Genomic DNA, 72,089 nt, shown 5'->3' on the forward strand with positions numbered 1-72,089 from the left:
ATGAAGAAAGATATAGAGGGAGAGAGGTGGAAAGAAAGAGGGAGTGATAACGGAGAGATGAAGAGAGAGTGAGGGAGAGAGAAGGGTGTGAAGGAAGAGGGAGAGGAGAGTGATAAGGAGAGAAGAGAAAGAGGGAGGGAGAGAGTGATAACCCCCCCTTTGTTGGAAATATTAGTACTTTTATAGTGTGCTAAAATTAAACTATGATGACAAAAAAGTCATGAAGGATGACGACGTAATTTTTTATTTAAATGTTTTATAAGTAAATAAGTAATAAATTGGAAACACTTTGAAATTGAACACTTGGAGATGAGATTATATACATGACAATGTTTCCATGATTAGAATTCTAAAATAATTCTATGTAAACTTAATGGGTGGGAGAGAAAGATCCATTAAGTGCTTAGCTGGATATAAATGCTAAGCTAGGATTTGTATAAATCATTGTTGAGGATAAAAGCGAGCTTTTCGTTTGAAAAAAACAACCCTCAAAATTGGGATGCCTCTTGTGGAAAATTCCCACATGGAAAAGGCATAAAATTCTTATTGCAAGGATCAACAGGTTGTGGATATCTTGGCAACGGAAATCTCTACTCGAGGGTGAATTGACGAGGAGTATTGGCATATTTGTAGTTAGATTGTGATTGCTTTCCTTTAACATTTAAGGTTGGTACATATTACTTTGTATTGGGAATTGAGAGTTAAGATGGCATGCAAAATAGGATGCAGTAACATGATGGGTATGTTTAATCTTATTTGTACTAGAAGAAGAAAAGAAAGGTTTTATAATTACTTGCAATTATAAATGAAGAAGATACCATTGTAACTTTACTGATAGTATATTTATATGTTATCAGTACTCTAGATTTATAGAATAGAACATCATTGTATTATTATAAATAGGCTTTCTTTTACTGCTAATGATTCGAGATCTTAGAGTAACTCTCTTTTATTAGGTGAAATGATATAAATTCATAGTTCATAATTGTTTGTAGATTAGGGGCTAAAATATTAAGAAATAGAAGATTGATTTAATTAAATCTAAGGCACAGAGCACTGATATACATATATACTACAACATTATTGGTAAACTAATATTTATAAGCATAAAATAGAATATCACAAGCGGCTACTCTACAATAGATCTATGCATAGAGAATTGCACCTATGCATGAGATTATATCCAGACCTCTAAACAATAGTGTAAAATATGCATATGTTTATAGATAAAGAGTATTTCATGTTAATTATGATCACATCTTAAACAGAAAGGAAAAATACATGTATATCGAGAATATACATATGTAGAAAACAAATCTATGAAATCTTAAACTATGAATTTTGACCATGGAGATCATTGTGCTTTAGGACAACACTTACAACGTAGAGTTAGGAAAGGTGTGAAGTGCCTTTCTCATGGCCGTGCAGAGGGACCACGTGTTGGAATTAGCTGTGAGAGAGAGAAAATACTCAGGAAGAGAATATTACAATGGCTACAAGTCACTAACAATAAGAATTTGAGGAAACTTTTCATCCTCTACATCTATATCTATCCTAGCATGGAGATTGGGAAGAGAAAGGACAGGCATAGGAAACGACGGTAAGGTATTAATTAAAGAATGTGTAAATTCATAGTGTTAAAAAAATAAACAACATATTCATAACTTTCAAGTAATTGCAAATCACAAAAATTTAGTTGGTTTGATAACACTAAACATAGTCTCATTTCCTTAACAGTAGCAGTGTAGAAAACAAAACAAGTCGTACATATATGGTAACAAGGAACTGGAAATATATAACAATCTAGAAAACTAAGTCTAGCAAAACTCACGGAGTACCTATATCGAAATCGATAGAGTAACATAAGAGTCCTCTGTCACCGGAAAGCTAGAGATAGAGTGTGAATGGACGATGTCAATGTTATGCATTTTAAATTGACAAAAACATAGGAAAACAAAAATGTTGTTTATGTAATTCTTCATAAATTTCATATAGAACCCAGGGGTGGCCTGTAAATGCCCTTGAAAACAGCTATTAAGCACTATTTAATAATTTGCAGAGTAGGCATCAAAGTTAAAAATTATAGTGCCACTAGTATAGACGGTCATCCATAAGCCACCAGTTAGATGCAAGATGAAATGAAATAAGGTGTGGGGTATTTTTGCCAACTAAGAGATAAACTGCGCCCGATCAAAAAGGCCATAAATTGGAAAATCTAGCACAACTATAGGAAGATGACATCAAGCAATACATATTGAGAGCATTCCTAGCATCTTGGTCCTAGTAAGTGGAAGATATAACCCACTTGGTAGAAGGCACAAATAAAAGTAATTAATGAAAGGAAAGACTACCCTGTGAGTAACCGTACAAACCATAAGGTAATGGAAATTAGGGTTCTTGCGAACAACACCATAAGGGAGACGGAGTAAGAACCGAGACCAAGCAGTTAGAAGGAGAACGTGCACTAGACAGATAGTTTCCAAAGTAAATATCTAGAACATGAAAATAAAGTACATGTTGAAATAAGGACGTTGCGCTTGGGGCTAGTGGCAGGCATAAACCAGGCAAGCAAATAAGAAGAAGGTTAGTGTAAACCCTTGCAGCAGAAAGAAAATTACCTAGTACCCATTTTTTTCAGGTAGCAAAAAACCACCTGATTTTGAAAAGTGTTGATGCAACATGAACCCCTTTTTTCTAGAGCATATTTTTAACAATTTAAATTTTTTTTATGTAAGAAGTATGAACATTTTTTTTTAAATGTTAGCAATTTTTATACTGATTTTGAAAAGTGTTGATGCAGTATCAACCCCTCTATTGAGGGGGCTTATTTTTGACACTTTAAATTTTCTAATGTATTGAGTCTGGAATTTTTTTTTTTTATTTGGTGATTTTCATGCGAATTTTGAGAATAAACATTATTTTAAGGCATATTTTTTACGCTTAAAATTTTATGTTGTTCTTTGTATGCATAGCGTTTTTTTTTAATATTGATTATTTAACAATTGTTCAAGTTATCCTCTTCTTCTTCTTGTTTTTCATCCTAAAATGTTTGTTTTTGTAAGGGATTTCCAGATATGTATTTTTTCTTTTTTTAAATGTTTTTTTATAATGAAAAATTTAGTTATTTTTGAAAAAAATGACATTAATATGTTTAGATTCACATTTTTTTATAAATTTATATAGAATTAATTAATATTTTAAAAGACAAAAATAATTGTTACTCACATGTGTGTATATATATATATATATATATATATATATATAAAACTAACCCAAAAAAAAAACTCAAAAGTATAATTTTTTTTAATAAAAAAAGAAAAAATGTAATGGAAGGAAAAGAGTTAAAATTCTAATTAAAAACCAAATAGATAGAAGTGAAATACATCATTAACAAATAAACAAATAAAAAAATTAAAAATTAAAAAAAATTGTAAAATAATATAAAATATGAACCATATAAAAAAACAATAAAAAATATTATTTAAAAATTTATTTAATTTTTGTTTAAATTATAAAAATTTAATAAAAATTTCAAAAGCTTAAATTTTTAGAAAGTTAAAATTATAAGAAAATTTTAGAATTATAAAAATCATTTAAAATGTTTTTGGAAAATTGTTTAAAATTCAATGATTTAAAATTTTAATGAATTTTAATTTTATTCATTTAAATTAAAAAAAATATTAAAATATTCAAAAACAAGGAAAAAAAATTTCAGAAAAATTATTCAGATTAAAAAAAAAAATTGGCCTCATCCTCGGCCTTGCCGAAGGCCAATTCCCAGAATCAGCACTTCGCCCAACATTGCGCTACGGCTGATTTATTTATTTATTTTAATATTTTATTTGATTTATTTAAAAAATTGAAATTAAAATTCATGAAAATTTTAAATATTTAAATAATTTATTACAAAAATAAATAAATGATTTTGTAAACGAAATTTTCAATTTTTTTTTTTTAACTTTTAAAATTTTAAAAAATTTTAAACTTTAAAATTTTTTAAATTTTAAAGTTTTAAATTTTTTTGAATTTTTATTCAATTTTTTATTTTTCTTAATAAAAAAAAAAAACTTAAATATTTTTTCCTTTACTCATTTTTGTTTAATTTTTAATTTTCTAGTATTCTTTTATTTCAATTTTAATTTTTTTAATTTTTCCTAATATATTTTTAAATTTTAATTAATTTATTTAAAAAATTAGTTTTTTAATTTATTTATTTAAAAAATTAGTTTTTTTTGGTTTTTTTGTTTGTTTATTTTTTAATTATCAAATACACTTGTATTTATTTATTTTTTTACTTATTTAATTTTTTTTCCTTAAATTATATTTTTTTCGTGTTGATTTTAATTTTGAATTTCTGTCATTTCTGAATTAGTTTTTAATATTTTTTTAAATAATTTTTTATTGTGACGTTTTAATTATTTAAAAAAAATTAATGTTTAATTTATATTTATTTTAAACGTTAGGTTTCTTACTATATATATATATATATAATTTATTAATTTTATTTTTATTTGAATTGTTTTCTTTATGTTTTCTTTTTAAATGTGTTATTATATTATTTTTAATTTTTATTTATTTATTTTTTATTTGATGATTTGAATATTTCTTTTATTTTTATTCATTTTTAATTATTTTTTGTTTGTATTTGAATTTGTTTTATTTGTTTTTTATGCGTAGTATTAATTTTTTTGTTTCTTCCTATTATTTATTTTTATTTTTATCTTTTTGGATTAATTTTGTTTTTTTATAAATTTTATGGTTTTTTTTTTTATATTTGTGTGTGTTTGTCCTACTGAGGAATCATAGTAAGTGGTTCAAAGCATGTTGACTCTGAAAACTACTTTGTTTTATTTATCAGTTGTTATATTTTAAAATTTTGGCTTTTTTGTTTTACTTTTAATTTTTTTCCATTTTTTAATTTTTGATTTATTCTGTGTTTTTTATTTTTATTTATTTATCTACTTATTTATCATTATCTTTTTTGTAGGGTTCATGTAAATCATCAACTAGAAACCCAACCTCATTATGTGTCAATTTGATAGATGATTTTAAAGTTATCGTTATAATGGACAAGTTTGCCCCACACTGTATCAATTTCATGGTTGACTTTTATGATTTCATTACAATAGGTCGAGTTCGCCTACACCACATATCAAGTTGATGGTTGATTTTAAATTTTTTGTTCCAATGTGTCAAGTTGTCTTATGTTAAGACTTGTAAATAGCTATACCTTTATCATTTAAAAAATAAATTACTTTTGGTATAATGACTCTATTAATCACGTGTTCATTTTTAAAGATTTTATAGTCATATAATTTTTCCATAATGCCATGGTTGAAATATATTGAAAACTTAAGGCTTTCTGTAGTCGAAATATTTGGTTTTAATTCCATGGTTGAAGAATTGTCAAAATTTTAAGGTTTTTCTAAGTCACGATAGTTTATCTTTAGTGCTATGGTCGGAAACAATTATAAGTATTTTATCTTTAACATCATCACTGGAAATTGTTTGAATTTTAAGGGTTTTGAGAGACATGATATTTTATCTTTAACAACATGCTTGAAAATTATTGCAATTTTAAGGTTTTTTAGCATCTTGATATTTTATCTTTAACGCCATTGCTAAAAAATATTGAAAATTTACCCCTAAAAAAAACTAACTAACTAACAAAAAACAAACAAACAAAAACTTTATTCTAGCATCAACACTTTTCAATTTCAAGGTGTTTTTTGCAACAAACAAAATGACTTTTATTATTTTTTACTATTATTTTAAAAAAAAATTGAAATTTTTCTTCGAAAAAAAAGTGGTGATGCAGAATCAACACTTTTTGTTTTTGTGTTCTTTTTCATGTTTTTTTTGGGTTTTTGTGATAGAGTACTCATTTTGAGGTAAAAGTTCCCATATGATCGGTAATTATGTTCTTAGGGTTTTAGGAAAGGAAGAAAAACCATTACCTATTGATGCCTTGTGATGAACCCTTCCTCAAGTTGAGAAGCCTCTGAAGTGACCATAAGGGGAGTGTCATGAGTCAACACACCAGTCGAACCAATTCCATGGCTGAATTTGCAACTTTGTATGCCGAGGCAATAAATGTATGCAGAATTAGGAATCGCCCATATGAATTTTATAGAAAATAACACACAACAAGGAAAACCCCTTTACTTGAAACAACCACCAAGACCAAACCCCTACCTCGAAGGAGAAAAATTGTTCCAGAAGATGTCATTTTGAACAATAGGTATTCAAAATTATGGAAGTTGTAACTAGAAAATAACTTAGGCATACATAAGCTTTCAATTCCAACAACACCGACAGGAGGAAAAGAAACCATTGGATAATAGATAGGGTCTTCAAAGAGTCACAGTAACGCAAGAGGGAAGGATGGATATGCCATAAGGCAGCACCTAGTGATGATTGAGGTGAATGGCTAAACCATATCAGAAACCACACAAGAGGGTTTTGCAAGCCCTCCTCCTTGAGCGCAATGGCATCAATGAATGATAGCAAGAAAGGGTGAGGGAAAAATCCAATTGGGGCTACCATATTCACTCCCATTGTCAATTTTAATATGGATTCATCATGATCGTTGAACATAATTCTAGCTAAACCTGAACCATCACGTGAAGGGGTGAGGTGGCAAGTTGGAAGTGGTGTGTACAATAACCTAACCTCACCAGGTAAAAGCAATAATTTGGGTTAGGATTATGGTTTCGAATCACATAATATGCCCACCCCATGTGAACCAGTCCAACACCCATTTCAACACCTAAATTAAACATTAACATGTTTCAATACATAGATTAACATTGGCATATTTCAGTACATAAATTAAGAAACAACATATCTCATTACATAACTTAACCATGAGCATATAACATTGGCAAGGAATCAGCAAAATATAAATTCTTAGGTACAAGGGGAAGTTAACCGGTGTTTGCAACACAAATAGAAGCAAGGTATGCTTAATTTGGCGTTTGGGATTGGCGCCATCATGGGAATAGGCTAAATGAAACCATCCACAATCACGAGGCTTGCAAAAACCTAGCCTAGGAAGTTTTTCATGTAAAAAGAATAGACATAAGAATGAATGCGATAATGATGAAAGTAAATTAGTGATGCATTTGACTTAGTTAGAGTCAGTATTGGTCTTACAAATGGAGCAAGTTGAACTATGGTATTATAATGGAAACAAATAGAAATTAATTTTTTTTGTACTTATGATATTGAAATAATGAGAGATGTCACAAATGGTATCAGAGCCCATTTTCTTCACTGGGCCTTAATGAACCCCCAAAACAGGAAAAAAATATAAGAAAAGTACATTAAACTAACAAGTAATTTATTTTTCTATGTTAACAACAGGTTGATTAAGGTAAGGATATAATCAACAAAATGGTTGAAGGCACACCTGCCATTACAACAGGGGATGGTCTATATGTCTTACTGGGGGAAGGAGTTACCCCAACTACTAACTCGTTCATGGAAATTATACAACATCTACAATGGGATTTAACACTTTTAAAGGACGGTAATGAACATTTGATACATGACCGCAAGGAATAATAAAGAATGATCATATGTTTAATGGATAAATGAAGCCAAAAGATAGTGGAACCAAAGGTATTGAATGAACAAGGGTCAGAACCTAGAAAATCCAAAGAGTGAAGGGGAGTCAAAATTAACTTATTCTCGAAAATCTAAGTGGAAGACACAGGCAGAACTTCAAGGATAATTCTGAAAGATTAAGCCCCATACCTTTGATGGGGGGGAGGAGGAGATGGAAAAGCCTGATGATTTTATATGACCAATTATTTTTAAGTTTATGATTATGAAATAAATATGAAAGAGAGGTTAGATTTTTATTAGCTGCAAGGAAAAGATGCTTTATGATGGGAAGATGCAAAGAGTGCATAATTGCTGGAGGAAAAAACAGTATTATGGGATGACTTTTGTAAACACTTTAAAAATCGCTACTTAAGTGAGCGATATTATGATGACCGTGCCAAAGAGATTCACGAGTTAAGGTTGGGATAACTCACCATGGATGAGTTTGTATCTAAATGTATAAACTTACTAAGATATGTCCAATATCTTAAGGAGGAAAAAGAAAAGATGCAACAGTTTGTAAACTTCTTGTTTGTAGTTTACAAGGAACAGATCGAGTTTGAGAACCCAAAAACCATGAATGAGGTTGTGAGGAAGGTATGGTTATGTTACAAGCAATTTAAAAGTAAGGGGAAGGATTCAAGACTTGGCAGAATAAGGATAGAACCAAGGCCAAAATGGGAGGAAGATGACCAAAACCATGATATATTAGGAATTTTGGCTAGGATCATCAGCAGAAAAGGTTTGATAAGGTGAATGTAAATCAGCAAGAAACTTCCCAAGCAGGGTCAAAAATCATAGATTTGAATGCTATGAAAGGTAATGGAGACAAGGAGAAAGGATAACTGAAATGTTGGGGGTTTGGTGAACCTCATTTATTCAAATATTTCCCACACAACCCTAGGTATGTAAAAAATATACAAGTTGTTCATGAAGCTACTATAGTGGATGACACAACAAGGATCGTTCTTAGCATAAGAATGGCCCTAGAGGATGGACTAGAGGAACATCAGTCCACAATGATTGAACTAGAAGGTATTCTCGCCAACCAATCTATCTCTGTTTTCATTGACCCTGGATCTAGTCAAAGCTATGTTTGATCATAAAGAGTAGAAAGTTGTAAACTGAAAATGGAAAAATATAAAAGAACTTGGCTACTACAATTGGCCACCGGTACCAATAGAAGAGTCACTAGCCTAGTGAAACAATGTAAATTAAATTTAAATGGTTACTTAACCACATTAGATTTAAATGTACTCCCCCTTGGGTCTTATGACATATTAATTGGAATGGATTGGTTGGGATGGCAAGCAACACTTATAAACTGCCTACCAAAAATCATGACTTGTATAAAAGCACAAGGAGAAATTCACACCATTTAGGGTGTTCCAAAACCAATATCAATTAGGAAAATTACAACCTTGCAAATGAAGAAGAATGCCTAGAAAGGATGCCAAATATTCATGGTTCAAGTAGAAGAAACCGAATAGCAAAGAAGAGAGCTAAAAGCGAAGATTGTTCCAGTAATTAATGAGTTCATAGATGTCTTTCCCAACGATATTCCCAGTTTACCACCCCATTGAAATATATACTTCCCCATAGACTTGATACCTGGTGCAGCCCTAGTGTCTAGAGCACCTTATAGAATGAGCCCACAGGAATTAATAGAGTTGAATATGAAGCTACAGGAGCTCCTAGATAAAGTGTATACTAGGCCTAGTGTGTCACCATGGGGAGCACCTGTACTTTTTGTTAAGAGAAAAGATGGCACATTTAGGATGTGCATTTATTATTGTGAGCTAAAAAAGCTGGATATTAAAAATAAATATCCCCTACATCGCATTGATGATTTATTTGATCAGGTAAGGTGAGCCACCATCTTTTCCAAAATCGATCTAAGCACAAGATATCATCACGTAAGAATTAAGAATGAGGATATTTATAAAAAACATTTTGGACTTGATACAGACACTACAAGTTTGTAGTGTTACCATTTGGTCTTAAAAATGCTACAATAATTTTCATGTGCCTAATGAATTGTGTACTCAACAAATATTTGGATAAATTTGGACTAGTATTTTTTGATGATATTCTAGTATATTCTAGAAATGAAGAGGAGCATAAGGAACACTTAAGGCTAGTGTTGCAAACCTTAGGGTAAACAGATTGTATCCTAAATTTAGTAAGTGTGAATTCTATAAAACTAGGATATAAAATCTGGGGCACATCATTTCAAAGGAAGGGTTAGTAATTGATCCAAATAAGGTGAAGGCTATTGTTAACTGTCCTATACCGAAAGATGTATTTGTTTTCTAGTCATTTATTAGAATTTTAGGGGTAGAGTTTTATTGGACGACCAAATGTCAGATAAGTTTTGATAAACCAAAACATCCACTCACCATAAATCTTATATGAAAACTAGTAGATCCAAACATGGAATTTACAGTGTGTACAGATGCATCTATGAAGGGGTTGGGAGGATTTTTGTTGCAAGATAATTATGTAATAACATATGAATCAAGGAAGTTGAAAGATCATGAAATAAATTATGTTGTATATGATTTGGAATTAGTTGTTGTTAAACATGCTTTGAAAGTGTGGAGGCACTCTATTTTAGGTAATAAATTGACTTTGTTAATAAATCATTTAATGTTTAAGTATTTATTCAGCCAGCCATACCTTAATGCAAGACAAGCTAGATGGATGGAATTTCTCAGTGAATTTGGATTCGATATAAAGGGAAACAAAATAAAATACTTGATGCTCTAAGCCGACATGATCACAACTTAATGGCGGTAACTATTATTAGCATTAAAAAAAACTTCCTATACAAGAAAAAATGCAGCAAGTTCATGTACCGGGCTATGCAGAAAATGCAGAAAAACTGTTGACTTATGAAGGGAAGTTGTATGTACCCAATATACCAAAATTGATGGAAATTATACTCGATGAGTATCATAAGAAGCCATTTTTCGGACATCAAAGATACCAGAAGATGATCATAGCATTGAGGAAAACTCCCTTTTAGCTAGGTATGAGTAAGAAAATGGCAAAGTATTTATCAAACTGTATAGAGTTTCAATAGGTTAAGGTCGAACATCGACATGATGTTGGGTTATTGAATCCACTACCTATTCATGAATGGAAATGAGAGATAGTATCCTTAGATTTTATAACAGGATTATGAGGAACAAAAAATAACATGACTCCATTATGGTAGTAGTGTATACATTAAGTAAGGCCGCCCGTTTTATACTTGTACAATCCACCTATGGCACAACCCAAATTGTTGATATATTTATGAAGGAAATATTCCAACTATATGGAGTGCCTAAAATTAGTGTATCGGACCGAGATGCCTAATTCACCTCAAGTTTTTGGAGGGAATTATTTGGAAACATTGATAATAAATTAAATTTCAGCACAACATACCATCCTCAAATGGATGGAGAGACGAAAAAAGTTAACCAAATTCTAGAGGATATTCTCAAAATCTATGTGATGGATATGCCTAGCAAGTGGGAAGACTATTTACATTTAGTTGAATTTGCATATAATAACAGTTATCAGACCTCCATCAAAACTACCCCCTTTGACGCTTTGTATGGCAGGAAATTCCATACACTCGTCATTTGGTGTCAAGCAGAGGACATTGATTTTGGTGCCAGAATTATTGCAGAAAATTGAACATATGGTGCAAGAATTCAACATAATGTTAACGCAGTGTAGGACTGAAAAAATAGTTATGCAGATAAGAAAATAACACATAAGGAATTTAAATTCGTGGATCATGTTTATCCAAGGTTGAAACCTAGGAATTCTGCATATAGGGACTTGTTCAAAATGATCTCCATAGTTTTGTGGACCATTTGAAGTTTTGGATCGAGTCGGACCTATAGTCTACCAATTAGCTTTACATAGTCACATTAAATTTCATAATGTATTTCATGTATATTTATTAAAAAAATATGTACATGATAGTACTCATATCATTGATTGGAAAACACTACAGCTAGAACCTGGAGGCGATTTACTCCTAGAACCACTCTGTATTCTAGACAAGAAAGAGATGTCGCTCTAGAATTGAGTCGTCTCTCAAATTAAAGTGCAGTGGAGGCATTTTACTCCTAAGGAGGTCATATGGGAGCTGGAAAATGAAATGCAAAGGATGTACACAACACTACTACAGCATCTAGAAACATAACCCCTATGAAGTGATAATGTAATAACCCCCCTCTATTGGAAATATTTGTATTTTTATTGTATGCTATAATTAAGCTATGATGGCAGAAAAGTCATGAAGGATGATGACATATTCTTTTATATATTTTTTTTATAAATAAATAAGTAATAAATTGGAAACACTTTGAAATTGAACACTTGTAGATGAGATTATATACATGATAACCTTTCCAAAAAGAGAGAGCTTCTGGTTTGAAAAAAACAACCCACAAAAGTGGGATGCCGTTTTCGAAAATATCCCACATCAAAAGACATAAAATGCTTATTGTAAGGATCAACAGGTGGTTGATATCTTGGCAAAGGAAATCTCTACTTGGGGGTGAAATGAGGAGAAGTTGTTCTACAGTTGGGAGGGAAACAATGTTTTATTTTCAACTGAATCATATCGACATATTTTTGGTTAGATTTTGATTACTTGTATTTAACATTTAAGCTTGGTATAGATTACTTTGCATTATGAATCGAGAGTAAAGATGTCAAGGAGAGTAGGATGTAATTATTTGAGATCTTAGAGTAACACTCTTTTATTAAGAGAAATGGCATAAATTCATAGTTCAGAATTATATGTAGATTATGTGCTAAAAGCTTAATAGATAGAAGATTTATTTAAGTAGATCTACAACACAAAGCACTGATATACATATATACTACAACATTATTGGTAAACTAAGGTTTATAATCATAAAATATAATATCACAAGCAATTTCTCTACAGTAGATCTACACAGAGAGAAATTCACCTATGCATGAGATTATATCCAAGCCTCTAAAATACAATAGAAACTTTTTATTCATTTATAGATAAATAATCTTTTATGTTAATTATGATCACATATTAGACAGAAATGAGAAATAGATGCACAAAAAGCATATACATTAGTAGCAAACGAATCTATGAAATCTTAAACTGTGAATTTTGACCATGGAGGTAATTTTGCTTAGGACAACACTTACATCATAGAGTTAAAAGTCGTGTGAAGTGCATTACTCATGGCCATGTATAGGGACCACGTGTTGGCATTAGCTATGATAGAGGTAAATGACTCAGGAATAAAATATTGCAATGGCTACAAGTCTCTAACAATAAGAATTTGAGGAAACTTTTCATCCTCTAAATTTATACCTATCCTAGCATGGACACTGGGAAGAGCAAGGACAATCATAGGAAAAAACAATAAATTATTAACTAAAGAACTCATAAATACATAGTGTTAAAAAATAAACACAACAAATTCATAACTTTCAAGTAATATAAAATCACAGTAATTCAACTGGTTCGATAACGCTAAACAGAGTCTCATTTCCTTAACAATAGGAGTGTAGAAAATAAAACAAGTCATACATATATGGTAACCAGGGACTGGAAATATATAGCAGTATGGTAAAATAAGTCAAGAAAAACTTACAAAGGACCTATATCAAAATTGATAGAGTAACATAAGAGTCCATTATCACTGGAAAACCAGAGACAAAGTGTGAATGGAAGATGTCAACATTATGCATTTTAAATTGACAAAGACATAGGAAAACAAAAAGTTGTGTATGTAACTATTCATAAATTTTATATAGAACCCAAGGAGGGCCTATACATGCCCTTCAAACAACTATTTGACATTATTTAATAATTTACAGAGTAGGAATCAAAGTTAAAAATTGCAGTACCACTAGTATAAATGATCATCTATTAGCCACGAGTTAGATGCAAGATGAAATGAAACAAGGCCTAGGGTATTTCCACCACGTAAGAGACAAACTACACCCTGTCACAAGGGCTTTTAGTAGGAAAGTCAAGCATAACTACAGGAAAATAACATCAAGTAATACATATTCATAGCATTCCCAACATCTAGGTCCCAACAGGAGGGAGATATAATAGAACTGGCGGAAGGCAGCAAGAAAGCCAATTAATGAAAGGAAACATTAACATTGTGAGTAGCCACACGAACCATAAATGAATGGAAATTGGAGTACCTATGAACAACACCAAAAGGGAGGAGTTAAAACCATTGGTGGAAACATCCTTATCATCTCATTGATGGAAACTCCTATCCATCACTGTCTGTGGCACAGTGGAAACAAGAACAACATAACTTTGATTACACCTTCTTATCATCATTGATGATTTCTTCCCATTTTCTTGACGATTCATACTAGAAGAACTATTAACACCAACCTATTGCAACTAATATCTTGAGTTGGTAGGAAACAATTGGGATAGAACCAATCCCTGTTAGGAGGAGACGTCAATGGAGGGTTAAGGTACTACATATGCCAGGCGAACACAACCATTGTAGCGCAACACATCACTATCTAGTAGAATAATTTTTCCAACCATGCAACTACGTCTCCATCACAAGGTAAATCCGTTGTTAGATGTACTTAAACTCCCCGCTCGAGCTTTGGCTTACCTCATCCACTGATTAGCTTGGATTAGTGCTTAGCCCCTCAATAATTGGTATTTCTTGATTATGGATTTGGTGTTGTCTCTCGACTTGTGGCTATGGTGTGGAGATTGGTCCAATGGTAACTTTTATTTACATATAATTGTACTTAAATACCTGAATAATCCCCTTTACATGCCTCATGGCTGTAAGTAGCTCTAGGCCTTCACTCACAGTAAATAACTTCTCTTCTTCCTTGAGTTCTCTCTCAATGGGCATGCGTTGTCTCTATGTAATTGATCTTTGTCAATCTTGGATATGGAGATTGGGGTTGGTTGCTGCTCGATAATTTGACCAAAGTCGAGTCCTTAGATTTGCAGAAGATTACACCTCTTACATCGAGATAGGCCATATAGACAAACGATACATGATGGAGTAATGTCTGGTATACAGTTTTGGTAAGCTTCAAGGTTAACAACTACCTTAGTTATTTCGGGATCACGTACACACATATAATTATGGGTAGCCTTTTCCTTAAACAATTCCCAAGAACATGGGTGCATTCTCTTAAGTTCCAAAGTGAAAGCAGAGATCGATTCAAATTCCAATAAAAAATACATGATCCCAACAGAAAAATATCAACCCTCAACCAATACAAGAGATTGGGCCTGGTCATATTCACATGGATGCACTTGTGGGCAGATCTTGTAATTTTTTCCTATATGGACAAACTTACGGTTCAAACCAATTTTGTATAGTTAAAACGTCATTTGTCTCGATCATGATTCAACAAATCCTTAGGAAACAAACCTGAAGTAGCTTCATTTTCCCATTTTTTTACTGTAACCTCATCAGTTTCACATAGAAGCAATTCAACACTCTGACACATGTCGAACTACCTATTTCCATCAGTCAACACTTTAAGTTAAATGAGTGACCAAGTCCTGAAATTTTGACACCATACGATCCGTCCCAGAAATTTTCGATTAGTGTTCAATTAGTGTGGTGTTTAAAGGATTCATTTAAATATTCTCACCATATCATAGACCCAAAGTGGACCATTTTATTAACCATATTTCCAAAATATTATGCACATGCTTTAAAGTTTAATTTTAATTCTTTCTAATCAAACCCTTTAACAATCAACATTTATATATGTGTGAGTGTGAGTGTGTGTGTGTGTGTGTGTGTGTGTGTGTGTGTGTGTGTGTGTGTGTGTGTGTGTGTGTGTGTGTGTGTGTGTTGTTTCAATGTCCCTTCTTAATGAATTCGTATTTATGATAGACATAAATATTGCATGCAACCAGAACTCTGCATATTGGTTTAACATTTTTAATACTTATATTGAATCTTAAGGAGTCCATATTTAACACTTACACCAAAACCCCTTTGCAAAGTTTGTGGTAGTGAGGCCAAGTTTAGGCTTGAACTTGTCCATACCCTATGGAGGTGTATTGGCCCATACGCCACAATATTTGAACTTGATTGCTCTGATACCATTTGTAACGAACCTCCTGAGCCTACTCTGGAAACCTAGCCCTAGGCTCTAAAAATTAATTTTTCTACTTCATTTTCAGTACGGATTTTCCCCTTAACACGGGTGATATGTTCTTTTAAAACTTCAAGACCATTTATTTCTTCTGCAAGTATACTTATCGACATATTCTTAGATTCCTTATGACCAACCTGACGTTGCTGAGCTGAACCATAATTAGAGCCATTATCACTTAGAATGATCCACATGCCCCATGGTACCAATATAATCATTATCATTACTTTACTCAGCCATCCTTTTTAAGAATAATTATATAAATTGGTGGAAGGAAAATATACCTAACATGTAATAACCCACAACATTTTTTAAGTATTTTCAACCACTGGCATGTAATAACTTAGTTCTAATGTAGTTAGTTTAACCATGCACTAGAATCACCTAACCTTTTAGCATAGTATATTAAATTAAAATGGTGACTAGGCTTAGATTCAATAGCTATGAACATTCCATAAACAGGATATTGTAAGTAGATCTATCCCCCTAACTCTACTTATGGATGTAATAGCATAACATACGTAAGGGTGAAACCATTGACATAATTACAGATAACACTACCGACATAACTTATGTAATATGAACATAGAAATAATAGCACATAAGTTAGAAGTAATACATATCCATTATCCCATCCAGTTCAATATACTATACTCCTCTACTAATTTAATTTGAAACACATTAAAAAGTGATAATTGCCATATGCATAAACTACAATTCTTTCCATACCAACATATAATGCAACATCTATATAAATGAAACAAATAATAAGGATATAAAGGGTAAGATATCGACATATAAAACATCCGACGCATGTGCATCCAACTAAAAACTCACTTGGAGAGTAGAGCACCACCACACAACCATGAATCACCTATGTTTCCCCCGAGCCGAGGTTCTTGCCAAGGATCAACTGTCCTTAGTTGATCGATGCACTAGGTATTTAATAACCTCTTTCATGATTTAGTTTCCATTACCGTCGTCCCACTTTTATGGATTTTTCCATTTACCTAGGTATTTTTTGGAAAAGCTCATCTTTATCTCCCATGAGGCTTTTCCTCATAAAAGCTTGCCTTTATCTCCGACAAAGGTTTTATGTTCCATGGGGCTTTATCTCCCATCCATCCAATAGATCTCCAATCCATCCAAGCTTATCTAGAATCCCATCTAGAAGCTTTATCATGAAAGATTCATCTCTATCCCATTCCTCAATGGGATTTGGCAAGAATCTCCTCTCTCTTCGTGCTACACCGTCCAAGTGATTTATTTTATTAATTTATTTAATAACACATTTTCATTTCATATTACATATCACCTAGCCTTTTCTCAGCTTAGGTTTAGAATAGTTTAACCCACAAAGGAGCGTATCTCACCTAGCTTTCCTTAGCTTAGTTTTAGAGTCATTTAACACATAAGGGAGAATATCACACCTAACTTTAACTTAGCTTAGGTTTACAATAATTTAGCACACAAGGGATAGGTGTTACATCCTTAATACCTAACAACCTAAGGGATTAAAGCCCATTTGACTCTTACTATATTCACTCTTCACTTTCGCAAATCACAGAGACTTTACATTTTTACAAAAAAGAATTACAAAATTTTAACCCGAGGGACCTCATCCCAAAAATCATGCTTCCTTAAGGATGAAACCATTTGAAGTATTATATGAATGAAAGTGTAGGACACCTATTAATTGAAGTAATCTCGAAGATAAAATAATATTGGGACCAGAAATGCTAAAATAAATGGAGCAGACCATGAGGAAAGTATGAATAAATTTGAAGGTTACTCAAGATCGACAAAAAAATTATGAAAAAGAAAATGAACCTAGAAGGAATTTTAGGTGGGAGATGATGTGTATGTAAGGGTCAAACCATAAAACAACACCTTGAGGTGGGGAAGATGCATGAAATTGTCTCCCTGATTTTGTGGCCCTTTCCAAATACTTGCTCGAATTGGGCCTATAGCCTATCAATTGGCTTTTCCTAGTCATATACTTATACATAACGTATTTGATGTTTGTTTGTTAAAAAAGTACATATATGATCATAAACATATTATTAATTGGGGAGATGTATTGATCCAGATTTAAACAAGAATGTAAAAAATTACAGATGTAATCATACACACAGAGATGCAGCAAAAATAATACTTCATTTCATTACTGTAAAATACTGAAATATGCTTACAAAAAAAAATGGAAATAAACTAGCTAGGGCGATAGTAGCTTATCTCTAAGAAGATATGTGGCAGTTACATGCCTCTGAACTATCTTACAATGATGCTCGTAGGCCTATTTATTGTCGAGAAACAATGGAAAACCCTAAACATCCAAAATCCTAACCCTAGGAGATGAAGCACCAAACTATGGGCCTCGTTCTGGGTAAATTGGTACATCAACTTCCCGGGGTCGTAACTTTGGCATACGATCTCTGTTTGACGTGTAGAATATCTCGTTAGAAAGATCTATCTAAGCACTACAGATTTGGCAAAAGAAACATAGACCTATGGATCCATGTTGCTCCCAAGTTTCCCAAAAAACATCGTTTAGGGCCTCAAAACGGCTCCAAAAATTTAGGACCTAGAAAAATAGTAAATTGTGCTATAATTAAGGAAACTGAAAAACAAAAACAAACAATGGTGTGGGTCCAAGTGGAATTGGAAGGTGGACACCAATATCCACTTGGATCATTCCTCCGCCCTTAGGAATCAATGGTCGCCATTGCATTGAGTTCCTCCATGAGATGAGGAAACTGCTGCTGAACTTGGCCCCTGGTGAGGCACTTGCCATTGTGAAGGAGTTGGCCTACTTTGAAAACTCAATACAGTTGGATCTTCTGCTAGCAAGTGTGCTTAATCTATGTGTCCATGATCCGATCAGTTGCCGCTTGTTCCATGCAATTTGTATTTAGCTTTATTGGTGTGAGTTGTCCTACAATGTCAGATGTGTCTAGTAATGGTGGAAAGTATGGCCGAAAGCAATCCACATTGAACACTGGGTGCAAGCCAAGGAATGAGAGAATGTTGAGCTCAAATGCATGGTCTCCCAAAGCTTTGGAATGGTGTCAGGACCATTTCGGAGTGGTCTGAGTTTCCGATAGTCTCTGGTAACTTATGTGGCGCCTGATGTTGATCATGTCGCTGCTTTTACTTTGCATTATATTTCTCCATAATGTCATGGACCTACTGGCAGATATGTTGGATGTGCTTAATGAAGCTATTTTCCTTATTTGTTTTGGACTCGACATGAGTCGAATCTAGCTGATTAGCTGCAAATGGCATTGTTGGGTCCCTATAATACTAGTGATTACCCATGTTGGGTCACTATAATACTAGTGATTACTCCATTACTATGGTAGTTGTATCCCTTATTAATATTGTTGTGTCCCTATTGTCCCCATATTGTTATTATTGTGCCCCATAGAATCCCTCTATTGTTATTTTGTGGCCTTATATTATTATTGTTAGGTCGGCTGGGTTATATTCTGAATCCTTAGACTCCTATATATAGAAAGGAGGTTTTTGTCATTTGAAACATCCAAGAATTATTCATTTATTTAATGTAAAGGAGGTTGCCCCCTCGAAGAGGCTGAATTCTAAGGCGTTGATCTATATTTTCTATCCTTTTGTGAGCTGGTTTCATAATATTTGGTATCAGAGCCAAGTTTCTAGGGTTTCGCTGCTCCAAATAGGTCATCGTGGTATTTTTGCTATAACTTTGTTTCAGCGACGTTTCAGAAGCTAAAAAAAAACCCATTTGAGAAGAAATCGCGCGAAACCTCGGGTCCAAATTTTAGATCATTTCGCACTATATTTGCAGAGAATGATCTAAGGAAGTTGGTCCTTTTGAAGACTCCTAAATTACATTCCAAACAGGTGACCTGGGGAAAATCGTCATAAATTTCTCTTTGGTCATCGGATTGAAATTTTGTAAGAAGATATAGAAAGAGGATGGATTTTGGTTTCTTGTATATATTTTTCAGATCCAAAGGTTGAAATAGTGACTCGTGGAATGTCGTACAATTTCCCTCTACTGAAATAGTCTATAATCAGGTCACTGTGGGAGATTTCGCATGTCTTCCTTGGAGAATCCAATTTGGATCAGACTGGTGGCATTGGAAAGAGGTCACAGAGGGCTACTGCAGGTCGCAATTTTAGAACTGGATGATCCAAAAGTACAGAGATACATCATAGGCAATATCGAGCTCCTACAAAGTGAAAAAAGGTGTGTGGATTTTTTTAAATTTTTTCTTAAGCTTGGTTTGAAAATTTATTTTGAAGGAATCCAAATGGCATAGTAGAGCATTATTATCGTTAACTCATGCCCCAAGGAAAGAAAATGCAAACACCTAGTAAGCAACCTAAAAGCTCTAGCATGACTCATGAAGAAGAGGAAGACATGCTACATGATATATCAAAATTACAATACCAAGTGCAACAAATGTCACTCTCACAAAGGCTAACAGAAGCTAAGATAAATGGTGTGGATTCTAAGATAAAGGGCATGGATGCTAAGATGGATTATTTGAAGATAAATTTGAAAACAGATTTAAAGAGAGACATGGCAGATTTGAAGGTAGATTTTAAGACATACATGGCGGATTTGAAGACACATTTGACAAATTTTCTACAAGAAATACTTACTAATGGTGAAAAGGTAGTAAAGGAAACTCATGATGCGAACAAAAGAAATGTGAATCATGATTTCATAGACTCTAATGTGGGATCGAAGACCCAACATATTTCAAAAATCAATATGAGGAAGTTTGATGGCAAGGATCCCGCAACATGGATATTATAGATGGAGCAATTTTTCGATGTCAATAATGTGCAAAACGTACAAAAGATATCTATTGCAACTTGTTTTTTTAATAGAAATTTTCTTAAAATAGCCCAAAAAAATTAATATTAATTTATCTAATTAAATTTTTTTTATTATAATCAATAATATATATATATATATATATATATATATATATATATATATATTCAATTATATTTCAAAGTTACTTTATAAATTATTCCATGATCATTAATTGATGTATAAGATGATTTAATTAAAATAAAATTAAATAATCATAAAAAATTTGAAAAATGAAAAATTATGAACATTAATAGAAATATAAAAAAAATTGCTTAATAATGAAAAAAATATTTATGTGAAATATAAAAAATGGTTTTAGATTTAATAATTTTTTTGAACATATATCACATAAAGAGAGCAAATATTATAGTTTATAGGGTTAGTTCAATAACTCAAGTTCTTTCATTAAAATATTTTTCTAATGGCTGGTTAAGAGGTCAATTCTTTTTTACGCTCTTGGGATAGGCTCTGCTAATGTGATGTGATTCCTTGTGGATATTCCCAAATATGTCAACGTGATGTGATCCCTTCGGTTGTATCTTCCCAAATATGTCATTAAGGTAGACCACAAATCTCCAATTTGTGTGAACCACATTAAAAAAAATAAAAAATACATCTCATTAATCTTCATGTTTGGTCTCAGTGGACGTTAACCATCATCATCATCATCAAAAAACCTTCAAATATTAAAGAAATAACACATCTCACTCCCACAATGTGAAAAGTTAAAAAGACTCTCATTGTATGTCAATAAATTTGGAGTTGTCTTTAGTATGACTTTTTGGACTTTCCATCATCATCATCATAAAAAAAAAACTTCAAATATTAAAGACATAACACATCTCACTCCCACAATGTGAAAAGTTAAAAGACTCTGTTTGTATGTGAATAAAAATTTTGAGGTGAAATCTTGATTTCTGTTAGTTAAATCGATCTTTTTTACTCTATATATAGATTCAGCACGGTGCAAAACTGCTAGGACACTTGGTTTGTGCAAGGCTTATTCATCAAAATTGTGATTTCAATATAATATTTTATTTCTGAAATATTGTAAAAATTTAAATGTGTCTAAATATACTAATTCTTTATATTGTACTATTATAATATTTTATTTGTCAAATATTGTAATAATTTATTGGAATATTGTGTTTAACTTTAATAATTTGTAATTTAAATGGTTTAAGTTAAAATGTTTACAAGTAATAGTTCTTTTTACATATATCATTCCAACAAAAACACAAGTCACTTACCCACCCCCATTGTGAGAAATTAACCATAATCACATTTCACCCACTCACGTTGTGAAAAGTTAACCATAATCAATTAAAAAAAAAACCGAATCCTTTAAATGCTTTCTATAAAACACTCTTAATTTCACATATTCTATATAAGTAAACTTTTACTTTATAAATATTTCTTTTATCTTCTCTTTCACCTACTTATATTGTAAATTGCGTTTAAATGTAATAATTTTATTTTAACACATGTCACAACAATATAACAAATCTCACCAACCTTTATTATAAAAAGCACTTTCAAAATGTTCTAACATACATCTCACCCGCCACTCTAAATTAATCATAGTTAATGAACAACATAATTTTTGTCTTAAAATATTAAATGACTACTTTAAAACACTCCCAAATTTACAAATTGAATGTGAATAAATTTTGGTTATATAAATGTTTTTTCCTAATATATGTTTTACTTTTACTTGTGAGGTAAAGGGTTTAGTTGTAACAAATTTATTTTTATATATAAAATTTTATAAATACAACAAATTTAAGCTATCTTTATTATAAAAATATTTTAAAAATTATAATGTTTTATTTATTCATTTTTATTGTCAAAAAAAAACATTATAGTCTATTTTTTTTTTTAAATTTTGGTCCTTACTTTTTAGTCAATGTTATCTAAAATTCTAATAAAAATTTATAAAAATAAAAAATTTAAGCTACATTAATCCAATTATTCCAAAAAAATTTAAAATGTTAAATTTATTTATAAATTTTAAAATACATTTTAAATAATAAAAAATAATTATTTTAATCAAAATTAAATTAATAATAAAAAATAACACCCTAAAAATATCTATAAATATAATAATTAATTCTAATGAAAAAAAATATTACATAGCATAGGACTCCAATCTATCAATTTCTGCAACCATCACCTTAATATGAAACACACTAACTTAATTATAATACTTAGCACCTCTAGTGGAATAGAAAATGAAACTTAATAACTTAACTATAATACTTTGTACCTCTAACTATAAAATGAAAATTAAAAGGCACCTTTAGACTTGATCAGCTATATATTTCATATTATATGAATCCTAATAAGATCCATACCTCTCTCGAACTTAAAATTCAATTCTTCTTTCTTTATTATTTTTAAGATCGACTTTTAATTCAGAAAAAGTTAATAGAACCAGTGGTACCATAAAACCTAAAGAAAACCAGGATGAAATTTGATAAATAATTAATAGCCATATCTCTCTTAACTAACCATATCCATAGCTCTCACAAACATAAATTTCAATTCTTCTTTCCTTTTTTCAAATCATTTTCAAGGTCGACTTATACTTTAGTAAAAGTTAATTGAAGTAGTGGTACCATATAACCTCAAAAGTGATCAGTTTTAAATTATTGTGTATGAATTAGGTTGAGGGCAAGCTTTTAATAATGTGTAATACACCTTATTATTGGTCAAGTTAATTATGAATATGAAGAATTATGAATATTCATATAAATATAAATTAGTATAGATTTATTTTAAATATAAATTTAACATGCTTTGAGATTGATTTAATTTTTTCAAGTTCAATTTATTTTATTATTTACGTTTTGTATAGTTAATATTTTCTTTTAGTTTTAACTTAAAAAACATTAATGAATTTGAGAAAAATTACACATCATAATAAACTATAACTTAATTACAAATAAAACAATATATTTATCAAAATATATTTTATTAACAGTTTTACATAACTCTCAATGACTTTTACAAAATTGTACATCATTTTGTTTCGTTGGAATTAACATGAACACTTCTATTATCAAAACTTTCAAACATTACAAGTTGGCTGGTTTGAAATTCAAACCCAAGAAATTCTAATTTTAACTAGTATTACCATTCCTGATGTTGGAGAGTACTGTGATTGGAACATTCCATTGACGCTGCCTGTCCCCGAACAGACGATGGATTAAATAAAATATTCCACGTGGACAATCATGCATCTATGTTCTCAGAATACTTACTGGCAGATGATCTGTATCACAATCAACTCAATTAGACTACGCATTTTTTGCCAAGTACCAGCAGACAGTCACGACTTCCCATAGAATATGAGCCGCTCGAATTTAGCACAATTTAATGAAATTATAACAGCGGCATGTTGATCCAAAATATAGAAGATCATACGTACGTACGAAATTAACTCCATTTGGAGGGATATGCATGTGATTTGTCGCGGTTGGTTCCGGAATTTGAAGTACATGGTTCTACAAACAAAGAAAGTTATGGCTGGATAAAGAAAAGAGATTAGCCCAAAGGAGAATATTTATGTCCATATAGGGTTTACCTTTGCAATTAAATAAAATAAGTTGTTGTAGATTGAATATGTTTATTTAGAATATTAGGGTTCAAGTGGATGTTATTACAAAATAAGTTGTTGTAAATTGAATGTGTTTATTTAGAATATTAGGGTTTAATGGAATGTCATTAGAAGGATTAGGTGAAGTGGGATGTTATGACTATGGGATTGTGTGAGGTTTAATTGTTTTTTAACATGTTATTATATAATTTTTTAAAGAATAGTTTTTATTTTTAAATTGTTTCATAAAATTTTAATTTGAAATTTAGTAGAGATTAAATTCTACACAAATTAGTTATTTTATACCTTATAAATTATTAATATGATCACTTAATAAATAATAAATAGTTATGAAAATTTGCATTTATAAGATTATCAAATTTTTCAATTAAATATTATTTTATAAAAAAATTAATTAAGATTTATTTTATAAAAATATTGATTGTAAAACTAAAATATCAACTATATACCAAATTTACTCATTATATATTAAAATGGAATTTGTTAAAAAAAAAAAAAAACTAAAGCAAATTGCAGTAATTAAATATTATTTAAAAAAATAGATTACAAAAATAAAATATTAATTATATACCAAATTTACTTATTATATATTTGAAAGGAATTTGTAAAAAAATAAAAATAAAAATAATACAATTTCCCTTTTATCATTTTCTTTTTAAAATAGTATAGAACTTTTTTTTATCATTTTCTTTTTAAAATAGTATGGCACTCTTTTTTTATAACTAAATTTGTTTCTTCTCACTACTTTGGATATGATGGTAAAAGTTAGGTTTTAGTGTTAGTTTACATGGCACACATGTGGATAATGAAAGTTGTGATATCTCAGAAGGTTGGGTATACATCTTTGGATATTGTTTTTTTTTAATTATTAAATATTTTAATAGAGATTTATTTTATATATATATATATATATATAAAATGATTTAAAATACATTATAAAAGTTTAAGATTTAAAAGTTTTTTTTGACTTTTTTTTTTTTTAATATTTTAACAAAACAAATTTATATCTAGTTTAGCAATTTTTTCATTATCAAAATCATTATTGTTTTGCGAATTTATGATTGCAGACAAAAGTGAATTGTTTAGACTTAGCTGGTCTAGAACAACACAACATAAAGTTTTTCTTAGAGAGATTAGAGTATATGAAGGAAACCTACCTTCATGTATAGCGAGCTTCTCTTTCATCCTTGCTTGTAAGCTCCAATTGTAGCTACAAGTGCTATAATTAGAACCTACGCATACAACCAAAAATAGGCAAAGGTTCAAGAACATCTATGTAGCATAATCTGACATCTCTATTCATTGAATCAGTATGGCATTGAAGTACATGAATATAAACATATAATGACACATATAAGAAAACATGATACTCTTTGTATTAATAGAAATATGAGTTTATAACCATAAATACCAGTTGATTTTGTTGATGACTCCCCAAGTTGACTTGTCCTTCCTTGTCACAAAGCACACCTGAAGGTCAACCCTAATGCATGAATATGATGACTCTTCTATGTTCAAAGCAACAACATGATAGAAATACCTATCTCCAAATCTGACCACGATGTTATGGATGGCAGTAAATTTATAGTAGAGGGAAGGTAGTTTACGGTTTAGCATTATGGGCTCGAGATTTGCATATGATGGGAGGATGAACTCCAGGGATAAGAGGTGAAGTCTCCAAGGCAGGATCAGATAAGATTCAAGCTCTTATCCATGGTAATAATTGGAACAACCTTTGGAAGCTTCTAGAAGAGGAATACAAATATTTTTTAATTTTCTTGAATTTCTATAATCGACGTACCTACTAAGGGAGCAACTAGTGTTGGTGAGCATTGGTGCCTAAGGGAGTAACATGCGCTTAATACAGGTGACCAAGAGGGCAGGAAGCAATGGGGATAAAAACATTGATTTTAAGTAATTGCTTCCTCAAAGAGTCATGCTTAGGGCTTTGTGAAGGGGTGATGATAAGATGTTCATGGATATTGATTGATCTTCTTTAGAGGCCTATTAACCAGAAGTGGAAAAATGGCTTATAACAAATTTCCCCCTAAAGTACAAAGTCAAAAGTGATAGCTAATGACTAAAGTGATTTACCTTGTGACCAGTCGTAATCAAGAACAACTAGTCAAGATCATCATATGTTACAATACATTTTCATCATGATATATTTGTTGAGGGAGGCATACCCATCTTTAGATTATAAGCTAACATTACATGTACAATGATAAAAATATCTCATCCATTGATGATAGAGAGTGGACCAATGCTCGGATGAATTTCTATATGATCATAGCCACCATACTTTGTAATCTTGTATTAATCCTGAAATCCTAGCTCGAATGGATGAAACTAAATGTTGAGCCTTCTAGCTCATTCAATTTATCATCCAATGTATGATACTAAACATGAAAACAAATGATTTAAAGTTGAACATGGTAGACACCATCTGATTACTGGCCAATAATGTGAGTCGTTAACATATGAGAGAGAAACCACCGATGATGTTAGTCCCTTTTATGGTACCATAGTACAATCTATGGGGTCAATAGATTACATGAAGTTGAAAACCATACAAAATCTTCTAGTCAAAGGCCAATGATGAAGACCTGTCATCGAGAGTGAGGAAAATCTCAATTGATGTATGCAAGCGCCAAAGTACAAAGGGGAGTTTCTAAGTCAATTTCCTAGATAATGAGCTTATATTGACAGGAAGTGACCGATTGCAGGAGGGCCTTGATGTATCCCTCATCAACGACACGAAATGGGTATCAAGATTTGAGACAAAATGATGTTGATGTGAAGTTGGTTCAAGGATGGTAGACATGAATGAAGGCTTAAGGGTATCACAACAAATATCAATTGAAGGACTTCTCTTGAACATATCGGTGACACTCGATGGAATTGGAAGTATTGACCCAAAACGGAATGTGGAAGCTTTGATATGGTGTGATGAATAAAAAATAAAAGCATATTCCCCAACCCAACAATCACATAGATGAAGTGAAAGAGTGCCATGTTCAAGAGTGACTCACACCAACAATAGATAAAGTATCCCATTTTCCCAATTTCCCAGTCATTTCTCACTAGTACCTCTTTATTTTTTAACAAGCTTGAGGAGGATAACATGTTCTTAATTTGTAAGTTCATCCTTCATATGAATCTCTCTAAGTATTTTTAACAAACCCTGAGAAGGAGTGGTTTGATCCCATCATGTTCGATGAGTTCATCATTGTTTGATGCTTTTAGGAGTCTAGCGAGGGTAAAACTCAACTTCTTTCTTATGTTTAGAGAGTTTGGAAAAGAGGCGAAAAGGAAAATTGTAAAGGTTCTTTCTTGTAAATTGTCCCTTGAGTCCGAAAAGGTAGAAAATGATACTCAGGAGAACCTCTTAGCCATGTTCAACTAAGGTATTCCTTTTTCGTAAGTGGTCTATCTTGGTCGAGAAAAGGGTTAAACTTATACTAAGTAGACATCTCTTCATTTACTTTAACGAGTTTGAAAAGAGAAGTGCTCGACAAAATTTTCATGTTGAGGGAGCCTGAAGAAAACTAAAAGAGGACTCCTGGGGTTCCTGTTTTGAGAGTTTACATAGCCTAAAAAAGTGATAAAAGTATGATCCTTCATCAAAATGACTTGTTTCAATTTTAAACCATCATTAAACCCTTCAAACAATTATTAACCTACTTAGAACACCATCAAAAGATTAAAAATATCTAATACATGGTAAAATTAGGTAAAATTTAAGTTAAAAAATTAAAATATAATAAAATAATCATAAGAATGACCATAAATAGAAAAAAGTAAATTCATTTTTTACCATTTGCATTTTACCTCTTTGTGAGTAAGCTCTGAGTGCATTTTTCCCCTGAAATTCTACAACTTATTATGACCAATTAGTGGATCATTTTTGGTGTTGTCACTTCTAGGTAAGAGATCTTACCTTTCTCTTTCTTTTCATGGTTCTGATTTTTTATTTCATGATTTATTTTTCAAGTTTTGAGTGATTTAGGGCTTTGATTTTATGGTCAGCTCCAACACACCCCAACAATTTCGAAAAGTGTGTTGGGCTAGGTAGATTTTTATTGAGAAGAGTGCTTCAGCGAACCTCTTACAGATGGGAGGGTGTGCTACAATGCTCTATCACCCTTTAGTAGTGTGTGCTAGGCATAATTCAACAAAAAAATTAATGATTTTACCCAAATTTCTCTCAAATTTTTGCATGGGAAATATCCTATTGATTGTTCTTGTTGCACTTAAGGCTTCCATTAGAACAAAAATGGAATTTATTTTGTTATAAAGAGAGCATAAGACTGAAGACATGGACACTGCCAATGATCCAAAAGCTATTCAAGCATTGAGAAACCATGGGCTTCTCAAGTTCTTTTGGCTTCCACGGATGAGAACTCATATGGAATTACAGGAGTATCTAGTCAAGCATGGGATGTTCATGCACAATGCTTCAAGCTTGGAGCATATATGCTTCGCATTGAAGAGAGGAGTTCTTATCTCATTATCTGGTCGAGAAGGGGTGGAGAAACTGTCAAAGAATATATTGTTGCACATCGTAGACCTCATTCCCAACCAACAAAATATGGGAAAATTGAGATTAAGGATGTGGTCGATTTGCCTCTTAATAAAATCCTCTTTATAAGTACTAGATTTAATGGCAGTGCTACCTTGGATTTGGCTAGCAGGTCCCAAATGCAATATGAATTATATTTCATCGAACCAACAATGTTCAATTGGAGCAAGGGGGTGTTAGAAAACATGAAGGAACAAGTTACTAAAGGAATGGATGGAAGGCTAAAAAACTTTGGATGTGGTTCCATCTTGATTTTATTTGCTTGAGATAGGATTCCATTGCACTGTCCTCATCATATCTCACTCAACATTCCAGATCCCAGAGTTCCACGCATGAGAAGATGGGTAGATCTCATGTCGAGACTTCCATGTCCTGCTACTATGAGTTATACACATGCCTTCTCATGCCTTCTTTTGATGGCTGCATATGTGACTCATTATGATTGAGGACTACCCATATGTTGGGATGGAATTTCAGAGAGACCTTAGAACTCATGCTTCCTAAAGGTGCACAATGGGGTGCCATAGGTAAAACAAAATCCTTCCAAATGTTTGTTTTTTATTTTTTGAGTTTTACAGCTTTTTTGTTATTTTCTCATGTATAGAAGACAAACAATTAATTTTGCATGCAAATATTAGACTCATTTGACTAGTGCATTCAAACTATATTCAACATCTTGGGGAACCACTACATGCATAGGTTGTTGCAGGGGCACGAGAGCTGCAAGATCTCAACGCAGTTGAGACTCTTGTAGAGTTTGAGCATCACATGGAGGGATTGACCCAAAGGATACTAGAGAGTAGGTTCAATCTGATTGCTATGAGACTTCTGCACTACACCATTGGGGGGCTTAAGCTCATTAGTCAACTACTATGTAAAGTAGCTTGTGTGGTTGTTTGTTACCATGAGCACCATGAGGACTAGTATACTAGGAGGCCTAAGAACCATATTCTGACTACATGTATTTTTGATATGATAGTTCATGTGGCCATATGTGTCTCAAACAAATATTTTTGTAAAACTAAACATTTATATATATAGCTACATATATCTACCTATTAGTGTTTCTTATTTTATCTATTATATTGTTCAATATATGCGACATGATGTGAATTTTATTTACAAGTGCCATAAATGTATGTCTAAAACATGATTTATCAATGCATCTGTTAATGTTTTTAGACTTATAGATTGTATTGATATTGGATATAATAAAAAATGTATTTCCATAAGGAAAACCGTTAGAAAAATATGAAGCATAGTTAGACTTCTTACTGAATAGGCATTAGTCAAGTGTAGTACTACAAGTTGTGAGTCAAGTTTGACAACTATACGATGGATACCATGAGAAATAACATAAAAAATAGCTTGATCATTATGCTATATTCAGTGATGTTATTGGTAGAGCGACGAATACAAGTCATTTGTAAACTCATTATCTCAATACTCAAAGCATAAATAGGTCACATTGCGGAGGATAGGTTCTAAGTACTATGACTAGCGCCATCAGTATAACCAACATATGGTTGAAGGGATGTTGACATCGGCAAACCAAATGTAAAGAAAAATTCACGTATATAGTAGGAAACTTTGAAGGGAACACAATGCAAACACATGAAACATACCTATAGACAGTATATACATAGTGACTATGCAAAAAATGATTCAAGAATAGTACTTTCTGAGGCACTTCCCATTTTTGGGTGGCACCAACGAAACTCCATCAAAATTAACAAGCTAGTAGGCCCCTTTTCCAAGGAAATTTTTCATTATGTATGGGCCTATCCACATTGGCTCGAACTTCCCAGGCCCTAACTTATCAGACTCTTGATCGTACAATAGAATAAGGTCACCTTTCGAGAAGCCATGGGGCTTAATATTATTGTCATATTGTACCTTAATACATTTCTTGTGGGCCTCATTGGCCATCATGACGTCGTGTTAGGCTTCATCTAAGGATACTAGATAAAAGAGACTCTCTTCTTCTATGGAAGTGGTAGGGAGGAGCTCAAAAGAAAGTCATAAAGAATTTCACACTCGATAGCAAGGATTTCTTCCAGACCATACACTAATTGAAACTGTGTGAATCAGGTAGGAGTCTGGATAATGGTTTAATAAACCCATAAGGCTGCATAAAGGATAATATATAAATTTTATTTTTTTATTCATATTATGAATTGAAGAGATATTTTCACAAATTTATTGATTGCTTCGACTTGCGATTTTTCTTATGTGTAATAGGGAGTTGAACTTTCATGGTGAAGACCCAACTTGGTAGTAAGCTCATACATCATGTGATTATGAAAATGTTTTCCATGGTTTGTAACTATAGCCTGTGGTAGACCAAACCTTCCAATGATATGATTGAAGATAAAGAGAGAAATTGTTTCACTAATGTTGTTATATGTAGGCATCACCTCGGCCCATTTGGTAAAATAAGAAACTGCCACAATAATGTAGCCATGTCACTCGAATGAGTGAGGGTTACATGTCCTAAAGTCAATGCCCCATTTAGGGAAAGGTCCAATGATGATAAAGGATGTAAAGGAGCACGTGGAGAATAGGTTTTACAATCATAGATATGGGATGCGTGACACTTTCCGACCGTGAGGATGAAATTGCGAAACATAGTAGGGAAAAAGTATCTAGCATGCAAAATATTCTGTTTGGTGACATAACCAGACATATGTCAACCACATGCCCCAGCATGGAATTCACTTAAATAGTTCACAACCTCCTCATGCACGAGGCACCGTTTAAAAATCATATCGATACCATGGCAATAAAGGGTGTTGTCGATTATAATATAATTTTCAGCTTGGTATGAGATACGTTGTTTGTCAAAGCGAGAGGTATTAGGCTAGAAAATTTGGGTCCAGAGATATATGATGATGTCTCTATACCACAAGTTAGATGAATCTATCAAGAAAAATGACTCGTTTAGAATAGAGTCATCAGATGTCATTTTGGTTTCGGAAGCGGAAAGGTCATAGATATGTTTAGCAAAGACTAGGGTTTTATTGGATTTGGACTTGATGAACCCCAAATCAAACTCCTAGATAAAGAAAATCCATTTGGAATAATTTCCCCCCAAAAATTTTCATATCAAGATGTAAGTCATTGGGTTTCAATCATAAATAACCATAGTCTTGTGAATCGAAATGTACTGGTGAAATATTTGGACATCCTGGAAAGCTACCAAAGATAAATTTTCAATGTGAGTATATTTGAATTTCATTCTATTCATGTTATGACTCAAATGATAAAATGGATGTTCATCCCCTACATCATCTTCTCGAAAAAATACCATGGAGATGATAGTAACTACGACAGTGAGGTACAAGTAGTGTTTAGGTTGATAATCTGGGGATACAACAATGATTCTTGAACCAGAACATCTTTCAAACATCAAACACCTTTTGGGAAGTGTCATCCCAATGGAAGGAAACCCCTTTCTCCAACAATCGAGTAAATCCTTTGGTTGATTAGGTATAATGGGGAAAAAATATCCATAAAAATTTAACCTTTCCTTAGAGTTGTTGTAGCTTAACAAGAGTGGAAGGAGTAGGAAGATTGAGGATTATTTGGAGTTTAAATGGATCAATATGAATTCCTTGCTTCGACACTACGAAGTTGAGAAGTCAACTGAAGGGAACACAAAAAATGAACTTGTGTGGATTAAACCTAATATCATAATGTTGACAATGTAAAATATAGCCCCGAGACTAAGGGGATGATCCTCATGATGTTTTGAGTGGGAAAGGAATTCATCCAAATAAGGTTATACAATGTGTTTGATGTCTAGGAAGGCATAATTCACATCCCTTTGAAAGGTTTCCCTCATATTTTTCAAACAAAAAGGTATATTTTGGAATGTAGATGTGCCCCAGGGAAAAATAAATTTGATTTTATGTTGGTCCGATGGGAGCATGTTGATCTGTTTGTAGCCGAAAAGTCCATCCATAAACAAAAATAGTTCACTTCAATCACAATCTTCAACAATTTGGTGGACAAATAGGTAGGATAATTTTCCTTTGGATAAGCACGTTTAATGTCTTGATAATCGACACACACATCAATTTTTCCTTGTTTCTTTATGACAGGAATAATGTCTGAAACCCAATCAGCCAGGGATAATAGGTAGATGAAACTAGCACAAATATTTTTTTCAAATTATGCCTTAATAGATGTAGCCTTGTTAGGATGGACCAAATGTAAGAAATGACCAATTGGATTAACATATGGATACATTTTGAATTCATGTACAACAATATTTGGATCTATACTTAGAATCTCTTCATAAGACTCAACGAAAACATCTTGAAATTCCTAATAAATGGGTTTATAGATGTTGATCTCATTGGGAGAGAAGGATGCACAAATATGCACATTATTGACAATTATGGGCTTAATCGAAATATCAGGAGGGGTAGTATCCTCAATATTTGACAAATTATTCTCAAAATGGATATCGTGGATAGCTACAGAACTCGTAGATATCTAAAAAATATTGGGTTAATAAACTAAGATTATCCCTGGAGGTATCAGGAAAGGAGGAGCGATCATGATTATCATTCCATGTTGCATCATCATGAACTTTGTGATGATATCATTAGTAGAAAATTTATCGGAGAAAGGATTAAAATATGAGTCATAATCTAAGGAATGATCGACCCAATTAATCAAAGAGGAAAAATCAAATTATGTGGAGTAGGTAAAATATATGTCTTCATATGTGAGCTCAACTGGACTAAGCAAGATGCGGTTACTAAAGGTATCAATATTAGATGCATCTGGTATTATCCAAGTATTATATGGACTAGTACAAGAAGATATCATGTTGATAAACACAACTAGATTTGGGTTTTCGGGAGGTGGAAGTGCAAAAGGAAGAGGTGGAGAAAAGGAAAAGGTTCCCATAAGGAATAATCCTTAAGAAATCCCATCCCAACATGTTTATAGGGTTGTGTAGTCTTTCCTACAAGAGGGATGCTTCGAGTGACTTGAGAATTATTGGGGAAGAAGGTGAGTTGATCGATTTCCACGACACCCTCTTGGTTAGGGAAAGAAATCATCCTAAAATAAGCAAAAATGACAAAGGACATGGAATAAACCCATGTATGACCTATTAAAAGGTTATAATCCAATGGTCCATCAATAAATTTAACTTCTACTGACATCGTCCTGCCAACTAATTCAACTTGTAATGATCTTAAAATTCCATAAGGTTTGAAGCCTCTTCCATAAACGTCTTTCATAGTAGTTAGTGATTGGTTGAGTTGGGGGTAACGAATGGTCTTCCAATAAGAAAGTGACATGATTCAGGTTGCAGCTCCTTATTCCATTATTGTTTGATGGATGGTCTTACTATGAACAACAACCTAAATCATAAAATCTAATTACAGTGGAATCTTGCGTGTATGATTCTCATGGTTAAATACTACAAGACTATAATTGAAGGATTAGTTTCCCCAATCATGGAAAGTAAAGCCGTTTTTTGGGTGGGATAATCTTGCAACATCTCAATAGTTGATATAGCTGAAGGAGCTTGAGATAGATCCTCAACTGTGTTATAATTATGTGTAGCTCTCACACGATGTTTGAATGTGGATTTATGAACAATACCCTTCAGAGTTTTATTTGTTAACTTAGTTGGAACCAAATTTGGAGTAGGATCCAAAACTGATAAGATGGAATTGGAAAGTTGATCAATAGCCATAGCATCTAAGGGATTCAATTTATTGTAGTCCTTATTTCTTGTGGCCACCATAGCATCATTTTTTTTTGTTAGAGGAAAGGATCATAACCAAGGAAGAGGAAGCATGATTCCGTGCTAAAATGTTTGTCTCCTAATTAGGAAAGGGATATGTTAACACAAAAAGAGAAGTGGATGACTTAAGGAAATGAATGAATTCTTCTTGGTGTGGACAGTCTCGAGTGAAATTCTCCTCATTACAGATTATGCAGGGATAATCAGGTTTCCATTTTTCTTTAGAAGACTAGTCTTTTTTTGTCCTGTAGAGGATTATCTTTATTGTTTTTACCTTTTTCCTTTATTCTTGCTTCTTGGTTGTTGAGATTTGTATTTTGTGGATTGAACGACATTTACCTCAGAATCAAAATATGTAGGTGTGATGGAGGAGGTGATTTTTGGCAATTGAAACAGGAGTTGAAGTAGATATTTTACTCATATACTTCTAGCTAGAAAAACCAATCACACCATAAACGGCATGTGATTATTTAAACGGAGGTTATGGAATAGTTTTTTGAGGTTGTAGAGAATTTGGTATTTTATCATAGAGCATTCCAAATTGTGTATAAATGGGATATAGATATTGGGCATGAGCAATTACTTTCTCTTCGGTCATAACTCCACCTTTAGCAATCTCTTCTATTATCGATGGTAACAAATACTTAATAAACCATTTAGCTAATTATTTGTCAAGAATGAAGGTTTTGACTAGTGATGGCAACATTGCCACTCATGAATGTGATACAAAGTATGAGCAGAATTAGATTGTTTAAAGGAAGTCAAGAGTTCAATTATGGTTTCATAGAAAATGGGCAACTGAAAATGAGCAAAAAAAAAATGATTGCTAAGGAATTGAAATTATTGAAAAAATCTCATGGTATTCAATATACCACTTTGTTGTGATACGAGCAAGCTTCCATTGGAAAATATATAAACAAATTTAATCACCATTTTAAGAGTTCGAGGAACACCATAAATGATACATCATGATTTGCATATACAGGTCTTCTCTAGGATTTCCATTGAACTTAGCAATATAGCTTGGAAATTTCATATGAATAACTTACCACCATGGAGAGTGAAAATGGGATCATTTGTAAGATGGGTCTGATCTCGCAATTTAAGGATCACCATAAATTACAACTACCAATTAAATTCTAGTGGAAGTTATCTTGGGTAAGATGGGATGGCTTGAGAACATAGCTAGGGAGGATTCCGATAACTTTGATAAACATAACCTTGCTGCCCAATTCTAGGATAGCCTTATTGGCAAGTTCCAGGATAACCTTGAAAAGGTTAAAATAGTTGGGTTTGTTTTTGCTGACCTTGGTACGACATTTGAGGAATACGTTGATATGGTTGTCCAATGGGATTTTACTTCATCTCAACATAAGGCTGGCTTGTTTGTGCCTATAGCATACCATATATAGTTTTACCCACTTGGATTCGAGGACTAGCCTGACCAGGTGGTGGGGTATGTAAGCTACCTTGAAGAGGTTGGGTAAGTGGGACTCGCGCCACCCCAGATACCAGTGCAATAGGTTGAGTTAAAGTTGCATCCTATAAAGTATAACTTACATGAGCTTGAGCTTGAGCAAGTTGAGAAATATTTTGACAACCAGGAAGCTTAGATGTAGGTGGAACAAGTTGAGAGGTTTTAACTTCATTCACAACTAAGCCAAGTTTTATGGGTAATGTAGGCTTCCAAGGTTTGGAATCCATTCCCAGATATGGATTACTCTAATGAGGTTGAGCACTATCTTACAATGCTTGATTAGGGGATGGGAGAATTCATAAAAAGGGTTTCCCACCTGGTGAAATAGGATGGGAATATGGAGGAAAATTTCCCCGGGGTTGAGGGTACCTAGTGTAAGGTGGAGTGGGTTGTTGTAGATGTTCATACCAACTAACATATGGACCCATTTCTACTCTATTTAAGGTTAGGAAGGAGGTGGAAGAGCAGCCTATGTAGCACTCATTAAAGAAGTTCCAGATGGGATTCCGGAAGATGATGAAATGGGAGAAGTTGATGGAGGAGATGTTGCACTATAAATGGTTCCAGATAATAATTGGTAACTAGATGGGATGGACGGAACACCATAAAAATTTGTTTTTGGCGATGATACAAAAATAGAAGAAGTTGAAACATTCCTTTTCTCAGTCTTAGTAGTAGATGTGGGCTGAGAAACCATAATAGACTTAGTCATGGTTACATTTCCTAAAGAGGACTACCGAGGGAAACTCAAGGGTGAGTTTAAAATGGGTGAATGAGACAAAGGCATTTGTGTCTGAGTATGAGGAGGAGGGACTTGATAGAGACAAATCCATCTCAAAATAATAAGAGAAGAAGGTTGAGACACTTATTGAGGGATCTCTTCGATACTCAGAAGACCATGTGGAAGTTCTTCACTGTCAGTTCCATGATATATGGATTGGGGTTGAGCCAAACACATAGGAAAACAAGAGGAAGGGACTTAAGTAATAGGTATAGTTAACTAAAGGTCTTTAGAATCTATAATCTTAGGTTGTAATGTATATGAATCAAGAAACACTGGTTCAATGATATAAGGTAATAAAGTATCAGGTGCTTCAGTTTCAACTATTTCAGAATCACTAGCTAGTAAAGAAGTGATCTTAGATTAAGTACTCATAGGAAGAGATTATTCTGGTGGATTAATTTTAGATGGAGGAAGAGACAGAGTACCTTGTAAAGTACATGATTCAGTAGTTTGCATCTTTGTTTTCTTTCAACGTCCAAGAATTGCCTCAATTGGAAGAGGAGGAAATCTTTGCTTCCTACATGAACAATGGGATTAGGTAGGTTGTTCTTCCATGTTGGTTTAATAAATTTTAGCAATTAACACAAAAATAAATAAAAAAGGAGTAACTAGAAAAAAGGGTTTGCCAAGCAACTGTGAACTGCAATATACCACCTTGGAGAACCAAGGATTTACATATGGGAAGGTAATATCCTTGAATGTTGTGTTTATTGTATCATAGTATACAAGGCGGTTGACTTAGTTACCTAATGTGAGGATAGAAACCTAGTGTGGACTTGCAAAATATAGGTGAAGGTACGTGGAAGTGTAGTCTATGTTAACGATGTCTAAAGTGTAACTATATGGTGAGAGAGTTCCCATATACTTTCCATGCATGGAGCACCATCCAACATACTCGAAGGTACATGGGAAATAATCCTATACATTTACGTACATGGAACAAGATATCACCCTAGAAATGCAACTTAAGAAAAAAATGATAGCTCCTATGTTTATAGACATTGGAACATATCTATAGCCTACACCTCTAGATGTTTGCATTAATGCTTCAAAGTATCCTTAAGATTGATTCAATATTTTTTAAAATTTATCTTGGATTAAGTTTCAGTTTTCAAGGCTCACCAAAAATTTCACTTGAATATCCTAAAATGAAATGTAGAATGATAAAATGAAATCTTTCCTTTTTAATGAAAGTCTATGTACATGAGGGAAGAAACAACGAGTAATGCATCAAACACATTTTGTTAAGTAAATTCTCCTAATGAAATTGTTCCAAATCTCAATTTGACACAAAACTCTAAATGCAATTCAAAATGTAAAAATGATGACATTTTTTTTTATCCTCTTAATCTTAAAATGACATGAAAACTAAGATGCTAGAAAATCAATGATAAGAGAATCACACATAATGATGACTGTACTATCACTTTCCTCAAGCAATCAATTGTTAAGAAACAAGTTTGCAAAAGACCTAATTGACAAGAATAAAGCAAAATCCAAATAAATTATTATCAAAAACTAATGTGGCTTAAAGAAAAAAAAGTGAAGGATTTGTAGAGACAATGAAACACTCATACATAAAATAAAAATAAGTTGCAACAAAGCAAATTAGAGATCAAGGAAAGATTTTTTTTTTTTGCATACTACAAGGATCGAAACATGTCGGGCAAGCATCAGTGCTTTGCAACACAAGTACAAAGAAGGAGAGGATGTGCAGAAGCATTTTGTTTCCAAACCAGGGGGTGCACTTAAACCATGAAGCAATGTCTTCTCCTAAAAACCATGAAACAATTTCGGTTTTTTTCCTAGAGGATGAAGACACTTAGAAGAATTGGATAAGGATGAAACACGTAATGGTTGATTAATAAACAAGTGCAATAGTAGCTATGCTACTAGTCCCTACCCAATAAAGAAAGGAACCTTAAAACAGGTCTTACATGGTAGCATAGTCATTGCCACTTAATTGGATGTTATGTTTCTATAAAAATTAAATATTCATACATGAAGTGGAAAATTTATTTGTTTACTAAGGGATAAGGACTTGCATAAATTTTTGGTGGATAGTAATCACTACTAAGTTTGCACATTTACAATTTTACATTATATTTTCCTTGGTAGGACTAATAAGCATCAAAATACTTACTTCATGACGCATCTCACATTGGCAATATTAAAAAAAAAATCATAAAAATTAAGTAATTATAACACTATTTTTAATTAAAAATAATAATATATGAATTAAACATGTACACATTCAAAAAATGTATAACTAGATTCTTAACCATGGATATCCTTAACTTACAAATCAGTTTTTTTACAATACCATGAGCTAATAACATGGCTTGTCAATATAATATTCCCAAAAAACCATAACTTATTTCATATGACACTTGTTCTTATGACATTTTCGAAATTAATTAATTTAAGTTAAAGGCTAGATGGGAGACAAAACTACTTTTGAGATAAATCTCAACCTTTGATCTATAATTACTACTAAAATTATTCTAAAATATTCCATGGAAGTTAAATCCCTACCATCCACCTAATAATTATTGATAATTAAATTAAAATTATGAAAATCCTATTCCAAAATAGATGTGTCTATCAACATAATTAAAATATGCTATTTGATTTTGATAAATATGAATTCCTATCATAATTAAGATTTATTTGGTTTTAATAATAACTCAACATAACATCCTTTTCTATCCACTTACACATAATATTCTTGTTGATTGGTAAGGAAATTTATAGGTTGCTAGCTTTGAAATAATTTTGTAATGAATTTGATGAATGTCATAAACTTCTTTGCAATGGCGTGCTTTTATGAGACCATACTAATAGGATATTTACATGAATATCACATCCTACCTATAGATATAGAGACACACAAACACAGTTTCATATACAATAAGTGATACTACATTCAATTCTACTTCAACAATAAAATCAACATTCATGGAAATTTTCATTTTGCACTATTTTTTTACCTTGACCTTTGCCTCTTTCTTGATCTATCCCAACAAATATGGGATAGGAGGCTATTTAGCCTCCAATATAAGCTTTTTAACCATAGATGCTACCGCAAGATTCACTTATCATCCAAAATCGAACAAAGCATCAATTTTGTCTTCTTGTCCTATATGTCTATGTGGAATATTTTGGTCATCTCCTTATTTTATTATTGTTGAAGGCTACAATGATTCGCCCCCTTATACACTAATTTGTTTTCACTACTCTCGTCTATGTACTAGCTTATTTCCATCTAATTGCTTGAGTTTGTGGTTATGTGTTTTTCTTCTTTACTTGTTTCTTTTAGTTCTTTGAGCTGAGCTCTAGATGTAATTTCCAAAACTTCTCCTTTGTGTGACCATTAATATTTCAATGGTTGTAGTGGTTTCTAGAATCTATGCACAAATTTTTGTGTGCCTATTGTCTTCTAAACCTTTCCTCGTTCCCACTTCTTCTCCACCTCCTTAGAAGATTTCCAATCTTCCTTATGTTTTAAACCACTTGATTACTATTTGTTCTTGCCTATGTTTCTTAGTTACTATGCTTGTACAAAATCCTCATCCACCATTTTGGGCATAAAAATCATCCCTTACTTCCACATAATAGGTATGTAGGCCCATTAGACACTTCATAAGTATGTATGGGTTTCTTGGAGATATACGTAGCATTCCTTCCATCTTCCTTAATAATGTGGTGTACTTTTGTACACTTTGTTGTTGTCTTTTCAAGAAGTGATGCCACAAAATCCACTAATATTCTACATACCCAATAGGGTAAAATTAAAAATTTATGATAGCTTTAAACCCCTTCCACTTAGTCCTTGGAGGATCCCCAAGTAGCCGTATCATTTTTTACTAGATTTCCCATTAGGTTGGGGGAATGACTCTCTAGTTTCAAATGAAGAAATGAAATTTTATCTTCCTTCTTTATATGGTGAATACTGAAACAAACCTATAAATACTACAATTAGCGATTTAATTTCAAAGTGTAATTCTAAGCTTATATGACCTAATATTGAACTTCGCTTTCATTTTGAGCAAGGACTATGAATGGTTCATGTAACTTGAACTAGGTTGTGTTATTTTAAGTTCTTTCTTAGACTCCTCTAATTCTCTCTGATCCCCTATTTTTCCCTATGATCTAACCTATGAGTTATAACCTCCATCATCTACAATTCCAAGTTCATTTTCTAGAGCCACAATAAGTAGGTTCATGTGATGAATAATATCCTCTACCTTTCCTTTCATCCTCGAAAATATATCCTCTACTAGAGCTTTAGGGTTATTAAAAATAGATTCATTAGTCATGGCCAAGGTTTTATGACCTTCTCCTTCAACCAATATATATTCCCTACCACTTCCCAAAAAATACCCAAAGACACTTTCTTTAACACTCGTATGATCGATAAAATACCATGGATATTCCAATGGACAATTCATCACAACACAACTATTGCATCAAACCAGAATCTACACTTTGGAGGGTTAGTTTCTTTAGATTCCATATCTATTATTATTGATGTATTTTTTATTCATGTAATATATAAAATTTAAAAAATGAATAATATTGAAATAAAGACTCACCATGACATGATATAGCAACCCCTTTTGACAGAAAACCTAGCTAGAAGATGAGGCTACTTTACTCTCTTTTGTATGCAATGGAAATCATGCAAATATAAAGGAGAATGAAATCTCCATGGATTTGTCTAAGATTCATAGGTTGCAGGCTACTACAGAATAAAATTTCCGTATGTTCTACTGTGCCTTTATCCACTCCCCATTACTCCACTCTACTTGGAACAAATATAGTTAAATAGAATGGAACCCCTTTTTATCCTAGTGACCTAATTATAACACAATTGAATAAGCATATAAGGGTTAAATTTGACCCATTTAACCCTCATGATGAGTTACAGCTCAACCCTTCTGAAGTATTCTTCATAGTAGCTATGTGCATAGTCCTTTTTCCAACAGTGATAGGGCCTAATGTGGAATCCTCTTTAATTATGGTGGTTAATCATGATATTTCAACTTCTAAGATGCATAACTTTCCTATAAAATATATATGTGTAGAATCTAGGTTCATTGTAATTTTAGGACCATTGAATGTCATCACTTAAAGGCTCAAAAAAGATCTTGAAAATATGGAACCACTAGTAAAACTTACCTTGCAAGTTGATTCCTCTAATTATGCCACTAAAAGCATTGAGATGGATTATAAATAACATAATGATTAAATATGGATCAACATGTAACACCTTTAATTATAAAGCTTTGAGGAAAAACCTTTTTGAATTAGGATACTATGATATGGCCCCATGGTGGCATATATGGGATTAAATGCATATGATAGCAAACGGGGGCATGTATGGGCCAAATTTACATGTAATGTGAAAGTATATGAAATAGGATCAACCTAATAATGAAGGGTGACATGTACAATGTGTGAGTAGGTATATATAGAAATCATATAGTCATTATTGGGGACATGTTATTTGGATGTATGAATTTATGGAGGTATTTGGAGGAGTTCTTCTTGTCCATAAAAGGAGTTATTGTGTAACATATCTCTCTTATCTACCTTGGAGTTATGCTCAATTCTCACACCATTGTACATGTTACATAGTCCTAATCTTTTATGTATTTGGACCATAAAATGTTATGCAACCAACTCACAAAATAGAAGAAAAGATACAACAACGACCTCAAAATCATCCTCTTCGAGGGGGAAACCTCCTTTACATTACACAAGTGAACAAATCTTGGATGATACAAATGAGAAAAGCTACTTTCCATATATAGAAGTCTAAGGGGTAAAAATATAATCAAACCCAACATAACAATAATAATATAAGGGCACAACAATAATAATAGTGGGCTTATATGGCACACAATAATAGCAATATGGGGACAATAGGGGCACACCAATAACAATAAGAGCTAGAATGACAATAGTAATGGGGGAATAACTAGTATTATAGGGACCTAACATGCCCATCTCCTTAAAAAAGTGTTTTCATCAATACTTGAGTAGTTCTTGATGATTCTATATAAAATTCTCATCCTCCCATGTGGAATATTCAATGGTAAGTTCTTCCATTTAATGAGATACTCCGAAATTGATTGATTTCGTAGTTGTCAAGTTCTTGTTTCTATGAATTTTTCAGGTTCCAATATGATTTTTCATTCCTCATCAAGTTCTGGAAATATTGTTTGAATTGGGAGCATCTCACCTATAACCTTCTTTAAGCATGAAACATGGAAAATTGGGTGCACTCGAAAAGCTGTAGGAAGCTCAAATTTGTATACCATAGTAACAATATTTTGCAACACGTTGTACAGAGCATAATACTTTGGTGATAATTTAGTACTCTTCTTAGCTTGATTGAAGGACATTTTTTAATATTTTTGTAGACGTAGAAATGCCCAGTCACCTACATCAAAACTTCTTTTGTTGTGATGTTGATTGGCCTGTTGTTTCATTCTATTCTATGCCAAAGTTAGGTTATCCTTTAAGAGTTGGAGAACATGTTGTTGATGCTTGATGTGATATTATACTGCTTGAATCTTATAATTTTCTCTTAAATATGATGTGCGGGACGGTATATCGTTCCAAACATTTGTTTAGTATATCAGTTTTCCCATCAAATTTATGATGATATGAGCTATGAGCTAACTGAGTACCAAGACAAGAAAACAATTGTGTCCAAAAATTTCTAGTGAAAATGGGATCTCTGTCGCTTACAATAATTTTTGGGTTTCCATGTGGCTTTTGAATTGTTTCCATAAATGCAGTATAAACTATTTTGGCTTTAAATGGATGAGATAATGCACAAAAGTGTGCATACGTGGAAATTATGTCAACTACCATCATGATGACACTCTTTCCTTTGGAATTGGGTAAACGTGTGATAAAATACATTGAAACGTCCTCCCAATGTTGACTTGGAGTGGATAAAGGTTGTAATAGACCTGGGGTATTAATTGTTTCAACTCTATTTTGTTGGAAAATCAAACATTCCGCCATAACTTTTTAATATCAAATTTAATTCCATCCCAAAAAAAATTCCTTCTTAACCCTGTGATAAGTTTTTAAAAATCCTGAGTGCCCTCCTAAGGGAGAGGTGTTCAATTCCATAAGAATATTTTGTTTGAGATGGGAATTATAACATAGGTACAAGTGATATTTGTACCATAATGAATAATTTTTCCAGCTAAACGTATTAGACATAATGGGATCTTATTGTAACTTTTGAATGAGTGCCCACACTTCTTCATCATTCTTCCATTCATCCCTTCATTTATCCAATATAGTTGGAGAATAGAAATGGCACAAAGCAATGCTTCCACATCCTCATCCTTTCTTGAAAGTGCATCTGCCACAACATTTTTCTTCCATTTTTTGTAGATGATTTCAAAGTTATAACCCAACATCTTTGTCACCCATTTTTTCTTCTTTTTTAAAGATAATATTTGTTCTAAAAAGTATTTAAGACTATCATGATCCATTTTTACCTTGAAGTGTTTTCCCATTAGGTAGGGTCACCATTTCTTAAGTGCATGTAGTATTTCCAACATTTCCTTCTCATAAAGAGCTTTGTGTAAATACTTTCCCTTGATTCGATGACTTTCAAAAGCAATGGGTCTTTTTTCTTGCATTAAAACAACACCAATTCCATTTCCCGAGGCATCACATTCCAAAATAAAGGGTTTTGTGAAGTTTGGTGTAGCTAAGATCAGTTCTTGGCACATTTCCTCTTTAAGATATTCAAAGGCCTTCGTTGCTTGTAGAGTCCATGAAAATGCATATTACTTCTATAATGTTGTTAGAGGTGTTTCTATTCTCCAAAATTATCAACAAGCTTGCGATAATACCCTATCAACTAGAGAAATCTTGGTAGATGCTTTATGGATGTGGGGATTTTCCATTCCTTAATGGATTTAATTTTGATAAGGTCTACCTTAACACCTTCACGAGATACATATGACCCACATATTCCACGTCTTATAATCAAAAGAAGCATTTGGAGCTTTTTGCATATAAATTGTTTCTCCTCCAATAGTTTGAGCACCCTATCAACACCTTGAACATGATCCTTCCAAGACTTGTTGTAGATTAGTATACCATCAAAAAATACTAACACAAATTTTCTAAGGAAAGGTTTGAAAATGGAATTCATCAAACCTTGAAATGTAGAAGGTGCATTAGTAAGGCCAAAACACATGACCAAAAATTCACAATGACCCTCATGAGTTCTAAAATGCTTTTTTTGGGATTTCTTCAGTCTTTATTCTGATTTGATGATATCCTGAATGAAGATTCAACTTGGTGAAGTAAATTGATCCATGCAATTCATCCAGTAATTCATCAATGACAGGAATGGGAAATTTATCTTTAATAGTGAGCTTGTTGAGCTCCATATAATCTGGACACATGCACCATGATCCATCCTTCTTGTCCAATAATACTACTAGAGAAGAGAAAGAACTTTGACTAGGTTGAATTATACCAGCCTCTCAAATTTCTACAACCATACATTCAATTTCACTCTTTTGGGGATAGGGATATCTGTAAGGCTTGATGTTTGATGTAACACTTCCTAGAATCAAAATGAATAGCATGATCATGATCATGAATAGGTGGGAGGTATTTGGGAGTCTCAAATACCTTAGAATGATTGTGCAAGACTTTTTTGAGATCTGGAGAAATAAATGATTTCGATGTGGGAACCTCTAGCGAACACAATTGTGCAATTACACCTCGTTGTTATTTATTTAGAAGATTTGTCATTCCATTAGAGCTTATTATATTTCTGGATTTCCCTGTGATATCCCTTAATTCAACTTCCTTTCCTTCTGAAAAAAATTTCATGAAAATTTCTTGAAAATTAAAAGTTATCATACCCAAAGATTATAGCCATTGGAATCCTAGTACAACATCAACCCCACCCATTGGAATGGAAAGCCTTCGCCTATTCAATACATATTCTCCCATGGATAGCTTGATATTATGACACTTTCTAGAGTAATTTATGGTTCCTCCACTTGAAAACATCACTTGACACTCTAGTGTTGGATATAGGAAGAAATTTAATTCCTTGGCTATCTTACAATGAATAAAATTATGGGAACTACCTGAATCAATCAACACTATTACCTTTTTCTTTTTGATATGTCCTTTTATCTTGATATTTTTAGTGGTAATTTTGACCAATGCATTACAAGATATAGTCAGATTCATTTCTCCTTTCTCTAGGGTTTGTTCCTAGTGTATATCCTCTTCTCTTAATGTTTCTTGTTCCTTTTCTTTCTCCTCTTCACAATCTATGTAAGAATAATTCTTCTCAAAATACTTTTGACCTTTAGTTTATTTTCTATCACAACTGTAACAAAGCCCTTTCACTCTTTTTTCTTCCAATTGTTGTGGTGTCATCCTTGTAGGTTGTTGAAAGCTAGGGGCAACAACACTTCCATTTTTATAGTTGTGAGTGGTAGGCTTCCTTGTTGCCATAATTTGTCTTTTTTCTTGCCAACCTGAATGCCTTCTCCAATGAATCAAGTCCACAAAGGTGAACGTCATGTTTGATGTTATCCTTTAAAGTCCCTATGAACACATCAATCCTATGCTCCTTTAGAATATATTTTACCATTATATTCAATTTTTGGAATTCCTCAATGTGCTCCATCATTAAGCCTTTTTGTTTGGGATTTATCAATTGGCTAAAAAAGGTATTTCTTTTTATATCCTCATAATGTGCCATCATTTCTTCTGTAAAATTTTCCCAAGTGACAATTTGTTTATGAGAGAAAACCCATCGATGACATACAAACTAATTTGGTTCCAAATATAAGTTGCAATGCATACCTATTGTGTGTTTTCCACATTATGGAGATTGAAATATTACTCCATCTATAGTATTCATGTTATGGGATCCTTGCCATCAAACTTCCTCATATCGATCTTTGGAACATGCTACATCTTCAATCCAACATTAGAATCTACGAAATCATGATTAACATTTATTTTGTTCTCATCATAGTTTCCTCTACTACCCTTTCACCATTAGTAATAATTTCTTGTAGCAACTTTCTCAAATCTCTATTCAAATCTTCCATGTTTCCTTTAAGTTTTTTTTCTATACCATCCATCTTATCTTCCACATATTTCTTTAAACCATCCATCTTAGATTCCATGCCTTTCCTTAAACCATCCATCTTCCATCCACCTTAACTTCCATGCCTTTCCTTAAACCATCCATCTTAATTTCAGTTACTTTTTTTGAGAGTGAATTTTGTTGCACTTGGTCTCGTAATTTTGATAAATGTTGATGCATTTGTTCCTCTTCTTCATGACTCATGTTAGAGATTTCAGGTTGCTTACTAGGTGTTTACATTTTTTTTCTTTGGGGCACAATTAATTATAATTATGCTTCACTATGCCCTTTTAATTTCTTCAAACTATTTTTTCAAACCAAACATATGCAAAATTAAGAAAAAAAACCTCACACCTTTTTTCACTTTGTAGGAGCTCGATATTCAATTTGTTGTAGCTCTACAATTTCATATCTCCAAGGTCTAAAATATTGTCCTGAGGTAGCCCTTTGAGTCCTCGTTTGAACCCCAAAAGTATGGTCAAAATTGGATTATCCAATTAAGTGTTATGTCAAATCTCCCGCAATGACCGGATTATATACTCATTCAGTAGAGTGAAATTGTATGAAGTTCCACGTGTCACTATTTCAACCTTCAGAACTGAAACCGATATAAATAAAACTACAGTTTGTCCTCATTCTATGAAATCTTAGGAAATTTCAATCTTATTCTCATAGATAAAGTTATGATGATTTTCCCTAGGTTGCATGTTTGAGATATAATTCGGGAGCCTGTAAAAATCCTAAATTCCATGGATCACATTTCCAAACATATAGCAAGGCAAGATCTGCAATTGATACCCGGTTTTCATAAAGATTTTGGATCAAAGGGGTTTTAATTTTAGCTTCTGACATGTCGTAGGAAAATTGTTATAGTGAAAATGCCACAATGACCTATTTGACGCAGCGAAACCCTAGAATCCAAAGCTCTGATACCAATTGTTATCCAACCAGCTCACAAAATAGAAGAAAAGATAGAGAAACAACTTAAAAATCATCCTCTTTGAGGGGGAAACCTCCTTTACATTACACAAATGAACAATTATTGGATGATACAAAAGCCAAAACCTCCTTTTTATATAAAAGAGTCTAAGGGGTCACAATATAATCAAAGTCGTCATAACAATAATAATGTAAGGACACAACAATAACAATAGTGGGCTTCTATTGGGCACAATAATAACAATACAAGGACAATAGGGTCACAACAATAATAATAAGGGATAAAACGAAAATATTAATGGGGGAATCACTAGTATTATAGGGACCTAGCATAAAACATTTGAAATAATTTTTATTTCTAAATGTGTCTCTTGGAAAGAGTGAATAACAATAGTCAAGAAGAATCCACTCAAGAACAAATGCAAGCATATAGAATATATGTTTTAGGAAAAGAATATAATTCATACCAATGAAATAATTTGTAAAACTAGACATTTCGTTCCTTAATTTTGGAAACCATCATTATGTCATTCAAGACAAACAATTGTAACATACCTAAAAATCCCCTCCCGAGTGATTAAGTCACTCCATTAAATGTTCTTCTCCATTTGTAAATTTAGATTCAACATGAAATACAAATGTAAAATTACATTGCATAAGTGAGATATTAGGTGAACCTAAATAGAATCCAATTAACTCTTATTAATATGGATTGAAACAATGAAAAACCTTAAAGTACTTGCAAGACATAATATAAATAGAGTTAAACCTTTCTAGATAAACAAAACTATTTATATATGAGATGAATTATTTATGAAATGGGTTAGCTAATGAGACTAAGTAGAGGAAAAAACTCATTAGATTTTAATATTGGTTAATCAAAGGATAAAATGATTAGGAATTTACAAAAACAAGACACCTACAATAATTAATTTCCTCTAGCCTTCTCACTCATCCTTTAATCAACTAGAGTCTTCTTTATCCCAACCAAGTATATTTGGAAGGGAGAATGATATTTTCCATGATAAGAGTTCCTCCAACAAATTTGACTTATCTAGTGCTTCATTTTAGGTAAGGAATTATTCAATTTACTGATTATTTCCTCAAAACTTATAATGGAAAACTATTCCTTAAATTTTATAGTTAAAAAAAAAATATTGTAATGATTAACCATTAACTAAGTTTTATAAACTCTTAGCTAAATTTTAGAAATTCTTAACAAATACATATCTCCAAATGGTCCCAAATTGCTCCAATATTCATGGGTAAACTAACCATGGTTGTTCGGGTCATTACTAAACCATTTCTTCTCCTAACAACTAGGAAACCATGTGGGTTTGTTTCCTAGAGGATGAAGAGACTTAGACAAATTAGACAAGGAGAAAACATTTAAGGGCTGATTAATAAAAAAAAGTGCAAGAATAGTTAATCTACTAGTCCATGCCCAATAAGGAAAGGAACCTTAAAACAAGCATTGCAAGGAAGCATAGTCCCTGCCACTTAATTGAATGTTATTTTTCTAGAAAAATTGCAAATTGATATGTGAAGTGGAAAAGTTAATTTCCTACTATAGTATAAGGACTTACATAATTTTTCCATTTGTAGTAACCACTTCTAAGTTTGCACATTTACAGTTTTACATTGCATTTACCTTGGAAGGACTAATAAGCATCAAAATACTTACTTCATGATACATCTCGCATTGGAAATCTCTCTCTCTCTCTCTCTCTCTCTCTATATATATATATATATATATATATATACATATACATATACATATACATATACATATACATATACATATACATATACATATATATATATATATATATATATATATCTCTCTCTCTCTCTCTCTCTATATATATATATATATATAGAGAGAGAGAGAGAGAGAGAGAGAGAGAGAGAGAGAGAGAGATTAAGTAATTATAGAATTATTTCTAATTGAAGAAAGATATAATATATGAATTAAACATATATGCATTTAAAAAATATATAACAAGAATCTCAACCATGGATATTCTCAACCCACAAATATGTTATGCAACCAACTAACAAAATAGAAGAAGAGATAGATCAACGACTTCAAAATTAACCTCTTTGACATAGAAACCTCATTTACATTACACAAATGAACAATTATTGGATGATACAAATGACAATACATCATTTCTATATATATGAGTCTAAGGGGTTACAATATCATTAGAGCCTACATAAAAATAATATTGTAAGGGCACAACAATAAAAATAGTGGGCTTCTATGGGGCAAAATATTAACAATATGGGGACTACATGAACACAACAATATAATAAGTGGTTGAACTAATAACAATAATGGGCTACAATAGTAGTATAGGGACCTAACATGTGCCTCTCCTTCCAAAAAGTGTTTTCCTCAATGCTTGCATACATTTGGATGCTTCTATATAAAATTCTCATCCTCCCATGTGGAATATTCAGTGGGTAAGTTAGGTGAGATACTCTAAAATTGATCGATTTAATAGTTGTCAGGTTCTCGTTCCCATGACTTCTTCAGGTTCCAATATGATTTTTCCTTCTTCGTCAAGTTCCAGCAAAATTGTTTCAACTCGTAGATTTTCACCTATAGCCTTATTTAAGCATGAAACATGGAGAAATGGGTGCAATCGAGAAGATGCAGGAAGCTATAATTTGTATAGCATAGTACCAATATTTTGAAACACCTTGTAGGGACCATGATAATTTGGTGATAATTTGTTATTCATCTTAGCCTTCTTGAGGAACATTTGTTTGTATAGTTGTAGCCGTAAAAATACCCAGTCACCTACATCAAAACTTTTTTCGCTGCAATGTTGATCTACCTCTTGTTTCATTTAATTCTACACCAAAGTGAGGTTATCCTTTAAGAGGGAGAAATTATTGTTTATTCTCGATATGATCTTCCACTGCTTGAACCTTGGAATGAGATTTCTAGAAATAGATGATTTCGTTGTTTGAACTTGTAGGGAACATAATTGTGAAATTACTCCCCATTTTTCTTATTTAGATTATTTGTCATGACATTAGAGTTGATTACCTTTTCTGGTTTCCCTGTGATACCCCTTAATTCAACTTCCTTTCCTTCCCAAAAAAATTTCATGAAAAGGTCTTAAAAATTAAAAGCTATTGTACCCAAATATTGTAATGATTCAGCTCCTAATACAGCATTAGCACCACCCATTGGAATGGAAAGCGTTGGACTATTCAATACATATTATCCCATGGATAGCTTGATATTATGGCACTTTTCAAAGAAATTGATGGTTCCTCGATTTTCAACCATCATTTGACACTCTAGTGCTAGATATAGGAATCAATTAAATTCTTTGGCTATCTTACAATGAATAAAATTATGGGTACTACTCGAATCAATCAAAACTATTACCTTTTTCTTATTGATATGTTCTTCTATATTGAGAGTTTGATGAGTGGTAATTCCTTTCAATGAAATATATGGTTGGATTCATTTCTTCTTTCTCTAGGATTTGTTCCTAGTGTATATCCTCTTATTTTTACATTTCTTACTCATTTTCTTCATCCTCTTCCCAATCTATGTATTTTAATTTCTTCTCAACATACTTATGACCTTTAGTGTATTTTCTATCACAACTGTAACATAGAACTTCTACTCTTTTTTCTTCCAAAATTTGTTGTTGTGTCAACCTTGTAGGTTGTGGAAGGCCAAGAGCAACAACACTTCCATATTTATATTTGTGAGTGGTAGGCTTCCTTGTTGCCATAAATTTTCTTTCAATTTTTCTTGCCAACCTGAATGCCTTCTCCAATGAATCAGGCTCCCAAAGATGAACCTCATGTCGGATATTATCCTTTAAATTACCCATGAACACATCAATAATATGCTCCTATGGAATATCATTTACCCTTATATTCAATTTTGGGAAGTCCTCAATGTGCTCCACCATTGAACCCTTTTGTTTGAGATTTATCAATTGGATAAAGAAGGTGTTTCTCTTTGTATCCTCATAATGTGCTATCAACTCCTCCATAAAAATTGACAAAGTGATAGTTTTTTTACAAGAGAAAAATCCATCGATAGCATATTTATTGGGTTCCAAATATAAAGTTGTAATGTTTACCTTTTGTGTGTTTTTCACATTATGGAGACCGAAATATTGCTCCATCTATAGTATCCATGTTACAGGATCCTTGCATAAAACATCCTCATATCGATCTTTGGAACATGGTGGGTCCTCAATCCAATTTTAGAGTCTGTGAAATCATGATTAAAATTTATTTTGTTCTCATCATGAGTCTACTACATTTTCACCACCAGGAAGTCTTTCTTATAACAACTTTGTCAAATCTTCCATGTCTTTCTTCAAATATTCCATGTTGCCTTTCAATTTTTCTTCTATACCATTGATCTTAGCTTCCATGACATTCTTCAAACCATTGATCTTAGCTTCAATTTCATTCTTCAAACCATCCATCTTAGCTTCAATTACTTTTTGTGAGAGCAAAATTTGCTTCACTTGGTGTCGTAATTTTGATATATCATGTTTCATTTCTTCCACTTCTTCATGTGTCATATTAGAGATTGTGGGTTGCTTACTATGTGTTTCCATTTTATTTCTTTGGGTCATCAATTAATAAAAATTATGCTTCACATTTCCCTTTGAATATGTAACACCCTCCTCCCACATCTACCGAAGTAACCATGCCAATCAAGGTAAACATGAGACGAGAGGCTACTGTGATCAAATTCAACCTCTTAGGTGACCTTAAGGAAGTGGAATCATTGGAACATGACACACACTCGTCCAACATCATCATCAAAATCCTCAAGAGAAAATTCATCCACTCATATGGCATGTCCCTGGGTCCCACTATTGTTTTGGACCTCTTAACCCATAGTCTCTCTCATGCTATGGGAAAGGGAGAGAACAAAATCCCAAAGTCTCTCGCATAGGCATGTCTGCTAGCGACTATGGGCCAAAATTTCTAGTTCTGTGCCAGTGACCCTGGGATTTAAGACACTTTTTTAGGCTTAGAGCCCAGACCACTGCCCAAAATGGGATGATATCTTGAAATCAAGGAATGTATAGGGAAACAATGTAGCAAAAGCAATAAGCTCAACAAGATCTTAATTAGACCCCTACTAGCCATGACAAACATTTTTTCAAACATATTATCAATGTGTAACCTATAGGTGTAAGCAACATAATTAAGTGTATAGATCTCATACTTATCTAAGAATTTCTATAAACCATTGTTTCACCATGTCATTTTCGCATTATCATCTATTAGGTCATAGACACATTATCCATTCATGTACAAGTAAAAACATGTTGAGAGCCATACATAGCTTCTCCCACAAAATGTACATATAACCAACATAATACGAACAAAAATACCATAAACGTATTAGCCATCAAAACGCCTATATACACCAGTACATTTACACATGAAAATCAAGGGAATGGCTTTCTCATTAATCAATGCAATGAACCAACCGGAAATGGGACTACCAAGTTCCACTCAACCATACAATGATTGATCCAAACCTCTCTTCAGCCATTCATCCTCGTGCCATATTCCAAGCATGAATGTGGGACTCAAACCTAAAGAACTCAACTAGGGCATATTGAGGCTAAACTACCTCACCCTCATCAACAGAAACCATGGTTTACTGTAATCCATCTCAGATCATTAGGTCAACATAATGAACACATCATAATAGGATTTACCATGATCTCCACCCAATCACTATGCAAAACAAGCATGGATGCCACCAGATTTCACCACCTACTCCATGAGGAATTTTCCTATCTCCTAGTCTCTCAGGCTTTATCGCAACCCAAACCCGGATCACTAGGCCCTAAATTGAGACCTATTCTACAATATTTATCACATATCCCAAGCTTTTGATTACTAGGCCCAACGGAGAGAAAACCACCTATAGGGTTTATCCTATATCCTACCATTCACCGGTAAGGATTCCTAGGCCATCCGAGGTAACACAAAATATGTTTTTACCTTAACCCATAATCTATTTTAGGGGTTACTAGGCCATGTGTTCTATCATTTCAGAGATCCACCTCACTCAACTTCGAATCCATTAGGAAATCCATCACAAGCAAACACGAGAACCCCATCACACCATGGCTATCCAGAAATGGAAAGGCTAGGTTGTAGAACATTGCTACACTTGGAAAAACCCATGCCATGGTAGAAAGGAACCACATGCAATACCATGCATGCCAAATCTAGCAAGGGAAATACACATGCTAGTGGATACCTACGATGAAGCCCGGTGTAGCTGCTTGATCCTGCCTTTCCCTCCTTCATCCTTGCTTCCTCTTGTCTTCTTTACCTTTCTTGCTCCAGTGCCAAAGTCCTACAAGAAAAAATCTAAGTATCGAATAGTATGAGAGAGAGAGACAATAATGAGAGTGTGCCAAAGCTGAACTGACAAAAGGTTACCAACTGATCCTCAGAAGAATTTTTATGAATGAGGTTTCTATTTTACTCATTTTCCATTATTATCCTTAATTTTCCTCGGCACATGTAACATGTGACCCTTCACCTCATTTTTCTCCTAATTTCCATTATTTTCATAAACAATTGTGCCAAAAATGCCATTTTTCCTTTCCAAAGCCTTAGCCATTTCCTTTATCAATTTCCTTAGCCATAAACAACCAAACGACCACCCCTAGGATGTATTTCCGAACATTCAACTTGGAATAAGTGTCCAATTCATCCGTGTTTATTGTTTTTAACTTTTATTACATGAACTTTTCACCGGGTATTTTACAGAAACCTCCCCCCTGGGGGACACCATGCTTGGTGTTCAACCACACATGTACCTCAGCAACCCACTGAAAGAGGAGATACTTCTCATGGAGCTTTATAACATAGCTTGATGTAGTATTTACGATGAAAGATCTTCTTAAGAGAAAAACATTATGACAACATACCGCATAGTGGAGCTTTATAACACATCTCGTTACGATATTTACATCCATTCACATGTGTACCTATAAAAACATCATCAAAATGTATATACAAAAACATATGCCACATCATATACCAAACCATATATAAAAACATATACTAAACACCATATCCAAAGATATACCAAAACATCATGTAACATATATTGAACCATCATAAATCATATACTAAACCACCATATACCAATTGGGAAACAAGGATACATGGCCCACATATGATCTGCCATCTCCCATGTGGCTTCATCAGGCCCAAATTTCTTCCATTGCACTTTAAATTGCTCGATTGCTCAGTTTCAGAGCATAAGCACCTTTTTCTGCAATATACATTGAGGCTCCCACTATAATTCTCCATTTGGTTCTACCTGCAATACACACGAGTCAATCACATGATCAACATCCTTAACATACTTCTTAAGCAAAGATACATGGAAAACATTGAGGAATTTCATTGCTGAAGAAAATGCAAGTTGATAGGCTACTGGCCCAATCCTCTCAATGAAACTGAAGGGCCCATAAAACCATGGTGCTAGCTTGGCACATAATCTAATCTGCAAGGAGCTCTTCTTTAGTTCGATGTGCAACTTGCATGGGATTGACTTGTGGGAAATACCATACCACATGCATTCATATTGGAGGATATATATTGAGGAAAATTTACATAATATATTGAGCATATAATAGGAAGTAAAGGGTTTTTATATTGGAAGGTATAAAAAATGGAGCTCAAACTTAATGAAAAATTATAAATGGATATAAAAAATGTTAATGTAAAAATGGATACTTATAATATCTGGTAAAAGTAGGGGTTTTCTAATTAGGAAGTTGTATTGGGTTTGTATTGGTAGGGGGTTAAATAATGTGACTTTTAGAGCTATTTTCCAATATGTAGTCAAATTAAGGGTATTATTTAGTATGCCACAAACAAACATGCTATGTTATAGGTTTATTGAGTGAAGCCCCCATGGCACAAGTACACTTGTCACCTAACTTGGAACTCCTTGAAAAACATGTTCCTATCTGCATAACTCTTCTGCCTATCATGTTTTTCCTTTAGATTCTTCTTTATCACCTACATTTCTTATTCCATGTATGTCAACATATCTGGTCCAATAAATACTCTGCTAACTCAATCACTCCAGCTAATAAGAGTGTTACAACTCCACGCATACAATGCCTCAAAGGGACTCATCCTCAATGACTCCTGATAATCATTGTTGTATGCAAACTCTACCAAAGGGAGATACTCTTCCCACTTCCACTAGTAATTCATCACATACATCCTCAACATGTTCTCCAATATCCTGTTCACCCTCTCTATCTGTCCATCTGTCTACGAGTGATAAGTTGTGGTAAAGGCCAACTTTGTGCGCAAACCTACAAATAAGTCCTTCCAAAACATGGGAGTGGATTTTGCATCCTTGTCTGACACAATATTCTTTGGAACACCATGCAGTCTAACCACATCTCCGATGAATACCTGTGCCACATCACTAGCTGAGAACGTATTATTCATGAGAATAAAGTGTGAAACCTTTTTTCACATGTCCATAATGACCATGATGGATTCATGCTGCTTCACTATCTTCGATAATCCTGTGATGAAATCCATGGAAATAACCTCCCATTTCCACTCTAGAATCGTGATCGGTCATATGAGACCACTTGGATGTTTACATTCTGCCTTCACTCACTAAAAATGAAAGCATCTAGCCAAAATCTCAACTATATCCCTCTCCAAATTTAGCCAATAGTAATATTTCTTCACTGATGTCAGTGTCTTTTGATAAGTTGGGCGACCTAATATGGTTTCGCAAGAAATTCCCTCAAGATAACCTTCCTAAGTTTACTACTATTTGGTATCTCAAAACCTTAACAATCCATCCACTGTAATATGATAGTCCATCACCTGTGCACCTGCACCTGTATGTATACTTGTACCTATACCTGTACTATTGTCCTGCTGCAACCTGTGCACAATCTCCATATACTTGACATTTTGCTACATCCTGTGCACAATCTGCATATACATAACATCATGCTATCATGCCTGCAATATCCTATCTTGTAAGTCTATCCCATACGCTATCATAGCTACCAAGTGATGTACCTGTTTACTTCTACTAAGAACATCTACCACCCTGTTTTCTTTACCTTCTATGTACCTAATCTCAAAATCAAACTCGTTGATCATGGCCAGCCATCTAGCCTACCTGGGATTCAAATTCTGCTGGTCAAACAAATACCTCAACCCAAAGTGATCACTCATAAGAACAAATTGCCTGCCAAGAAGATAGTGCCTCGACATCTTCAGTGCATGTATAATCGCTGCTAACTCAAGATCATGTGTTGGGTAGTTCTTCCTGTGCTTGTTTAGTTTCTATGAATCATAACATACCACCTGTCCATCTTGCATAAGGACTCCACCAAGCCCTCTCTTGCAAGCATATGTGCATACAAAAAATTCTTTGTCTAGATTTGAAATCTATAGTACTGGTGCATGTGTCAAAAACTGTTTAAGTTGCTTAAAGCTAGCCTCGCACTCCTCAATCCATTCGAACCTACCTTTCATATGTAAGGATGTAATGTGATAAGCAATCTATGAGAAGTTCTTGATGAACCTCATGTAATATCCTGCCAGACCCATGAAATATCTCACCTCGTCCACACTCTTAGTAGCTACCCACTCCATCATGGCCCTCATCTTCTCTAGATCTACTGCAATGCCTTCCTTGGAGACAAACATGTTCCAAGTAGTGCACCTCATTCTGAAAGAAACTAAACCTTCTAAGCTTAGCATACAATTGATGCTCCCTCAACAACCTCAACGTTGCTACTAAATTCTTGACATGCTTCCTTCATTTTTAGAATATACCAGTATATCATCAACGAACATAATAATAAAATTATCCAAATATGGACCCAACACACTATTCATCAAACACATGAATGTAGCTGGAGCATTAATTAAACCAAATTGAATAGCAACAAACTCATAATGCCCATACCTAGTCCTAAATGAAGTCTTGTAAATGTCCTCCTCTTTGATGTGTACATGATGGTATATGGATCTCAAGCCAATCTTCGAGAACATTGTTGCTCCATTCAGCTGATCGAACAAGTCATGAATCCTCAACAAAGGATATTTGTTCTTGATAGTCAATTTTTTCAACTACTTGTAATCAATGCATAATCTGAGGGTACCATCTTTCTTCCTCACAAACAAGACTGGTGCACCCCATGGTGATACACTTGGCCTAATGTATCCCTTGTCAAACATTTCCTTCAACTACAATTTTAACTCAACCAACTGAGGTGTGCTCATCCTGTAAGGTTCCTTTGATCTTGGAGCTACGCATGGCACTAAGTAAATAAAAAATTCTACCTTCCTGTGAGGTGGAAACTCTGTAATCTCCTTAGGGAATACATCCTTAAATTGGTGCAACACTGGGTATCTATTCAACACATCCGCATCCTTAGCCTCCTTACCCTTATCACTAGAAATGTGTACTGGAAATAGCTTACACCCCTTCCTATGGCTATAGTTTGCTTGCATAGCTGTCACCATCTTAACTAATGTGGATTTCTTCTTACCTTGTAAGACACTTGGTTCTCCATTGTCATCAAAAGACTCAATAGGTTTTTCGTAGCAGTCAACCTTGATTCTATGCAGATGCAACCCATCCATACCCAACAACATATTGCATGATCCCAATGGTAACACATTCAAATGTGTTGCTATAGGCATACCATTTAAATCAAATAGTCAAACTCTTACCCCATAATGAACTCACTTCTTTGCAGTTGTATCCAACTGCACTAACCAAGACTCTACATGTAATTCCTTATTCAAGCCACACTTATCCACCAAGTCAAGACTAACATAGATATAATTAGATCCAAGTTCAATCAAAATATAAATAACTTGATCAAAAAGCTTACCGTCCATCTCAATGATATATGTCTCGTGTTCTATCTATCTGTTGTCCACATCTGCATAAATATGTGGAATACTCTAGCCAACATCCCCAACAGTTTGTGCCTCCTGTGCACTATATATCTAAAGCCCACCACCCTGATTCTATGGACAATCTCCCTTCAGGTTCTCCTCACTGCATGTCCAACACTGCAACCAAAGAGTGCCCTCACCTCTATGTTGTTGATGCTGTTGTGACCCGTATCCCTATCTAGCTACATTAAAACTCTTTTACAGTGCCACATTCTCTTTCTCATCTACATGCGAAGGCCTTGTCCTCTTAGGCTTCCATTTACCTTTATCTTTGTCCCTTCCCTTCCAACCATGCTGAGATTCATTCTTACACTTTGATTGTTCATAGCAATTCTTTAGTTTCGCAATAACTTCCTCAAGTGAATGAGGCTCATCATACTCATTCCAATCTCTAAATGCTAATGGAAAACCATTGACAAACTGTTGAACCTTAGCCTTCGCATTAGTGAGATACGGTTCATACCTCAATAGCTCCAAAAACTTGGTCATGTACTCTCCATCTGTCATTGATCCCATATTTAGCTCGTAGAATTCTCTTGCCTTACTATCATAGTACCTTTCTAGCAAGTACTTCTTCCTAAAAAATCTCTGGAACTCCCGCGAGCTCCAATCATATGTCCCGATGTCTCTAAATCACTTAACATATTCCCACCAAAAGTCTCCTTTACCTTTCAAGCTAAAGATAGTTATTCTAGCCTTCATGTTATCCGTGTACTCATGCAACTCAAAAAATTTGTTCATTCCAAGTATCCAAGCCTCCTCATCTTTAGGCTTCTTCATCTCTATGTCAAAAGTAGGTTTTTTTGTTTTCTTGAACTCATCTGCAAAGTATCCCCTGTCATTCCTCTTGTAAGGATGATAACGATGATGATAATGATGTCTATCAAAACCAGAACTAGAATAATACATGTACTCATGACCTCTCATTTCCAGAGTGTCCAGCAACCTACCATATCTTACGATGTTAGATCTATCTGACATGTGTCTACCAGGAGATCTACTGCCATATGCCCATTAATTTTATCCTCATGTCCATGACTGATCTGAACCGACCCTTGTCGCTGCAAGTCCGACAAACTTTGAATAATTATAGCATTCACCTCTGCCTACTTCTCTTGTGTATGTATGATTTTATCATTATCTTCCTTACAACTCATTATCTCTTCCTTCAAGCTTCTGAATATAACTACCAAATCTAAAAAGTTTCCAACATCATACTACTCTTCAGATTCATAGGCAGAGTACTTGTAGTCAACCATCTTTCTAGCCATTTGATGTTTCTCTTCTTTCAATGCATAGTATGTCAGATAAACCAAATCACAGTAAACCAACGTATATTAGTATGGCTCGGGGAGGATACCTTGTTTGCAAGATCACCAAATCATCATGATACATGTATAACATACTCATAACAATATATTGACATACACAAGTCAATATATTAACTCATAAACATCACTCTAACTAGGATCCTATCATCAATGCAAGGTGATATCAACAATGCATGTTATGGTCTCATGCATGGCAACAACCATTACTCCATTATACAAATTGCTACATTCAACCAACGGTGTGCATAAGCATTGCTAAATCACATTAGGGTAGTTTTTTGGTATAAAATGGGCCTCCTAAGGAAATTATAAAATAATACTGGAAATAATAAAATAAGATTAGATTACATCATGAAATTTTAGAGGGAAGAAAGAAAAAACTATTTTTTCAACACAATTTTCAACTTATCTCCCTATGGGTTTACTCACATTTTGAGTGAAAACACTCATTGGATGCATAATTTGATTGCTCATCCAATGAGGAACCATGTTGCACAATTTTGATGGAGCCTGATACATGAAAAATGAGAAATATAGGAAAAACATGATTGCAATCACAATTTTTCTTGTATTTCTCATTTCTCGTGTAGAAGGATCCATAAAAAGTATGCAACATGGGTACTATTTGGATGAGGAATTAAATTTTTTATCCAAGGAGTACTCCCACTTGAAATTTGACTACAACCTTAGAGAGATAAGTTGAAAATACGAGTTGAAAAAATAGTTTTATTATTTTATTATTTTTTAATCTTTTTACTTTTTTACTCCAAAAATGGTGAATCATCCTCATGGTTGACATCAACATATTTAATCTTATTGGTTCTTATAAAGTTTATTTTTGTTGTACATTTTTATTAGGAGGCCCATTTTAGACCTTAAAATTCCCCTCATGACTACACCTATGCATAAACAGATGTAGTTGAGCATAATCGATCAATTCTTCCAATCAACCTAGAAGACTAATGCATGTAATCAAAATATTCAAAATGTAACCTAACATACAAGGATGTAAGTAGGTGACATAAAATCAACATGTAAGTGACAAATAACCATATACATTTAGTCACATGCTCATTTCAAATACTCTTCATGAAATCAACATCAAATTCTCCATGGTAACCATACTACAACCCTAATCCAGCATCAAGCAATTTCAACAAGTATATAAGTGTAAGAGACACACATGCAACTAACATGCATGCATGACCGACACATTTGACCCATCTAGTCCTAGAGTTGAACCATGCTCTGATAGTACTCTGTAACACCCTCCTCCCACATCCACCCAAGTAACCATGCCAACCAGGGTAAACATGAGAGAAGAGGCTACTATGATCATATTTGACCTCCTCGGTGATCTTAAGGAAGTGAAAATGAAAGAACATCACACACAGTCATCCAGCATCATCAAGAGAACCCTTAGGAAATAAGTCAGTCACTCAAGCAACCTGTCCTTGGATCCCAGTATTGTTCTGGACCTCTTATGTCATTGTCACTCTCATGCTAGTGGCAAGGGAGCAATGAGAAACCCAAATTAACTATAATAGGCCTCCTTGGCAGCAATTGTGGACCAAAATTGCCAGTTTTGTGCTAGCGACCCCAGAATTTAAGCCACTTTTGTTAGGCCAAGAACCCAAGACAGTCCCCAGAATGGGATGATAGCTTGAATTCAAGGAATGTACAAGGAAACAATTCAACAAAAGAAATAAGATAAAGAAGATCTTAACTGGACCCCTAAAAGCCATGACAGGGATTTCATCAAACATATTGTCAATATGTAACCTATAGTTGTAACCAACAGAATTAAGTGTAGGGATCTCATACTTATTTGAGAATCACTAAAAACAATTGTTTCCTCATGTCATTTGCTACATTACCATATATTAGGTCATAGAGACGTTATTCATTCATGTATAAGTGAAAACATGATGAGAGACATATATAGCTTCTATTACAAAATGCACATATAACCATCATAATAGGAATGGAAATATCATAAACATATCAATCATCAAAATCCCTATATACACTTGTACATATACACATGAAAATCAAGGGAATGAATTTCCCATTAATCAATGCAATGAACCAACCAGAAATGGGACTACCACATTCCACTTGACCATGGAATGGTTGAGCCAAAAATATCTTCATCCATTCACCCCCATGCCACATTCCAAGCATGCATGTGGGACTAAAACCAAAATAAATCAACAAGGGAATACCAAGGATAAGCCACCTCACCCTCTGTTGGCTAGTTGAATTGTTTATGAATTAAACATTCAAGTACCACATTAATTGTCAACCAGGGAAAGTCTATTTATTCCAAAGGCTACTGCGTACTGTATGTACTTAAATTCTAAAAGCATTGAAAAGCTGTAGTATACGTGATTCTTATGCTATGTCATTACTGTACTTGTTAAAATAAAAGCAATTAATTAAAGCTACAAATCTGGAAAGGAAAGTGATGGATGCTCTGTTGGCAGAGGATCAGGACCCTATCCTCCAGGTGGGGACGTTCAGCACCTGCCCCTGTAATTAGATTACTAATGCACACTGCACTCTCATTCACCGGTGAGAAACAAACTCAAATGAAACAGAGTACTAGCGAAACAGAAAATACCAGAGGTAATGCTATGAAATCCAAACAGAGTACCAGAAAGAAACTATTGCACACTTACACACTTGAAAAGAAAGTAAATGGGTGAATCTTGCGAGGAAGGTGGGCGCAGTCCCTCTCACAAGATTCCCCAGGAAAAAGAAGACTGGATTAAGTGCTCAAAACAATTTTATATTCATCTGCCAAAAAGATTTGAATACAATAAAGTTCAGACTTGCTCATGTTCTCAAGATCTCCTCTTACAGACTGACCATCGACACTGACTAATCCCCTTTTCATGTAGATGTCTCCTCTTTATAGAGGAGACATCTATTATAATAGAGTATTACAGCCCATTCAGTTAACCCATTCTATCAAAAATAAGAATTTCAGTACGCTGTTACAACAGTATGATAATATGTTCCTTCTTGGGTTCTGGCTGTTACATAGCTGGTAACTGACTTCGACCGTCTCCTCGGGATCTTCACATTCCTTTGTCGTTTCCCCATGTTGTTCCTGATTTAGGCCATGCTGACTGTGTTCTTCTTGCTTTAGACCTCCGCTTGATTATGCCACGTCAGGGTTCTTTAAATAGTTGCCATCTGTTATTCGCGGCTGTTACAAAATAGCTTGCTTTAGGTGATTGCTGTTGCTGACTGTAGCAACTACGGAGTTGCTGCTTCTGGTGTTGCAGAAACTGCGTAGTTTCTATTTCTGGTGTTACAACAACTGCATAGTTGCTGTTTCTGGTGTTACAACAACTATACATTATAATTCCTGCAAGCTTAAGGCAATTATTTGACAGTTTAGTCAGCGTTTCCAAGGATAAATATAAAGATATTCACGAATATGCAATGAACAATTAAACATAGATATGCGGGAGGTTACTTCGTACCTTGGGGTAATTATGTCATTATAAAATAAAAGCTTTCAACCTATGACTGCAAAAGGATAATAATACGGCAAAAAGATAAGGTCAAAAATAGGTCAATTCTGAGTCCCAACATCCCCCCCAACTGAAGAGATTGCATGTCCCCATGCAATGGCTACTCTGAGTCTGAGTCGGAGAACTGGGACGAACAATGTAGATTACTAAGACAATAGCTGTAGGGAGTAGCATCAAACTTCTTTCTGAAACCACAAACAGTTTGTATATGCTTCCATGTTGCCGCTTCTTCCCTGTTAGATAGTCCAAACTGGCCCTTATACTGATCACCAGACAACCATAAAAGTGGAAATTTAAATTTATAACCCATCCAATTTTCAGCACAATGATGCATGCATTCAATATACTGAGGTACCCTTGAAAGTGCTACCTGCAGATTTGATGGGTTATACGGGTGATATTCCTGCCTCTCTGCGGGGCAGTTTTCCCAAAAAAGTTTATTTGCTTTAACAGCCAGGGATGCTTTGGTCTTTACATAACGCTGACAGTCTGTTAGGACCTCTGTTTGCAGTTTCCTGACATGATCCTTCATATGAGAGTCGCTTACCATTTTTAGGTGTTGTGAAATGAAAGTGGCAGCGTTCTGTGGTTCAGCTCGAATCCACAGAAGACAATTTTGTTCGTTGTGGTGGGCTGAGACAAAGGCATTCTGCCAGGTAAGTTGATTAGCCAAAAAGGAGATGAAGGCTCTCAGCTGTATGTCACCAACTACATGTATCATGTTCATGTTCCTTTCTTCAGACACGGCCTCATTATGGAGGTATAGTTCACATAGCAGGTTTTGATCGTTTTTGGATGCCTCTGCAAAGGTCTGCATAAACTGCTCTGCTGTGACCACTTGATGAGGCCTCCCCTCTTTGACAGCCTTCAGCTGTATAAATGCAATTCTTTCCCTAAAAAATGTAGCATAGTTAGAAGAGGGTTTCCTTGTCGCAAGCATTCTTTGACATAACTCAAACATCTGGGACATTATGTCTTTCAGTTCCTTGATTTCTTTATACTGGGCCCTACACTATTACAATGCTTCCCAGTTCTTATAAGCATGATCAAACCAGGTCCCCTTTTGTTGTTCGAATGCTTTGCCTTGAGACTGCTGATATTCTCTCCACCACTTACCTTTTAATTCCTGAAAACTCTCTGTTTCTATACATGCATCACTAACAATGGGGAGCTCTGTTTCTATACAGGCATCAACCAGGGTCATTTGCTCTGTTGGAGTGGGCTGGGATGATCCAGCATCTCTCTCTTCATCTCTGACTAGAGTCTCTCCCTCCTGTTGTACTAATTCATTTTGCTCCAAGGTGATTTTGGTGGGGCAGGGTGAATCTGTCCCTTTTTCTTCGACTTCTCCTTGCTCCTTGGCAGTTTGACTGAGGCTGGGCAAATTCAATTCTTCTTTATTCCCTTCTGAAACTATTTGTTCTTCCTCCATAATAATCTGGGTAGGCCGTGATGAGTCTGTATCTTTTTCTTCATCTTCTAGCTCCTTGGAAACTTGAATAGGGCTACGTGAGTCCAGTTTTTCTTCATTTTCTCCTGAAACTATTTCTTCTTCCTCCATAATACTCTGGGTGAGCCGGGGTGAGTCTGTACCTTTTTCCTCATTTTCTTCTATGTCTTCTTCTCGTTCCATAACACTTTCAGTGTTTCGTTCTTCATTTCCTAGTTCTTGTGTAGCTTCTTCTTGCATAGAAAACTGGGTAGGCCGGGGTGAATCCTTGTTCTCCTCTTTCTTTTCTCCCTTCATAGTGTCAGCAAGCTCCTCTGTTTGTTCCTGTGCAGTCTCTGAAGAACTTACTGGTTCTTGTGTGTTAGTAAGCTCTTGGTCTTGTGTAGTTTCAGATGAACTTACTGGTTCTCGTGTGTCAGTAAGTCCTTGATCTTGTGCAGTTTCAGGTGAACTTACTCGTTCTTGTGTGTCAGTAAGTCCTTGATCTTGTGCAGTTTCAGGTGAACTTACTAGTTCTTGTGTGTCAGTAAGTTCTTGATCTTGGTCCTGCATATTCTCTGGAGAGCCTGTTGGTTCTTGTGTAGCAACAAGTCTCTCTGACTTCACTTCTTCTGAAGATCCTGTTGGTTCTTGTGTAGCAACAGGTCTGTCTGTTTGCACTTCTTGTGAAGATCCTGTTGGTTCTTGTGTAGCAACAGGTCTGTCTGTTTGCACTTCTTGTGAAGATCCTGTTGGTTCTTGTGTAGCAACAGGTCTCTCTGACTGCACTTCTTCTGAAGGACCTATTGGTTCTTGTGTGTCAACAGGTTTTTCTGCCTGCACTTCTTCTGAAGATCCTGTTGGTTCTTGTGTGTCAACAGGTTTTTCTATCTCAGCAGAGGATTGTGGGATTTCTATTTCTGCATCAGCAGGCTCCTTTGTTTCATCTACAGCAGCGGAGGCTTCCTTCATTGGTTCTTGTACTACCTTATATCCTGCCTGAGTATATATTTCACCACAATTTGTACACATATATTCGTTATCTTTACTTTTCTCTGCTGCAGACGCTACTCTTGCTAAAACATGCAGGCTGAATTCTTTCTGATATGCTTCCCTGACCCTTATTATCTCTTCCTGATAGTCCTGAATCTGAGATTTCAGAAACTCAATTTCTTCTTGTAGGGCAGGTATAGTAGGCTGATCCTGTGGGACAGTAGATTCCAGTGGAGGCAGAGGTTGTGCTTCGTCAATTTGATCAGTATTCCCCACAGGCGCTTCTTGTGTATCACCTGGGGTAGTGGCTATTTCTTGTGTTGCAGCCACTTGGTCATTATCACTCTGGGTGTCGGCAGCTGGTTCTTGTGTATCAGCTGTGTTAAGATATGATGTCACGAAGCTATGAACACTCTGCATCTCAGCCTCTGCAGGTGAGGGTGAGGAGTTTCGAGGAGTGGTTGGAGTGCGGGTTCTTAAAGCGATAGGTGGTGAACTGGAGGAATTAGGAGATTCAACTACTACCGATTTTCGTTTTGGTAGAGAAGCAGGGAATTGAGGGGTTTTTCTCTTCCTGCTAGCCTTTAAAGTCAGGACAGTAGTCGGGGTAGTAGGTGCTTTGGTTGAAACCCTAGTTCTTCTTCTTTTTGCTGGGGTTTTCTTTCCCTGTTGCATTTTTCGTTTAAGCTGAGTAATTGGGATATTATCATCGGAATCATCAGTAGAAATACTGAGTATGGGAGCGGAAGGATTGGTTCTTTTGGGAGATGTGGTTAATTCCGCTGCTACTTGTTCATTCTCAGTAACATGCAGGGGTGTTTGCTGGGGTTGTTCGGGAATATGCTCTATTTGCTGAGGGTTTTCCAAAGGGATTTGTTCAGGCATGTCGTCCGTTTGCTGAGGAAGCTCTTGGTCTTGCTGAGGTGTGTCCTTAGCTTGACGAAGAGTTTCCTCTTCGTGATGAGGACCTTCATGCTCTGGCTGTGGAATTCCTTCCTCTAGATGGGGATTAATGGGGGGTGGAGGGTTGTTTAGAGCGAGGGCTCTGTTAATCAGCAATTGGGCTAAGCGGTGATGTTTTAAGGAGAGAACTGGATGCTTCGCTTTCATAGCATATCGTGACATATTTTTCAGACAACCCAGCAAATAATATGGCATGTTCAATAATTGACCATTTCTTAAGTGATTTAACAGGATGAAATCGTGCTGGTAAATTACCTGGTAACGACCTTCACACGTCAGATATTGCTTGACGAATTCAGCGACTTTTGGCCATGGTTGAGGTAACGACCGCAATGCTACACCTCTGCCCTTGGTTTCTACTTCCTCGCCTGGTCGGAGAAAGTCTTGTTGTGCATTCAGAATCAGGTGCTTTCTGCTGAACCACCGTGTGCCATTGGCTGGTAGTCCGGTGACTTCAGCTATGATTTCTTCCGTGACTGGAACTTGAATTCCTTGGATGACAGAGAATCCTTCTGTCAAATTGCATGCGAATTCCAGGACTTGCTACTCGTCAAAGTCTGGAAGTCTCCTGAAATACTCTATCCATCTAGCTTGCAAGAAAATTTGGTAAATTTTCGGAAAGAGTTCCAGGACTGCTGTTGTGCCAGGTTCATGAGTAATGAGGGTTCCTCCCATGGCTGTTGTCTCGGTGAATCTTCAGAATTCAGAGGCGAGCTACCGATTTCAACTCAGAGTATACATCGCAAATGGTAACATGCCGTGGCTTTTACATACGACCGGGAGAATTAAGGGTGGCAGTGGTTGGCGTGGTTTGTCATTATGAGAATTGCTTTGGTAATCCCCCCCCTTCCTACGTGTAAATGATATGATTGGGAATGCAATCATTTGATGGACCTATCAACCTTTCCGCATTATCTATTATTTAATGCTCATTCATAAACGTGCGTACCTTCGTACTTTACCTTTTTGATCGCTGCGTCAAAAAGTCTTTTCTTGTCTTCTGTCAAATTATAATAATTACCGCGGATCTGAAAGCACGGGAATATGGGTGATTTGTAATGATAATGACGGGAAGTGATAATAAGGTGCTGTAATCATCACGAGAGGTGGTATATTTTGTCAGGATTTGTTCGTGAGGGAATTTTGCTGGGAAGGATATTTCGTGATCGGGAAGCAATATCGTGGCACCGGGATTGGTGTTGCAGCAACAGAAAATTACCGTTGGGGCAACAGGGATTGGGAAAAAGACGTTTGTGAAAACGGGGAATGTGCCGGAGTGATGGAACTAGTGTTGCAGCAACAGGGATGGTGTTGCAGCAACAGGGATAGTGTTGCGGCAATGGGAAGTGGTGTTTCAGCAACGGGAAGTGGTGTTGCAGCAATGGGAAGTGGTGTTGCAGCAACAGGAAGTGGTGTTGCAGCAACGGGGATGGTGTTGCAGCAACGGGGAGTGGTGTTGCAGCAACAGGAAGTGGTGTTGCAGCAACAGGCCCCACAGTAATTCCTTTTAAGACTTTTGTTCTCAACTACTTCCCAATGCTAACACCTGCAAAATACTGAAATGTAATATCGCAATCCTTGGCAGGATTTATTAGTTTCTAAAAAAAAGAATGTCTAACCTAAAAATTACATAAATCATAGAAACTCAAGTGCTTTGAGGGACAGCAAGTTCCCCTGGAAAAGAATACTGTTTTATTGCCATGCAAGTGGCTTTAAAGTCCTCTTTGGAAACCGGCCGCTGATATAACCGAAGTCGGTAGCCATTCACTAACAGTGGTGTTCTGCTTCCATCAATTGTTATAAGTCTAACTGTTCCATTTGGGAAAACAGTATCCACCTCGTACGGCCCTAACCATCTTGTTCTCAGTTTCCCCTGAAAATTCTCGAAACGTGAATCATAAAGTAAAGCCCAGTTACCTTTCTGGAACTGCTTTTGCTTGATGGTTCTGTCATGCCATCTGCTTCTTTGTTGCTGTATCATAGTTGTTTGATGGACGGCATCCAGTCTTTTCTCATCCAATTCCTGCAACTGCTGCAACTTGGCTGTCTGTGCATCAGTTAAATCAAGGTTAACAGCTAAGGCAGTTCTTAAGGTTTTAATTTCAGACTCTACAGGAAAAATAGCATTCTTTCCAAAAACTAATTCATAGGGTGAAAATCCTGTTGTGTTTCTCCAAGTGGTTCTGTAGGCCCAAAGAGCCTCGGGCAAGCGCTGAAACCAGTCCCTTCTATTCTCCTTTATCGTTTTTGTTAAGATAGCTTCTATGACCTTGTTGGTGCTTTCCACCTGCCCATTTTCTTGGGGGTGGTATGGTGTGGTCATCTTATGCTTGATATGATATTTTTGGAGCGTATCTTTGAAACCATGAGAATTGAAAGGAGGTCCTCCATCAGTGACTAATTCTCTAGGTAGTCCAAATCTAACAAAGATTTCTTCAAACAAGAATGTTAGTACTGCTTCTTCATTAACTTTAAAGAGTGCTTTTGCCTCTACCCATTTAGTCATGTAGTCTGTGCATACTAAAATATAAACTCTTTGATTAGATGGAGGATTAATGGGACCTACGAAATCTAATGCCCATTTCTCAAAAGGTTTGAGAGTTACCTGGGGATTGAGTGGCATTTCATCCCTATGGTTGGGTTGGCCCATTCTTTGACAGCTGTCACAAGCCTTCACATATTTTCTAGCATCTTTAAAAAGTGATGGCCAGTAATAACCCATTCTAAGTACCTTGTGAGCTGTTCTTTTATCTGCAAAATGTCCTCCACAAGGACCATCATGACAAGCTTTCAATATATCATAAATCTCATCTTCCCCAACGCACCTCTGAATTTCTTGATCTATTCCTGTGTGGAACAGACACCCGCTTATCCAGCTGTACCTAGCACTTTGCTGGATGATCTTCCTTCTTTCCCCGTGTGATAGGTGTGATGGTAGTTTTCCTGCAACTAGATAATTGGCAATGTCTGCATACCAAGGTGAGTGAGCAGATACTGCAAATAGATACTCATCAGGAAAAGAATCATCTACTGGACCATTTTCATCAGTTTTTAAACGAGAAAGAAAATCAGCAACTACATTTTCTTTTCCTGGCCTATCTACAATTGTGATATCAAATTCCTGTAATAATAATAACCACATGGTGACTCGAGCATTTGTAATTGATTTATTCATTAAATACTCGATGGCCGAGTGGTCAGTATGCACAAAGGTAGTATAGCCAGTAATATAATGCCGAAATTTATTAATAGCATAAATAACTGCTAAAAATTCTTTCTCAGTTACCGTATAATTTAGCTCAGCTGGTGTCATGTTTTTGCTGATGAAATAGATAGCATAGGGGAGATTGTTTTCTTCCTTACCCAGGACAGCTCCAATTGCCGTATCTGAGGCATCAGAGGAAATATGAAAGGGTAATGCCCAATCAGGTCCTCTCAAAATAGGGGCTGTGGACAACTGATGCTTAAGTTTATTGAATGCATTCTCACAGTCATCAGTCCACTTGAATTCAACATTTTTCATTAATAATACAAACAGAGGAGAAGCTATTTTAGAAAAATCCTTAATGAATCTTCTGTAATATCCGACATGTCCTAGAAAACTTCTCACCTCAGTTTGTGTTTTGGGGATAGGAAGGTTCTGAATCACCTGAATCTTAGCTGGGTCGACTTGAATTCCTAAAAATGAAATGAAATGACCTAATACAATACCCTGATTCATCATCATATGGCACTTTTCAGTGCTCAAAGCAAGGTGTGCTTCTATGCACCGCTTAAGTACTTTTTCAAGGTTTTGCAGAGCATCTTCAAAGGTCACTCCATAAGGAGTAAAGTCGTCCATGAATATCTCTAATGAATCATTTAACATATCAGAAAAGATTCCTATCACTGCTCTTTGGAATGTTGCTGGAGCGTTGCATAGCCCAAATGGGAGTACTCTGTAAGCAAAGGTTCCCCATGGGCTAGTAAATGTGGTTTTGTCCTGGTCCTGGGGTGCAATCCTAATTTGGTTGTATCCACTAAACCCATCCAAGAATGAGAAGAATTTCTTACCTGCTAAATTATCCAATACTTGATCAATAAAGGGTAAAGGGAAATGATCTTTCTGGGTTGCTTTATTTAATGATCTATAGTCTACACATACTCGCCATTTCCCATTCTTCTTTGGTACAATTACGAGTGGGGAAACCCACTCACTATCAGATATTGGATATATAAATCCTGCATTTAAAAGTTTTTGGAGTTCCTCCTTCACAATTTCTCTAAGGTTAGGGTTCATTCTTCGGTGGGGTTGACAGACTGGCCGGGATCCCTCCTTAATATAAATACGGTGAGTACATAATTCAGGGGAGATCCCTTTCATGTCTATGTAGTCCCATGCGAATGCCTCTTTATTTGCTTGGAGTAACTTTATTAATCTCTGTTTTTCATCATCAGTCAAATCAGGATTTATATTTAGTGTTTTACCAGGTTCAATTTCAATTGTTGTGCTCTTGGAAGGGTTGCCTAATGCTGTCTGGCATAAGTTTTCATCTTTCATATTCTGCTGGGATTCAGGTTATAGGATTGCAGCGAAGTGGTTAAATGTTTCTGGATTCACCGAAGAGGGTTCAGAAATAAAACTGCTAATCAGTTCATCTTCGGTGGAGTCTTTAAAAGTCAAAGCTTGTCCAATAGTTAATATCGGTTGGGTTTCCTCATCCTCATAGTCTACCCATACAGAATTGTCACTATTAATCATGGGTGTGGCATGAGGATAGAGGGTCAGCTGTTTAGTCTCTTGTCCATTGGAGATGGTCATTGATCCAGATCTACAGCTGATGAAAGCATCTGCTGTA

This window comes from Pinus tabuliformis, chromosome J, assembly GCF_031772625.1.
Source record: "Pinus tabuliformis cultivar Carrire ecotype Pingquan chromosome J, CPIR1, whole genome shotgun sequence".
In the NCBI taxonomy this organism is placed as follows: Eukaryota; Viridiplantae; Streptophyta; class Pinopsida; order Pinales; family Pinaceae; genus Pinus; species Pinus tabuliformis.